This window comes from Schistosoma haematobium, chromosome ZW (assembly GCF_000699445.3).
Source record: "Schistosoma haematobium chromosome ZW, whole genome shotgun sequence".
Classification (NCBI taxonomy): Eukaryota; Metazoa; Platyhelminthes; class Trematoda; order Strigeidida; family Schistosomatidae; genus Schistosoma; species Schistosoma haematobium.
The window spans coordinates 33,428,821-33,497,478 of record NC_067195.1 but is presented as its reverse complement, the minus strand read 5'-3'; the positions used below and the strand labels follow the sequence as shown (position 1 = coordinate 33,497,478).

At 34.6% G+C, this 68,658-nt stretch overlaps 2 protein-coding genes across 5 annotated transcripts; one reads left to right on the top strand and one right to left on the bottom strand.

Moving 5' to 3' along the window:
* Positions 1 to 10,720: 10,720 nt before the first annotated feature.
* MS3_00003344 (uncharacterized protein) lies at positions 10,721 to 26,915 on the top strand (the record flags this gene model as incomplete). Of its 3 annotated transcripts, XM_051211109.1 has the most annotated exons (11): positions 10,721 to 10,916; positions 10,947 to 10,989; positions 11,024 to 11,159; positions 11,195 to 11,295; positions 11,328 to 11,384; positions 11,420 to 11,477; positions 12,952 to 13,260; positions 14,283 to 15,379; positions 15,936 to 16,039; positions 17,538 to 17,631; positions 26,047 to 26,915. In XM_051211109.1, 8 exons carry the CDS (start codon positions 10,721 to 10,723, stop codon positions 14,868 to 14,870), a joined length of 1,488 nt encoding a protein of 495 aa, XP_051071143.1. In that variant the 3' UTR covers positions 14,871 to 15,379; positions 15,936 to 16,039; positions 17,538 to 17,631; positions 26,047 to 26,915. The 3 variants fall into 3 exon arrangements, with proteins under 3 accessions (XP_051071143.1, XP_051071144.1, XP_051071145.1); XM_051211110.1 differs by lacking the exon at positions 26,047 to 26,915 and having other exon boundaries at positions 10,721 to 11,159; positions 14,283 to 14,866; positions 17,538 to 20,359; XM_051211111.1 differs by lacking the exon at positions 26,047 to 26,915 and having other exon boundaries at positions 10,721 to 11,159; positions 11,328 to 11,477; positions 14,283 to 14,866; positions 17,538 to 17,862.
* Positions 26,916 to 44,454: 17,539 nt separating this feature from the next.
* MS3_00003343 (uncharacterized protein) lies at positions 44,455 to 59,218 on the bottom strand (the record flags this gene model as incomplete). Of its 2 annotated transcripts, XM_051211108.1 has the most annotated exons (6): positions 44,455 to 44,797; positions 51,960 to 52,091; positions 53,607 to 53,763; positions 54,767 to 55,185; positions 56,431 to 56,595; positions 57,856 to 59,218. In XM_051211108.1, 6 exons carry the CDS (start codon positions 59,102 to 59,104, stop codon positions 44,514 to 44,516), a joined length of 2,406 nt encoding a protein of 801 aa, XP_051071142.1. The 2 variants fall into 2 exon arrangements, with proteins under 2 accessions (XP_051071142.1, XP_012796782.1); XM_012941328.1 differs by lacking the exons at positions 44,455 to 44,797; positions 51,960 to 52,091; positions 53,607 to 53,763; positions 56,431 to 56,595 and having other exon boundaries at positions 54,629 to 55,185; positions 57,856 to 59,098.
* Positions 59,219 to 68,658: the final 9,440 nt, after the last annotated feature.

Sequence of the window (68,658 nt, the reverse complement as noted above, 5' to 3'; positions counted from 1 at the left end):
TATAGCTTCTAATTCAAATGCCCTATGACAAGCAAGCAATGCCCCTACCCGCACTAATGGAACACTAGTAACTCAAATGCACCCCGTATGGTACCTTACACTGGTTTACGCACTCACTTAGCTCTTTAGTGAGAATATTAATACGGTCCTGCTGAAAATCCCATGAACCCCCCTACCTCCATCAAAACAAATAAGTCTGTATTTGCAGCATATAGCAATCTCATTATTCAAAAGTAAGATATAACAGTTAGAATTGGAGTAAAATGGCAGTATACAGCAGATGCACGCGGTACATGTTGTCATCGATCAACTGAAATAGAGAATACGGATATTAGCTTAACAGGCTTATTTAGAAAGACTAGTGTCTAATTTGAACTTACTGCGTGAGAAAGTTATACTGGAACTACGAATGTTGTAGAAATAGAGTTTCTCAGGGCGTACGAAGCACTTAGACTGTAAGACAGTTGTCCAAAAATAATTCGAATATGAAGGTGAAAATTTGCAGGTACTTTTCATCGTAAGGGTGAACATATTAGGTACCAGTTGACATCATACCGTAAGAAAACACAAATTTGCGAGTAGTGAAATATGATCTATAAAAAAGTGAGCTTAATAACGGTTAATTACCTTTTTACTCCCTGACCATGACCCTTCGGCTTCATTTTATGGCCAAAACAGCAAACATACACTACACAGTGATAGCAGGTTTCCGGCTTTTCAATGTTAAGCTTGCTTTAACGCACGACGTAATGAGTAAAACCCCTCTATTACTGCTATATGGCACATTTTTTGTAACAAACCCCCTGCAATAGATTGGTAGCATCTGTGACTTCATCTATAGTTGTCGGAAGTCTGGGTCCTTTCGAAATCAGTACCGATATACCCTACTGCTGGGCACTCTGTATAAGTTTGACTCGTTGGTGGGATAGTGTTGTCCATAATACTGAAGAAAATTAAAAAACGCAGATTGTTTCCTTTCATTTTGCCGATAACATCATAAAGGACAGTTAGGAACGAACATGCGAACAGTTAGAGTCACAGGCGGCAGCAACAATTATTTTAGCTAAATAAAAACGAACTTCGACTTCGGATATCTAGAAAACAAGGTGAAACATAACCGATTGTCGCTTAAAAACGTAAGGTCTTACGTTAGTACTAGCCAGCTAAGCTGAATAAATACAGTGACTTCGTTAGCAGCAGATAAAACCCAGAAAACAAAGCAAAATCAGGAAAAACTTTGCTCCAACGTTCAGAGTATTACACTAACTTCTAGATTTTAGCACACTGAAACATCAAATTCTGTAGCTACACAAAAGAAATAGCGGAAAAAACACATAACGAAGAAAGCCGGCCGACATTTTATAACACAAGACTAGCCAGATTGCCCGAAGAAATACATTGACTTGAGTAGAAGCAGCAAAAACCCAGGAAACATCGCTGATTCGAAATAAACTTCACACCAACATATAGAACATTACACTAACTGCGGCATTTTAGCACACTGAGACATTAAATTACATAGCTACACGAAAGAAATAGCTGAAAGAAGCACAGAACGAAGAAAGCCGACCGCCATTGCTTACAAAGATGGCGGATATAATAATTCCCGCCTCATTCTGATTGGTTGCTAAGCTGAAGGGCACATTTACGAAATTGAGTTGCGTTTAATTGCAGCCGCTATAGGAATGTCTGTGTGTGACGCTTCGATGTCCGGTGAGTTCAGTGGAGCTGGTCTATTCAAAAGTTCCTCAGAGTGTTCTGTTTGTCTGTCAGTGAATTTCAATGATTACTCCGCGTTCCTTGTCCTTGACTAGTCTCTCTGATTTACTATACTCCTCTATCAGAAAATAACATCAGCACCAAGTTACTGTGAGTTCCTTCCTGTTTATCCTGTATTAACTTTTTACTCTTCTGTTCACTATATTGACTAGCAATTAATATTATTTCTCCACTCGTTCCCTTATCCACAACTAATATACTTCTATACTTTTTCCGCCTGCTTAAATAAACAACTATTCTACAATATACCCTTCTTACCGCTTATACTCTGGCAAACTATACTTTATACTATAGTCAACAGAGGTACTGCATCAATGATTTACCCACAGTCCATAGCTTGTAACTGCCTGATAAGCTTGTAAAATGGTACTTATAGAAATAGTGCTTTCCAACAGGTTGTGAAACAGAGGATTGTGTGAGGTATGACGTGTAAACAAAAATAAGCCTAAATGAGCCTAACATCACAAAAGGAGGGAGGGTGGAGTTACTGACCAGCAAGCATTGATGGTGAGGGCGATGACTTCAATCCACCCGTGTTTGTGGGGACAGAACATTTTGTATGTATCAGGCTCCTCATGATTGAGAATAAGTCAATCAATCTGTGATATAGATTGTCTTCCTACGCCCACCACTCAGACTCATGTTTCCGAAATTATGCTGGATTAGCTATTCTACTAAGACAACCTATAACATGCTAACTCGGACTTTTACACTAGGATTGCGTGGCTGACATCAAATGGACAAAAAAAGAAAAGAAAGGAAAAATTAGACAATAAAAGATATAGTCACTAGTATTCTTAACACTTCACCCTCTATATACACACCCTTCTAATAAACCGCTTCCCTTGTACCAACTTTGACTTCCCTTCCTTCATGTGAGCTTACTCCAACTTGTTAAACATCACAACTCATTGTTCTTTATTAGTACATTCTCTAATATGGAGCCTCTGACTTCACTTCACTCTAACAAGACATAATATGAATTTATTCTAATTTATTATACCTCTGTCCGTTCTACTACACAATGTTAAGCAACCTTTTGTGTTCATATCCAAGTGCCTTGTTGCTCTTCTGTTTCTCTTTTTTTCTTCTTCAGAATCTTGCTCTGAGAGCACAGCTATGGAACTTCTGACGTTTGGAGCAAACTTGACGTACGCGTCCTCTCAAGATCATAATTTACAGCAAGCGCTCTACGATTTCACTTCATAACAACTATAAACTTAATAAGTTGGGAAACATTTTGTGAACCAACAAATGTTGTAATTTATAGATCATGCCTGTAAAAACGGTGTGTACCTGCAAATGCAGAAATATATTATTATTATTATTATCAGTTTCTCCGTCTTATCATAGAGTTGTCTGATATTTCCTTCTATGGGAGCTTTTTCCATTGTCGCTGCTGGCTCTTCCGCGTATTTCCGTTTGTCAGTTCTGGTGCTTGTCTTCACTTGCTTGTTTGTTTCTGTGTGTTCTGTTTGTATATTGACTTTCCCTGTCCTCGTTCGGCTGTTGTTAATTGTTGTCTTTTTATTCTCCCTTTCTTAAATCTTGTGATAGGTTTCGATAGAAATCTATTCCGTATGACGATGCTTCATGTGACTCGGCACCCAGCGGCACGTTGAGGCTAGTGTATTTTAACCTGTTCCCAGTTGTCCCCCATCGTGGTTTCTTCTTCTTTGAGTAGATCCTGTAAGGCTTGAAACCCGTTTCTGAGAGCTATTTTGAATTCGTCGAGTTAGTCAGCATCTTGGGAGAATGGTACATTGAGCCTTTTGAATGCTGTCTCTCCAGTTATTCAGTTTTTCCTTAGCTTCAGTTTCATCTCGTCAGCTCCTTCCATGGTTTCCACGTTTTCCATTGTCCTCTTGAATTTTTAGTGGTACAGATATGATCGATCTGGTTTTCTGTACTGTGGTGTAGTCCAGTGAGCTCCATGTAGCTTTATGTACGTATTTTTGTGGGAATATTGTGCTAGCTGTTACCATTTTGTTGAATGCATGTAAATCTACAAATCTCTCACCATTCTCATTCCTTTCTCTATTTCAGTCCATGTCGTCCCATTACATCTCCATATCTGATGTTTTCCATTCCAGCTTTGGAGATAATTATCCAGTAAGGATGATCAAGTACTTTCTTGAGCACTCTACGGTAACAGATTGCAAACTCCAGTAAAACTAGTCTTTATCGTTGTCACTGCTTTCATTGGTGTATACACAATACTAGGTAACAATGACTGTGATTCCATCGTTCTTTGTTTCAAGGGATACTTTCGTGACCCTGGGTCCATGAGATTCCCTTCCTACAAAACCTTTACGTGTTTCTTTGAACAACATCAATGCAACTACTTGTGTGCACGAACCATTTTCTTCTTCGCGACCAGAGTACAGCTGCATCTCTCCTGAATATATCCTTTTCTTTCCAGATTAGGTCTTGTGGGTTTAACTTAATACGAGAACCGTCAAGATGAATCTGCTCATTTCTGCTGCTGTTTGACTGGTCTTCCCGGTGTCCCACTTTGTCCGTACACTACATGTACCTATATTAATTGTTGCTCTGGTCGCTAGAAGGTGTGTCGACCTCGTGACTTCCGTAGGATTTCGGCTTTCATCATGAAGTATCATAACTCTTCCTTCAACTCACAGGACAGAGTTTAAGTGGTTTAATTTGTTTGTTCTGGTCAGCATTTGTTTATAAAGGTTGTTTTTTACGGAGAGGATTGCTAACCTAATGCCAAACTCTCCTGCTTTACCTGGAGTTGGGACCGGCAGTAACTCTAGATGAGCTACAGGTAGAGTTGTCATCAGCATGTTCATATATGAAATTCAGACTTTTGAATACATCATCCATGAATCTCTGAAAAATATATGCAGCATTCTTGAAGCCGAAACGTATGTGCGAAAATTCGTAGAGGCTGGAAAATGTAATGATGACGATTTTAGGAATGCCATCAGCAGCCATGGAAATTCGGTTATGGGCTTTAACGAAGTGGATTTCCGAGATCGTTAAAGGCATCCGTCAGATCGTGAATGCGTGGCAAGAAATATCGGTCAGAAATGGTGTTCTCAATCACTTGCCGATGGTCACCAGTTGGACGCAAATCATTGCTGTCCCTTTTAAAGATCATGTGCAAAGGCGATGTCCATGTGCTGTTTGATGGCCCAATGATTCCCAAGTCCATCATGTAGTCAAATTCATTTTTAGCTGATCTCAGCGTTTTGGAAGGTAGTCGGCGGGCTTTCGGGAATACACTTAGTTCTACAGTCGTGACGTGATGTGTAAAATTAATGGTTATACACAACGATTCCGGTCGCCTTTGGTAAAGCTTGGGGTACTTATCGAGTGTTTTTGATTGTGACTGTGGAAGATCTACAACCAGAAAAATAAGTTACACAGATAGTTAATTTACTATTGTTGTCTGCTAACCTCCGTTTGCGCTTGTTGATGAGTAGACTGTGGTGTTAAAGCAGGTCTATGCCAATGGTTGGTATAGAAATATCTGCAACAACGGAGACCCAGTGAATGAGTCCGCGTGAACTTACATCGTAATAAACATATCTCTGACCGCGTGTGGCAACAGGTTTTCTATCTGCCGCCTGTAAGTCGAAGATCGGTTTGTGAAGATGGTCGTTAGAATTGAAGGAAGGACGTTTCTGTTCCAGTGTCGAAGAAGTAGCGAACGTTCATTATCACATAGGTGATGTTCAACAGACGGCTATGTTCTCTGGCCGCGGTTGATGTTGACGCATTCCAGCGAGGAAGTTTCGAAAAAGTTTTCTTGTCGCACAGTTTTAAAACTGGGAAGATTCATGGTTCCCTGGAATTTCTAAATGACTTACCATGGATGTAGTGATACCGGCACCACCCAGGGTTATCTGCCTCTTGTGGTCCTGAGGGAGGTCTTTTACGTGGAGTTTGAGAGCGTCTACGAATATGATGAATATGAACATATTGAGTGACAGTATAATAGGGATCTGCAATGTCGTTTTTTGTCGTTTGGGGCTTTTCTTTGACAGAATAAAGCTAGTGGCTGGGTGTTCCAGTGATCACAAGAATTCGGTAAGTAGATGCAACTGGTTCGTCTTCAGCGTTGTTCTGACATGAGACAAGTAATACTCGCACCTGTTTTAGAGGCTTGAACAAGAAAAGTTATCAAAAGGGGCCCAGTATCGAATGTCGAATACTTACAGAACTATTTAGATTCAGATTCAGATTTGTGTAGTAAGGACAGAAGGCCTACAGCCTGTGTTATTCCTTTTCTAGTATGCTTCTGTGAGTGTCCAGGCTTCTCTTGAAAGAGTCAATTGAAGGTGCGGATACCACTGCTTCAGGCAGCAGGTTCCAAGTATTGATGACTCGGTGTATGCCACGGGCATTTTGTTCGTTCTTGGCTTTTCTACTCGCCTGCTATGTCCTCTGAGGTGTCCCGATCTAGTGGGAAGGAAGAGAGAGAATAAGTTAGGTCCGAAATCATTTCTTAGTATTCTGTACATCAATATTAGATCTCCCCTTAGTCTGCGATAGGACAGAGTAAAGAGGTTCAGTTTTTCAAGCCGCTCTTTATATGATAAACCCCGGAGTTCCGGAATTGCACGCGTAGCTGCCCTCTGTACCTTTTCTAGTATGTCTGAGTCACCTTTTAAACAGGGGCTTGCAGCCTGAACACAGTTCTCTAACTTAGTTCTCACTAAGGATGTGTATAATGTGGTGAACATGGTAGTATCAAGCTTAGTGAATGTCCTTTTTAAAGCCCAGAGGGTTCGAAACCCCTTAACTGCGACCTCCCGGCAATGGGCCGTCGTCTTAAGATCATTGCTCACTGTCACCCCTAGGTCCTTATGAGACCGGACTACGGGTAATGACACATCCCCTATGTTGTACGTATTGACCTTTGAATCCCCCAAGTGCATGTAGACACACTTTTCCGAGTTGATAGGCATTAGCCACTCTTTGGACCAGTTTATCATATTATTTAAGTCCGCCTGAAGAGTAAATGCGTCTTTGTCTCCAGTTATAACTCGCCAAATTTTTACATCGTCAGCGTATAATAACATTGGAGACTGTACTATACTTGTAAGATCATTAACGTACATTATAAAAAGTAAAGGACCTAGGACGGAACCTTGGGGTACTCCACTAAGTACTGGTCTCCAGATGGAGCACCTGGAATTTATTCTTACTTTTTGCCTACGACCTACTAGGAAATCCTTAATCCATTTTAAAAGAGGTCCGGCAATACCAAGGTTTGCCAACTTCAATAGCAGTCTATTAGTTGGCACCTTGTCAAAAGCCTTACTGAAGTCTATGTAGACAACATCCACTGAGTTTCCATTGTCTAGCGCATTAATCCAGAGCTCCCTAGCTATAAGGAGGTTCGTTGTACAGGATAGACCCTTTCTAAAACCATGTTGTGCCATGTTCAGCAAGTTATTGGTTTCCATAAATGCTGTTATGGTCCGTTTGATTATCCTTTCCAGTATTTTAATTACAACACTGGTGAGGCTTACGGGTCTGTAATTTGATGGAACTTGTCGTAGACCAGTTTTATGTATGGGAGTGACGATTGCGTCCTTCCAGTTCATAGGTAACACACCTTGGTCAAGTGACTTTTTGAATATCACAGTCAGTGGGGCTGCGATATATTCGGCAATATGTCTCAAGATTTTAGGGTGTAGTTTATCTGGTCCTGTTGACTTCTCCATGTTTAGGGTGCTAAGAGCCTTAAGCACATCGTTTTGGTCGAAGTCCACGGTGAGCAGCTGGTTTGTTGACTCTGTAATTGGGTCTGGTTCTTTTTCTAGAGGAGGTTCCTGAGTGAAAACTGCCCCGAAGTAGTCAGCCATAACCTCAGCTTTTTCCTGATCTTCCTCTATCATTTCAGATTCATTTCCTACTTTAATTAGGTTAGGAATCCAATGATGCATCCTTGTTCTGTGGTTTATGTACGAGAATATTCTCTTGGGCTGCTCGAGTGCAGATTGTGCCAGCTGCATTTCATATTTTCTTTGAGCTTCCCGAATGTTTGTTATACACTCGTTTCTTATCGATCTGTAGCGTTCCATCGTACCTGCTGTCCCAAGGCGAATGGCAACATCCCAGCATTTCTTCTTTTGTCTTAGTAAGCGTCGAATATCCCGCCCTATCCAGGGATGTTCGTGCTTCTTTTTCTTTGGGACAGTCCAGGGTATGTATGGTTGAGTTACCCGATTGTATAATTGTCTGAATAGAGTCTATGCCTCTTGTACTGATGCCTTTGAGTCAATTTCCCAGTTCTCAGCCGATGCTGCGGAGTTAATTGCCTGCATATCTGCCTTCCATATGTTAGGACGGGCCGGCGCAATTGTTTGAGAAGCAATTTCAGCCATGAATTTGAATAAGATGACTGCATGGTCACTTCTCCCAAGTGGTGGGAGAAAAGCCGTTTGACCAACGTCATCACCGTGTGTGAAGACTAAATCTAAAAGAGAGGAAGAGTTTCTTAAGTCGTATCTTGTGGGATCTCTAATGTGTTGGAATAATGCTAGTTCAATCGAGGTTTCTAACAGTTTGGAGTCGAACGACGATATAGATGACTCTACTTCTAAGTTAACCCAGTTTATATATGGTGCATTAAAGTCGCCTACTACAAGGCTTTTACCGTTGTTACACCAGGACTTAAGTTTACCGAGGAGAAAATCATCTGCTACACATTCTGGACTGCGATAAACTACAACTACTTCAATATCTTGCCTTCGGCATTTCAACTTACATCTCACCAGTTCACATGTCCCTGAAACATGTGCTACTGTCTCAGCTAATTTTATGGTTAGGGTACTTTTTGTGTACAGAATAACCCCGCCTCCCCTTCGGTTTAATCTATCAGCCCTACTGGTTATGAAACCAGTCAATTGGATTTCACTATCTAATACTTCTGATGTTAACCAGGTTTTCGAGACAGCAATAGCGTCCGGTTTTTCTTTATCCACCATTGACTTGAGGTTCTCCACTTTATTTAGTAGGCTGCGAGCATTTGTGCAGCATACCTTTAAGTCTGTGGAGAGCTTTCCCTTGCCACCCAGAGTGACTTGAAGATCGTTTTGGTCGGAACATTTACAACTTGAAAACCCTTAGGAATGAGGTTACGTTCCCCGTTTCGGCGACGCTCATTTATTTCCGTTTCTGCAGCTTGTCTCTTAATGCGATCAGCTAGGCTGAGGTCCTCACGGACATATATTCCGGATCCAATCAGTTTACGTGAATTACTTAGAACCAGGTTCCTTTCTTCCGCCGTGTTGAATGTAACCTTTAGGAGGCGGTTTTTATGAGGACTTTCGGAATCCACCTTTTTTCCTATTCTATAAAGCTTACAAATACTAACTCCTGAAACTGTATCTGGGAGTAGTTTACTTAATGATGTCTTAATATGATTGAGATCATGTTCAAATCTTGCCTTTGGTTCAGTGTCTGAAGATTCTCTTATCTTATGAAAAATGACTGATCTCTCAGAGAGATCTGTCTTTTCACGCGGTGAGGATTTTTCTTCTGATAAAGTCCCTTCCAATGTCTTGCTGACCAGCTGCGTTTTGCCTACAGTCTTTTTCTTCTTATTTTTTTCTTCTTACCGAAGTCCATTTGTCACCACTCAGAACAGCCACACCTGGACTATGTGGAACGGTGACAGTTTTATCCGGATCTTCTATTTCGACTAGAGGTGTATGACTGCCGATGTTAGTATCAAGCGACACTTCATTTCTCGTTAATGTCAACGGAGATTTCACGCTCCCGTCAACCGCAGTCAGGTGTTTAATGGGTCCAGTAGCAGCACTTACTACACTGACACATTCTTCATCGTCAGTGCTCCTGTTATCAGTGCTTCCATCATCGTTTTTCTTGCAGGCCAAAGCCAATAGGCCCATAGCTTCCTGTATTAGTACCTTTTTATCCGTACAGCAGAACACACAAAGCCAATGCGAGTTAGGCTTCGAGCATCTTTTGTAAGCCGTCGGACTTAGTCGTGTACACATTTTGTGATACCACTTTTTACGGTCGTCACACTGCATTCCCTCCTCAACGGAGAACAAACAATTTGGTTGCCCACATTTGTGAGTCTTACCAACCATTGTAATTCGATTTAAAAGGTCTAAAAACAAAAAATGATAACAATGTGAACACAAGTGTTAGTCAAGGACTAAAAACAGGTACCCAGGACAAAATGTAGCAAAAAATTTCAAACTTTGACCAAAGAACTCTTAGTTAAAGTAGACCAAGAATGCTTTTTAGTGCAATAAGTACCAAAATCAAGTATAATCACAAGTACAAAAATCACTGCCCTTTTTGAAATTAGCGCGGGATGTTACTTTGGGGATTTACTTACTGCTATAGAATGAAGAGTGTTATTGCCAATCAATTCATACTCAAATATACAAATTTGAAAATTAGCACTCTTCACACTTGTTATAATCCTGAACTATCGTTCGAATTTCTCCTATTAGTAAAGTGACTAACTGTAATTTGTAGTCACCCCCTACACCACGATGTATCTTATTATCCTCGTTCAATGGATGTTTTTCTATTTCCTTGCATGTATGTGTCTAATAATCTACCCAGTCACATTTTTGATGTCATTCAATTTTTTCGTTTATTGTTTTGGCCTTTATCTTCTATCTGGTTCCATTTATCCGAATTCCTAAGTTCTTCATATTACAACCAATCAGTGTAATTCCCTCTAATATGATAGCTGATAGTTATAAAAACCTTACTGTCATCGAACAAACACGTCAATTATACCCAGGAAACATTAATATCTAAATAACTATACAGTTAAGTTGGATTGGTGCTGCCGAGTTACTGTACTACCCACATTGAACTAAACAAATGAATTAGAGCTGTACATTACAGTCAAGAAGCGAGGAAGTAGAAATGGACTGGTTTACACCAGTTTGTAACAAAGGTATCAGATATTAGAATGTGCGGGTCTTGTGTATTGGATATGGCAAACGTTTCAAGTACTGCGTTACCCATACGGATGTACTCCGAGCGTCTAAAATATTTAGAACATAAATTAGTACAAGACGGGTCTGTGTCAATTTCCTTTTTGAATGGGGAACCAGTAGAAAGTTTTCAGGAATCTGTGGATGTAAAGCCAGGTGTTCCTGATAATGGTAGGTGTTTTTCGACTAAAATAGTTGTAGACTTAAGTCCAGCCTTGGCTGGAATAGGTATTGGGGTTGCCAGGTTACTTTAAGCGAGTTTACTTAACATCTTTTAGCATGTTCTTAGAGGTCTTATTATCACATCCATTCATTGTAATGAGAAATCAGTGTCAAGTTGTGGAATCCAGTCTATGTCTACATTTAACCCCTTTCACCCTCATACCTGTTGTTCGGAAGTGTATACAATCTCAAGTAAACTTTTGATATAATAATCTGCAATAAATCAGGGTCTATCATTTCTTTGGAAGGGGTTGGGTAGTGTGTTTATCATTCGTGGTTTAAACCTTATGACTGAGAATCTCGTTTGTGAACTTACACCATTACCCAAGTAAGCAATTAATTTGTGTATAATATTTTCAGGGAGGTCTCCAAATTAAGTTCGTCCAGACGCCTCCTAGGTCATCTTCTTCTCAAAGTGTAAGTTGCTGCTGTTATTATTTATTCTACTCCAGTTGTTCATGGGTTGTTCTCACCCCATTTTTCGCAGCAAGCATTGTTGAACTTATCCAGGTGAGTTAGTGTGCTGTATTTTCATGCTTTCATTTGTTTTCGTTGTTTGTTTGTCTACTAAGGGATGAACTTGACCAAGCAGTTTTACGAAGATCAACGTTGTTTGATTACCCTAGGAAATTGACCATGGACAATCAGCTACTAGTTTTAACTTCTTCAGTCAGTCGGCTACAAAGTAGGACCAGGCACATATATGCATCGGTCCAGGTTGCCATACCACATTAGCACAGCAAGATGAACACCGGATTCATAGGAGTGGTTAAGTCAGTGGTGGTGGTCAGAAGTCAGATGCCATAACAGTTAGAACACCTCTCGACGTAGACTTGATATCGTCACATATAGATACGTTTCGTTCAACTTTCGTGGGTTATAATTTAAAGGATTCTACTTCCAACAATTCAGTTGTAGGTTGAAGTCTCACTATATTTGCTTCAGTTTTAGTAAGTTAGGCGGACTCTAAACACGCGCAATCGACTCTCCTTAGTATTTTACTGTAAATTAGACGATGTAATTCAGTCCCGAAATAACGTTTTTTATTTAGAGATAGAAATACACCGAAACCATCCTTGGTTTGTTACTTAAGGTATGTAGATGACTTTTTGTTCACTCAGAGTTCCCACCAAATAGAACATTGTCGTTTGCCTACTCCAATTTTGCTAGTGAACTTTCTAGTAGTAGGTCGACCCTTTAGGCCAATGAAGTTTTCCAAAGTATAACTGAAGAATTACATAAAAAAGAATTGACTAGTTCAGATAAATACTTCCTGATATACTCGATTGTAAACATTTACGTTTTGCAAGTGCTTACTGTTTAAAAAAGGATATGACATTTGAACAACTTAAACTAACTGATAGTTCCGTGAATTCAAATTACTTGTTGTATTCACGGCTTGTGATAGATTGTTCAAAAAACCTTCGTAGTATTGAATATTTGTTTCTTCACCTCCGGTTTAAAAAGTGGACAATTTCTTCCGTAAATATGTATTTTCCCGATTATATCATACCCAGTTTAAGTTAACTGAATTATCATTTGTATGTCGATATTACGTTAACTATATAGGACTAATGAGTTCGTCTCTCCACATCACAATTATCAATTTTCAAACTTGTTCTCTGTTCCATCTACCAACCTTTGGGCATTTCTTTTATATGTGGTTCATAGCTTAGTAAATGAAAATCAACATGTTTATTGAGTTTAATTATTTACTTATTTGCTATCGCTAATCGATTGTTTACACACTGCTTTGGTCTGGTCATTAATTAGAACCTACTGAACTATACCTTAGTTCTAGAACTACTTTATCACAACACATTGAACCAGTTCAAGTTGCATGAAATATTTTCGAACGAAGTAATTTCGCTACTATATGTATAGTTTTGTTTATTTTGAAAACGGAAATTAGTATTATAATTACACATATTAATTTGACTAAAGCCATTTTCTTTTTCGTGTTTTAATCTACAAATGTTTTTAGTCTGATAAAGCTTCTGAACCAACCACCCTTCTTTCTTGTGTACTCGATGGTTTTTATCGCTTATTTCACATGCCGTCATCCCCAAGATTAGGCTCACCAGGTTCAATGTTTCGCAGTGGTCATATTATCAAAAGCATCCCGATTGCGTCGTCACGTTTGCTGCCTGTTTGGCGTCTCTTTCCTCCTGTTGCTTTACTAAATGTCGGTCATTATGTTGTTCGATCGTTTGCAAACACTGTAGCTTTATATTATTGGAGTGGTAATGAGGATCGTCTTGAACGAGATGCGGAAATAAACTTCAATTATAAGGTATATCAAACAGTTCTGTTTAAGCTGAACTAAATTATGCGTTATCTGTTTCTTAAATGATCTCTGATAGTCGCACAAACAACAAAAGTATGATCCTGTTTATCAGTTATCAGAATGGTTGTTTTAAAGTAGCTGTTTTGTTGGTTGATTTACCTTTTGTTAGCTTAGCTCTGCAATGTGTTGATATGAGTAGTGTATCCCCATATTTTCATGTCTAGTGAACTGACATTCGAAATTGGGAGTTCAAGTCATATGTATATAATTATGGTCATAATTTATTAACAAAGTGAATCGCAATTAAAAAGTGAAGTGAAATTTTACTGGCAAAAAGATGTTAAAAGAAAAACTAAAAAGAATAGGAGCTTATTTCCCCATATATTGGTATATTAGGTTTCTTTATTCACAAAAGTTTTTAAACAAGCCGCTTAATCAAGTCCACTTGTATTTCCACTTTTTGAGTTTTCATGGCATGGAATTTTTGTCACAAAATAGTGACAACTATCGATTGTAAATATGTCGTGTAATGACACTAGCTAAATGAAGATGTGCCACTGGAGTTTATATCAAAATCTTTCCGGATCGTAGAATAGCTGCGCAAGAATGTCACCTTCACATACTGAACGTTATTTATATGTAGTCACGATAATTAGTGTTAAACGGTCGGCCATTATTGATAACACCAACATATGATACGAATTCACTAGTGCCATTAACGATTTTGATATGCTGGGGATATACATTAGACAAAAAACTCTCATATTAAATGTCTGGGATGATATGGTATTGGTTTCGTGGAGTTAAAGATCATAAAGAATCTTAAGAAGGTTTTTGTGTATAGGTCTCTCATGCTCCGAGTTTCCGTGTTACAACATTACAAGAACGAATTTCCCAACATTTTTGTACCACTAAAAAACTGACGATGTGTACAATGGATTTGGGGATTTCAGCATACATATTACCATGTTTTTTCCGAGAGTATCTCGTATTTTATTAATAGAAACTTATTTCTTATCAAATTTCAGACTGAAGGTTTTAATCGGAATAAGTGTTCTCCTGGATTTCCTACACCAAACATACATACATCTATTAGTGAGTGTCATACAACGGATATGGATACTTTAACTTACCAACGTCAGGACACCGCTTTGCAGGCTATTTATGATCGTTATTATGCCGACTTGTTCGCTGGGATGACAGCTAATTTTGTCGCAGATGTTGTACTTTATCCAGTAGAAACCCTAGTACTACGGTTATGTGTTCAAGGCACTCGTACGCTGGTTGATAATATGGATACGGGTGATGTAGTTGTTCCCATTGTTTCTTCATATGATGGATTTTTTGATGCACTTCGCTCTAGCTTGGGCTCGTCTGTTGGAATTCTGGGTCTTTATAAAGGTTTTGGTGCTCTTATAGCTCAATATACCCTACAGGCACTGTTTATTTTTGGGGTCCGTTGTTTGTATGAACATCTTCTTTGTCTTTGGGCTCCTCCACCTACTGATAACAAAGTTTCCTCAAAGTCAAGTTCCAGACCAAATGTATCTACCGCGTTTGAGGGCTTGGAGTCAGTTGCTGTTGGTGACTCTCCGTCTATTGTTAATAACTGGTAACTTCATACGTGTTATTGTTGTATTAATTTTGATGAGTAAAATTCGTCATCGTTGTACAGTTTCATGCTTATACATTCAAACATCACATTTACATCCTAACTTCACCTACTGCCTATTTTTTTCATTTGTATCATTTCTTGGAGACTATCTAGGCTAGAAATAAGTTGGACGTAATTAAAAATGTAGACTTTCAATATTAGAAAATCTTTTTTATCTCTTTAACAAAAGGAAGCAGGATAAAATTTCCAATTTTCAATTTTCACTCATCATTTGTAAATTGATTTTTGAGAATTATCTGATTGCTCATTTTTAGATTTTCACATATTAAACTGTATTCATGTGAAATTATTGTATATTTTCTGTTTCTGTTGTTGGTTTAAGCCATTTAGAAAATGAAGAATTTAATTTTTCTCGTTGCTCTTTTAAATTACTGGGTCACATATGGCTACGTTAGAATACGATAAAATGATCCAATAGGTTTATTAGTTCTGAGTAGTGTCGAAAATTTGGTACATCAATCAATATTAAGTTTGACTGGAAAAAGAATTTATATTCAATTACTTCGTTATTAAGAAATTCGTCATTTTACTCGCTTTTGATGTATTTGATGGTGTTGTAGACTACTCTTTAATCATTGTTATAATATGTTTTGAATATGCTCTCAATTTCCCTAATTATGTACACTCAACTAAACATTTCTGTTAGACGGGAATAAATGTGAAAGACTTCTTCCTTTCTATTTCACTAGTTGTATGAACTCCCAATCACTCATTCGGTAGATTGTCTGAGTTATTACAATCGACTATGCAGCTTCTGACTCTTGATCTGAACCATATGTGAAATATAGCCTTTTTGTCTTAGTTCATCCTTGTATATGGAATACACGTTTGGTAATCTCAGACAACACTACGGAATTTCGACCAAAATGTTTGTATTTCGTGTTACGTAATAATGTGTTGAAAGTTGAGCATAATATGAATGAAACACTATGTGCCGATTTGCCGTGTTCACTTGTGACATTCTCGTTCATTTTAATATATTTCACATTTCTTTTCTCTTTCTAAGCTATTGCAAAATATAGCTGCTGGAAACAATGAACCATTGTATGGTATTCTACGTTACTGTCTGCCTATTTGGTGCATTATGACAATCTTTGTGCTCGAATAAGTGTAAGTGTAATTTCTACATATTTCATCCCTAGATGATTATCATCATAAGTACCCATACGAATTGGGATGACAAAACAGATATTTGTAACTATGAATCTACTGCTTCTAAATAGTCACACACTACTTTTGATATCCTCTCATTTGATTCAACTTGTAGCATTATATAGGTGCAAGAAGAATATCTGAACCAATTTAAAGTGTTTGTGGATGTTTACGTTTCAGGTATAACATGTAAATATTTTGGAGAAACATCTAGGTATTTAATTAGGTAATCCTAGATTAGCTTTCAAGCAAATAGACTAACACTAATTGTTTTCAGGAAAATTGCTTTAGATTAATTTCTCATAGAGTTGTCCCTGTTAAATGAACGTTTGAAATTGAATTACATTTCTTATATTTCACACTACAAAAAGTTACTAGATGGTACGGTCGAGGGTGGGGAGAGTCAGGTCTCCCTCTCGAAATGCTCTCACATGGCCACGCGTATACAGTCAGTGCCAGGGAAGTCCTACTCACTGCCTTCTTGCAGCGGGGGTGTTGTTTACTAGAAGACGAGACTGGGTCAATGGATATGGAGCATCCACTTAGGGAACTTGGGAAACCCTGATTCCAAACCAGTGGTGCACATGGACTCCAGGATCCTAAGGGAACAAGTGGCGTGTGAACCACTCATCGGTCATCGTCTATCATGGGACGACTGCATCTCCTAACGTTGCTCCACTGCCTTGTGGATCAGACCTTTAGGTCGAAGGCTCCGAGTGTGGCCCCCTAAAGAAACCACCTGCTTCGGTCTGGGCAGCCGAACAGTACCACGGCCCACGCACAAATTAAGTGACTTGTGTAGTGCATATGTATTTTGGCATGAAACAGCTTATATCAGTGAAAATAACTTACAGGTACTTTAATTATATATATATATATATATATATATATATATATATATATATATATATATATATATATATATGGTCTATTTGTAAATGAGAAAGAGCACTAAGTAGTTTTTGCGTAAATTGCAAAATAACCGGAGCGATAGGCCTAACTAAGAATTTTAGTGAGTGTTTTAACAAGGCTTAAATTCTTTTGTATATTGTAACTCACAATTAAATTTTTACTAGAATTTGATTTCTGGAAATTCACAACTAAACCTTCCAACCAGTCAGTCATACTCAGCATAGAACCTGGTACATATGTGCGTCAGTTCAATTAGCCACGCCACATCGACGCAGCGAGATGCCGTAGTAACATAGGTTCTAGAAAAATTAGCCATAGGCATTAAGACTCGAGGAAAAAAATATTTAACCTCAACAGAGTGGTCTAATGTCTTCAGTTACCTCTCACTACAAAATACAATAATTTCTTCCGAAATCATCCTAACCATTTAGTACAGTATAATTGATCGGTTCCATACCATTTTTCAGTCAATTTTGTTTCACTTTTAGTATATGATTTCCTATCAATAATGACATAATTTTGATTCTCTTATCATTTAATGCAGAAAACAACTATAATATTTATGTGAATGTGATTGACAAATTTATTCAAGTACAACCAGAATGTGTTTTTGAAGGTTTTCAAAGTTAAGACATCTGGTAAGTGACGGCTGTTTCAGAGGACAATCTTCATTACGCATAATAAGCATCATCTTATTTACTCTTGGTGTTATTCGGATAATATTATGCTTTGTCTTGGCATTAGTAATTGAATCCAGGTTACTGATAGCTGCAGACCTAGTATTTTTGAAGAGTAATACTTACCAGCAACAGATAATATTTTTTGAGAATAATTATAGATTCATGATTTTTTAAGTCTTAAGTTTTGAATTCTTAACTCCCTCTCTCTCCAATTTCTCATGCTGCTGCAGTAAATCGTACTTTTCGTATCAGTAGTTTGATATTGTGTAGTGGGTTATTGGATTTTCCGTCGTTCAAGGTTAATTATTAAGTATATTTACAAATACTTTTGTAATGATATCGAACTTATTAGATATGGTAAAATTTCTTTTGAAACAACCTGTCTTCTTCCTTAAGTTCGTATCCGTTCAGCTGGCGTATCGATGTGTGACCTACTCATTCAGTCATAAACTATGGGATCATGTGTCTTTTCTCACTATTCGATCGCCCTTAGACCCCAATTTCGTTCCCATCTTTAAACTAACTTATCAATATCACAAGCTGAACGAGGTGAATTTTCCATTCTTTATAAAAAGAGTAGCTGTTTTTAAAAAAATAATGTGATCATTGGGAGTTCACTGACTTGAATGAATTGACAAGATATAATTTAAATGAAAGTTATTGATTTTAGCGTAGTGTACCCATCAGTAATCATTATGATTCCCCATTAATTACTGGCGTATTGTTCTAGACTTTATAGGCACTCTCAGTGCACTTGTTAAATCTTAAGTCTTCTCAAATAACAATCTCACTTATTCAACTACCCTCATTCACCGAATTCATTCCGTATAAATTTAGAAGTTTACTGACGATAAACATTTACAACTTGGTCATAATGTGCTGATAAATCTATAGACGCTTTTATTCTAATGATTACGACATCGAAATGTCAATAACAAAAGTGAGAAGCTTATCCCCTGATATCAGTCAATAAACTTAGGAAAGTATGAATTCTGAAGAATAATTATGACGCAATGTAATATCCAATAAAACCAAAAGTCAATAATCGTTAAGTACGTTTTTTTCATCGCTTTTATCTCCGCTTTGTTTTTGATCACTTAGGGTGCGTTGTTTTAGGAAACCCACTTCTTACTTTATCTGTCAGGATGACCAGTTTATGCATAAAAATAACATACTCATTGAGTAAAAAATCGCCTGTCACTTGTTCTTCCTAGTTATGGGTTACTAATCATTCTAGGATGACGAAATTTGTCTCAACTAAGAAAATGTTCATTGTTTTTTTTCTGTAACACATCACTGCAGTATTATCTGTAGTTGTTTTGGCTCACATCGAGCCATAGAATAAATACATCAAACAAAGAAAACGAATAGTTTGTCAGTGATATGTGCTTATTGTTATATTTTATGGTCTGTTAATTATATCGAGATACGATTGTCAACTAGAGAACAGTGACTTATCGACCGAACCAATAACGCCTAGAGTTCTTATTGATCCTTTTTCTGCCTAGCATTGCCTGTTGAGTCCAGAACGCAAATATCAACCTCCCTTATATGAATCATATACTTGGTTTACGTTCAAATAAACCATACCGCATCATACCATGAAATAGCAAGTAATAATTATACTTTTCGATAATGCAATGAGAAGACGAATTTTATCAGAATTATGTGATATATCTGCGCAATACATTTCGAACAATCTGATCACACATAATTATTAAGACATTTTTATATGAAAATCAAAAGGTCAACTAGACAGGTTAAAGGTGAGCTGCAACAAAGAAAAAAAAATTATACAAAATCAGACCAAAAGTTGGCTGTGATTGAGAGAGACTAACCAGTAAATTTGAGAATAATAAATCGCATAATGGTAGTCAATTGGTCAAATAGAAGCTTATAATAAGAGGAATAGAAATATATACAGTTTAGTTTCTTAACAGTTATACAGTAAGAATATATGTATAAAATTGGTCCATAAATAATTATTAGCGGTTACTATTCATTTATTCTCGTTCAGTTATAGCACTTATTAAACACGGAGACACATTAACCTTGTAAGCCGCTTCACTGACAATCTGTATTTGATAGCGAATGCTTTAGTTCTGTCAACTACGTAGGGAGTACTAGATTTTTAATGTATTCTGTTCATCATTTACTTAATCACAATAAATAATGTTCGGGAAGACTACGGTTTGGATTCAGGGTCGTTCTAATTGGCGCTCTTCATAATAACACTTATGCTTAGACCATAGCATCGAAGTGATCTAACTTGGAAGCCTATCATTTAAATGGATTGAAAGTATATGATGAGTCGTAGTAATGATGTCTAACGTGGATGCAGTGTTTATGCTCTCAATTTTTGTTAATAATTCAGCAGTGACATCACTTTTAAAAGGAAGATTGTGATAAATCTTTTCTTAAGCCGTCTATTGAAGGTACTTTCGTTGTAGCAGTGTTCAAAAATGTTTTTAACTCCTGTCTCTTGCTCTTTAAAAGTACTTTCTGGGTAAGTGGTTTTCGATCATAATGCCAAATAACAATTGATAGAGTTTGCTAGTCCTTAATCTAGTATCCTCATCTGTTCGTAAACAAACTTTTCAGATATTTTCATACTATTTATTTATTGTTAGTAGCTTGTACATTCATAGGAATAAAATATTAATTTTATCTGGTTGAATAAAGTACTCGACGATGAACCCAACTGAAACGTAATTTATAAATAGCACTGTGTTTACTGAACACAGTTACGTCAGGCGATTGTAGATTGATTTAAATATTATTACAATAGGTTGATATTTTGCGATTTATTTTGTGTAGATAAATTTATCAACGAAGCTGAGGTTTTAAGCCACACATCTAAGAGTGGTAAGTGTTATCACAGTATATGGAGGCGAATTCGGCCTTGGAATAGAGTCATTTCGCAGTCGGACCATACTTTTACTGCCCCCTTTCTTAATCGTACTCGTTGTACAAATATTAGAGTTATGTGTAAATACCCATTACAGTTATCGTTGTGAACGACTACTAAACCATACAAGATTGTTAGCCGTTATCGATTGCTTTATATTCAATATTTGGTTCAAGAAAATAGCGTAGGTTTGAAAGCAAAGTCAATTTAAAAATATCTGTCTTTATCACCTCATATCTTCACAAATAGTATGTGCTCATAAATAACCAAGAAAATTTATATTATTTCACTCTATAAATAGTATTTATCGTCGATCAAGGTGTTGAAGCATCCTTAAAGGTGCGTAAAGAAATTTAATTTAGTCAATAGAATAGTTTATTCTGAGGTTTTGTTGAGAACCTGAATGTTTTATAAGCGATACCGATGAGCGTCAACACGAGTCCAAACTAAATGTGTCCTGCTAACCTTTAGGGATATAAATTAATTTACCAATATAATTACGTGAAGAAAACTTTTACGATCAAAAAGATGGGTGTTGTGTCATTTAAAAAAAACTATCAGCAATGATCGAAATTCTTATCAAATATGAGTCCGTAATTCAGTAGGGGAGTGCTGCTCAATTTGAACTTAATGTGGTCCAGGAAATTACGTAATGGTCCAGCGACTAATGAAACATTTTGGCGTGAACATAGTCTATGGATGAATGACAATTGTCCAGTTAATCAATAAAAAGAACAGAATAATCAAATGTTATTTTGATATCTAATTAGCGATTGTAAAAATACAAGGTGTGAAAAGCAGTGGCTTATTAAGGACAGAAAATAGATATGAAGGTTATGACCATAATAGGATGAGAAGCTAGAAATTTAGTTTTTATACACAAAGATTATGCTTTGATCAGTGATCGGGTGGAGACTGATGTACGTAAGTTTCTAATTATCAACAGCTTTAAATAACTTCTGTTGACTCTGGATGATTTTGAAAGTGGGTACTGCTGAAGCACTGTAACCGTAATCTACGAGATGTTGAAGGATTGGACTATTGACTGACTTGTGTAGTACTTTTAACAGATGGGGTAATGTTTGATCATGTGTTTACAATTAGCTCTCCGGGATACCAAGTAAACTGATAAATTTACACTAATGTAGCAGGAAGTTGAAGATTGTCTTTCACGCACTTCTAATCAAAGGCTGCCTAGAGAAGACAATGCGAAGTTCAGCGAAGTAGAATGTTCTCAGAGTCTCTTTTCCGGATTCTTTGGTGAATTATCTTTAAATTCGATGTTGATGAAGATGAGCTTGCATCGTGCTATAGACACAGGCTTTACTGTTTCTTCGGATTTCTATCAATGATCCTAAGTGGACAACCGTTGTTGATAAATATTTTCTGTAGTTTATCAGTTTTAATATCAATTGTATCATAAGTACAAATTTGTCTTGCTCTCATTATGAGCATGAATCCAGTTTCTCTTTCGACTCAATTTGACCGGAATTCGAAATCTTATGTCTTTGCCATCCTAGATTGGCTTCTTATAATATTCAGTCCTTTTTTATATTAATCAAGTGGATAATTATCTTCCATCTTTTTGGAAAGACTCCAGGTCACCTAGTTTGTGAATAAGTGTTGGTTCTTCCTTGTAATGATGATAGCGAGTATAACTGAGGAATTTCGGTAAAATAGCTCAGAATCGTTAGCAATTGCACAGACGCATTGACTTATTGTTTTCTGTTGGAAATCGAGCCCCGAAATCTCGTTATGTTATTTTTACATTCTTAATCTTTTCTAATACTGCTGGTAATGTTACTAGTCCCACTGCTGTGGGATTTGTAATAATTTTATCTCTATGGGCTAATATGCTATGGGAACCTAAACCAATACATATCTATCAGGTTCTACTCTGCATATGACTGACTGAACTGTGAGTATAATGTCTCTGATACGTAATTCTTCATAACCTTTTTAATTTTTGGTCAGCTTTTACTCTTCGTGAATTTTTCTCAAAGTCACGTTGGTCTCATATATACATTCTAAAACTGATGACGTTGCTTTCTTCTGATCTTATTGTCCTTATGTTTTCATAACCAGTTGGCTGTGTTGTTCGTTTTTTATGTGATTGGTTTCCCTTTAACTTGCTGATTGATAACTTAGTCTATCTTTTTATTGCGAATGGACCCAAATATCATGTTTCTAGAAACTCAGGAATTTTTTGAGATTTCCGTGCAGAAATTTTGACATTTTCTCAATCGATTATAGTTGTTTCGGTTCATTGACACAAGTAATAATTTATTGTCTTTTCGCTCTTAGCCTCTATTCGTTCATACAGAGGTGAGGAGAGCGCCTACTCTGTTCAGTGTAGTGCTTATTTCAATTGATATGATTTATCGCAATCAAACTATCCAGAACACAGAACGTAACATCAAAAGTTAATAATTTTTGCAAAGCATTCTTTTAATAATGAAATGTCAAACGGGACACATTTTTACGGTTAATGAATCAAGACAGTTCATGTAACCATTTCTAAGACTAGTTTTTTTGGCTTGTATCCAATCTAAGAGATGGTAATAAAGGGTAGGAATTTGTCGTATTTTGTTAAATTTAATATTTGTTATTTCGGAGTCCCTGTTAGAATTTTTTATTCGACTCAAAGTATGTAAGCTAATAAATACATTGTAACGTGCCAAGAGTAAATTTGTATATGCGTGTTTCAATTTATTTTACAAGCTTACATAAAAACGTCTACTGTGTTACTGTCCCACTGTTTCTTCCACCAAACTCTAGTAAGTTAAGGGGAATGGAAAATAAGTATTTGAATTTTATGTTTTGTTTTGAACACGGTAAAAATACTGTTAGATATAAACGATGTGAAACTTTTCCTCTATTCAAGTGGTGCAGATCTTTATCTGAGTGCTGATATCTTCAGTTAAAACACATTCCACATAACTCCTTTGTAATGTTTTAATTTAAAAATATAGCGAACGAGTAGACTTAATATGTCATAACTCCGTGACTATGCTCACTTCAATTAGTTGAATTTTAGGAACATGAGGACCAATAAAATTATCTAGCTACTCAAATTTGTGTAGATCTATAGGTATTCGAACTTCCTATATAATGATTCAAAGGCAAGTATACCAGCTACTAGACTGTATTATAAGCTAATCGAGAATTAAAAGCTACGAATATTTATTTCTGATTCAGCTGTTGACTATTTGTTGCAAATTAATCATTCTGATTCCATAAAATACCGAAAATATGCATCATAATGCAGTGTCCTCCCCTAGGACAAACCAACCAGGGTTTAGTATTGAATTTAACAGCTAGGAAGATATAAACATTAAAGTCTTACATGAAGTTCGAAAACGTGCTTTGTGAAATTTTATTAGAATACAATGTTTGTTATCTGATCTACAGTGGAGGAGACAATATTATTTTGCTTCCATTACTTATTTTTACCTAAAGTATGTATGTATATATAATATTCATGTACTTTAAATACGTTGATATAGAGATGTCGATTGGTATTGGAAATAACAAAGAATTTAGATTTATAAAAGCAAATAGGATCGAATAAACAAAAATGTTATTGTTTACCTTTATAAAATTGAAAATAATACCAAAGCTAGATGTGAATGGGTCTTCATGAATCAGAAAAAGTCATAGACTTATTCCTAAAAACAAAAGTGTTGATCATGTTTCAAATACCAGGTAAAATTTTGGTTTGGTTATTGAACCGAAAAGTAGGTAGAAAGTGTTAACTAAATTCATAATAATCTTCCTGAGGTTAAATAGAACCAGTAGAAGAATTATTGACTACCATGTTTTTCATAATAAAACTCTCAGTATTCCAGAAAGTGAATCATGATGAGATGAAATTCAACCTGTTAGGTTTATGAGATTATTTACCACACTAGTATTAATTACTCAATTTTATCTAGTCCAAGTAATGTATATTTAAAATTCTGTGACAAACGTGTAGCAATCGTTTCACTGGTCATTTACTATAGGTACAGTTTGCATAGGATCTGTAATTGTAACGGGTCTGTCAAGAGATTCATCCACTTTGTTAAGTGACATAGCTTCGCACTAATCTTCTTATAATAATTGGGAAACACGTGTATTTAGTAATTTATTATTAAACTTAACAATACAGATTATAAATGAATTTTCAAACTACTTCGGCTAGTAAAATATTTGTTAAACTGACATCGTAGATTGGGATGGATTCATTACGGTTTTTTATGGTTCGGCTTTTCCACATATTTAATACAAATTGATTGAAGTTGAGAATCTGTCTCATTGGAAGCTAACCTAGTAGTCCAATTGTTAGGCGACCACCATGGATGGGTCGCGCGTGGGCACTGCCGAAAAACGCGAATATTAAAGGGATATAGTCATCCAACCCACTATAGTTTTCAACAGTACCTGAAACGAGGCTAATCTGGGACAAATTCCTACATAAGTATTAACTTGTATGGAGTATCCATCTTGTAAAAATGTCTATAAAAACAACTTCGACCTATTTAGGATCGTAATAATAAATATAGAGTATGATGCAATTAATTACATAGAATATCCGTTAACCGCTATTAGTTTAGTAAACGAAATTGTAAAACGAAGCACTAGGAGTGGAATGTTCACAGTAATAATAATAATTCTTCATGTACAAATAAAACCTTCGGTGATCAAGTTGTAGAGGTCAGAAATTCAATAAAATTATTATCGCAACTGGATAGAACGAGGAATGTGTTATCAAGAAAGACATCTACGCATTTATTTAACATTTTCTGTCAACAGAAGATTTATGAAATCACATTTGGGATCTGACGTCACATGGTCTGGTGTACTTCTCAAGAAATTATATCCAGATAGTCAGTTATATAAATTACACGGAATTAGTCTACGCCGTCTGTGGAGTTTACTGTATTATTATGTGGCATCGAGTCGCGGTTGACTATGATCACCACTACAAGAAGAATACGTGCCAGTTAACCGATAAGATCCTCCGTAGGCCAAATATCAGAAGGCAGTTGATGGTTGTAGTCGAGATGTATTTGTTGGCGATCTCGTAGTATCTAAAGAATACCGAGATCGTGCCAGGCTACAAGTGTGGTTACTGAGCGTGACTGAATTCGTGCAGGATCACAATCAACGGAAGAATGTATGTATTTTGGTACAGTTAAACAAGTGAATACGATAAAACAATCCCTGGTACAATTGGTTATAATAATAGTTGTTTCCATTACACCAATCGCGTTCTCTTGATAAAAGTAGGTCACTACAAGTACGTTATAAAATATTAAACATAGAAGAGAAATCAGGTATACGGACCATAAGATCAAACTCACGGATACATAAAATTTTTCTCTTTACTCCCTTTCTACGTTTTCAGTCAATTATTTACTCGTGTTCGCAGTTTATTAATCATCCATTCGTTCCTGTATTGTTCTGCTATATTTGATTTTTAGTGAAACCAAAGGGTGGCTTTTCAATTTTTATTTCGAGTTACTATTTCAAATATTCAGTTCAATTAATAATCCAAGGATTCTAATTGATTATCAAAATGAAAAAACAAGGAAGTTGTCAAGGTTTTGAAAATAACCCTGTACTATTTATCGATAAAATTATTTACTGTGTATTTATATGGTTAAAAAAAATTTTCATTACTTTTTTAATAACATAAAAATGTTAAACCATTGAAGATCCTGACTAGTAAAACCAGTCTTTTTAATAGTTTCGTTGAGAGAGCATTGAAGCTACTGCAAATAATATTAATTGGGCTGACGGATTATAAAAAAACGTTAATGATATTTTATGGCTCTAAAACCTGCGCCAATTACATAAAATAAATTCTGTTATAACTTTGAGAATAATATAATTGCTTAGTATACATATATATGCTGAGTATGATCGGATACTTACTGTGAACTACTAAGTTTAGTTTGATAATTCCTGTGAACTACATCTACTTATTAAATCTACCTAACGATGTTCATGCTCATTTAGACTTCTAATTACTGGGTATTGTTGAGCAGTCCTCAGTAGTGCTCAGGGTTAATCATCAAGTGTAATTATTAATCTCAAAATAACATTTTGAGCCTAAGCTTGCAGTATTAACCGTTCTATTGACTTTTTCTTTTTCACCAGTCTATTTACAAAGTGGTGGTAGTAGACGAAAAAGAGATAACGGACACAAAAACGTGTGTTCGGTTTTAATATACGAAAGTATTCTTATGAAATTTATTTTAAGGTAAACTATCTTAGATCAAATAAAGCCAAAATTATTTTTGTGTAGATGGATTATTTAAGAGATATGCAGTACAATTGTGAAAGGCTCAATTGATTGGAGAGCAAGTAATTGACAAAAATGTTTTCCTCTCACTGCCTATGATACTTAATCATGTTTGTTTTTTAGTTAATATTTTGTATATAAGTATGTCATTTTATTGGGAAAAATAATTTTCTCCTGGCTATTGGTCTTGTCTATAGTCTCAAGTCGTTCGTGGCTTACGTCCATAATTTGGCCTTTTGAGCAGTAATCACTTGGCTACATCGTACCGTTGCACTTGGTTTATCGACCAATACGTTTTTCCATTTTAACAGTCGAATATTCGTTCATCACGTAAAATTGTAATTCATAACAATATTTCACAACGAAAATATTTGGCATCATTTTTTGTGGGTCAATTCAATATAATCATATTGAATCTAACCAATTATCTCTGTAGCATGGAAAATAAATATCCAAAATGTTGCGTTACAATTTCAAATTACATGTGATAGAGTTTCAGCATATTTCGTATAAACATTTCAGCTTTTTCAGTAAACCAATCATTTAAATTATTAAAAATGACAGTATAATAATAAGGTAATCGATGTGAGTACAAATGAAAATTATGAACTTTAATGAACAGATTAAAATATAACTAAAATTATGTTATAACAACAAGTGAATTTACATTAAGATGGAGTTAATGAGAATTGTCCGAGTACAAGAGAGGATGCAAGTTGACGTATATTCAGTGTCTGGATATAGATCCCTAGACTCTGTGTTCATTATCAATGGAAAAATATTGAACTTCAGATGCAAACCAGATTAAGTAATCATGGTCTTGGATTGCCAGATGAAGCAAATATTCAGTTTGGTGTAAATTAGTTTTTAGCTTTAAGTAGCCATTAGTTAAATATACCAATTAATCTAAAACTCAAGGGATGATGCTCGGAATCTTAGAAAACAATTTTCTACACGAAAAATAAACTGATGAGTTTCACCATCGTTGTTTGAGAGTCTCTTGACGAAGAAGAAATCTACAGGTGGTAATATCGCTTTGATTTAAAGTAGAGTTGCCTCAGAACTAATAATGTATAATTTGTGTTAAAGTAGGTTTAAACAGTCAGGTAGTTGAGTGACTTATACACTTTTTGTTGATTAACTAATTCACTTTTAGATTTCTCCCTGTGTATATTTGTCTTAATTTTAACAGTAGACTCCGGGTATATTTCATACTACAGCTCTTATTTTATTTTAATATTTTTCTCATTTTCAGTTATTTGTGAGAATAATGTTTTTATGAACAGATATGTCTGTCGTCTGTATCGATTTAGAACTTACCTGTTTTTTTGTATGCTTTTAAAGAGTTCCAAAATAAATGGTTCACTATACATGTCATAATAATTACAACATAACTATATATTGTTTGGCGACATTAAGCATCTGGTTGATTTAATATACTTTAGTATTGCATGTCTAATGAAAAGTGCTTGTGCCGTTAAACTCATAGACCTTTAATATTTCATATAGATATAGTGTGTTTATTGCGAACTTTTATTTGAAAATGACAACTTTGCGTACACTGAATTTTTCGCTTCATTTTCTTTTCAAAAAAATGGGGATGTTAGTTGAAGGTTAAAAATAATACTAAGAGTAATGAATTTAATACAAACTAACGAATTTTTTTTTCTCTCTCTCTATCTCTCTGATAAAAAGATTGTTAGGATCAATTTTGCTGTTAACCTGTTTTATGAATCTATGGAATTAGTTTTGATAGAAAAAAAAGAGACTTACCAGCAGTCGTTTTCAGCCAAGTTAATATGCTTAATCACACAGTAGTCATTAAAATCAAGTAAATTAGTACTCAGAGTCTGTGACCATTATACTGGTCTTATGAAATTCAATTATAAATTTTAGAAATAAATTAACCATGTTCATCCTTTCATGGATTTGCAGCTTAGGTGATTTGATGTGTTGGATAAGAACTCATGTTTCATTAATGGTCCGCTTCATAGATATGTGATTTCTTATTAACTCACAGTTGGAACGCATAAGTTGGGTTGTTAACTGAAGGAATAGAATCACTGATGATATCGAAAAACTGTCATACTAAATTATAGGTCAAGTAAGTAGGAATCAACTACTGTTCAATAATTTTGTTGTTCAAGTACTTGTTTTATTTTCTTTACGGTTCTTACATCTGGTTTTGATATGCTATGCTAAATGGCAAAAAGTTATTAAAATCTGAATATAAATACAGAATATATTTCTCATCTGGACATATTCTGGATGTTGCTTTACAGAATATCGGCAAAAAGTAATCATAGAACTAATGTCTTTCTAATTTTATAATGACGCTTTATTGACTATTTCGTTTTTAATTTTGTGTTTAAAATGACTTTCATACTGTGAATGAACAGAATATAACACGTTCACCAAAATTATTCCATAAATAATCCTATTAATAAAAGTTTCACATTCTGCCCTAATACAAATGATATTGAGTTATGTAAATCTCCTGTATAAAAAAGAATTTCTTTTGAATATTAGTTTTTTCTCGTTTTTATCGTTTGTTTTTTATTAGCCAAAGTATTAATATCAAGCTGTATACGCAGGTTCATTCATTTTGAATTATCTCTATATAATTCTAACTTACTTTACAATTCGTAGTTATGAAAAAACCCAACTTTGTACACACCGAAAGTGTGCAAGTAAAAATTAGAACAACATCATATTTCACACTGAAAAGCATCACAATTGTCTGAAAATGAATTCCAGAAAGAGTATCGTCAGTTTTAATGAGACAATTAACCAAGTTATAGATTAGAATAATACAACATAATATAAAATTATTCTGCTTTTTTTCGTTTTGGCGAAATCTCAAATGGATCTACTAATATTGTTACCGTTAATGAAAATAAATTCGGAATTATTTTCTTTGATTTGTTTACAATTGTATGCATTGTGATTTTATAACATAATTAGCATAAAAATAGGGAACCTTTAATTTACATTGAATTTATTATATTAGTGACATCAATTGAGTTTAAGCTTAATGACAATAATTTAGTTAAATTCATGTGAAATAGCGCCTATATTTTCATAATTTAATTATTTTTGTTCTTATATAAAGTTTTGAAAGTTTTCACTAATTCTTACAGTCACTAACTAGTTTTCAGATATATAATTAAGTCGACTGTTCATTAATAGTTAGTTACAGCTATTGCATGTATGTAGTAGAAATATGTTTTTAAAGTATTAAACTAAAGTATAAACTTGTAACACCTAATAGAGATACTTTGAATGAAGAAAATCACTACGTTTACGTAAAGAAATTCAGTTAATATAAACAATTTTATCTCATATATAAGCACACTCTATATCAATAAGACAATTAAATCTAATAATACATTGGGGGAAAAACTATCTATAGTTATAATAACTTATCTCGAATTCGGTTAGAAAACTTATTTCTATGTACCTGAAATGATATAAATGATGCTGACTTCCTGGAGAAAGCATTAATCACAAACAATTATAAATGAAAAACAAAATCATTGTGTTTATCTTTACTAATTTGTTTATTGTTCTGCTACCTCAGAGGAGATCTATGTATATAAAAGGAATATTAATTTTTTTCTGTGAGTCAATGGAACTTAGCTTGAAAATACCTAAGAGAAATTATATGTAACGCCCTCTGACTATTCTACACATTAATCACCCAATTTTGAAGATACATTTTCATGCACATTTTCATTCCAGGAATAATGTGCTCTTTAGTCTGCCTCTTTTCTTTTTTCCTTGAGGGTTCAAAGTTAGGGCTTACTTTGTGATGCAGTTTAATAGTTTTCGCAAAGTGTGTTTTATTCCTTCTCAGTATTTTTTCTAGGCGAGACTATAATTTATTGACGAACCAATGAGATTTACGATGACAGGTTTTAGATTTCGGCGCAAATTTTATTCACCCATTTGGCTAAATAGAGTCTTGGCATTATAGCTAATGTCAGCTTGTGATGAAAACCTTGAATCTAATTCCTAACCCTAACCATCAACTGTAAATAATAATCCTTATTCTTCGAACTGCTTTATAACCCTCATTTAGCCCAAGTAAGTAGGTAGACACTCCCAAGCTCATTTAAATGTTACTCAAAGGTCGTCCATAAATTATAGTCTCACCCTTTTTCTAATTTCATTTTTATTCTCTACCAGATTAGGTTTTAAATGATGGTCTCTAACCAATACATTTGGAATACTTTCAGTAAGAAATTGTTTGTGAATACCTGTTCTTTTAGGGTGACGATAGTATTAGTTCTCCAAGTTTCATCTCATTACTATAAAACTATTATAACGTTTGCGTTGAAAATTCTGATTATGGTGTTGGGTGACATTTTGAGTTCCAGATGGTGTTCAATTGTAGGAATGTTGTCCTTGCTTTGCCACTTTGTACCTTCTTATTCACGTCCAACCCTCTATGTTTTTCGATAATGTTACCCAGGTGGTAAGTATCTAAAGGCTCATATCTCTTCCAGAGTTCCGCCATCAAGTATGAACTGGTGAGTGTCCGCTGTTCTATTTCAGGGGCTTGGTTCCTCCCTTGTGAATGTTGAGTCCTTTGTTGTGCGGGATTCTGTTACACTGAATCTCTTTGTTTGCATTTTTTATTGTGTCTATGACAGTTTTGTTATATCTTGTGGCCACAAGATATAATAAACAGCGCTTAATAATCTACAAAGTACAAGTCATCCAGCTGAGTCCTAGGTTTCCACTGTGTATTGTGCTTTCCCTGAGCAACCACTAGTCAACAATGGTTACACAATATCGCGAATTTGTTCATCTACAATGATGTGCATTTATTAAATTATTTGTGTGTAAGGAATTAATCCACTAGAAAAATATGCTTGAATGTTATGATAACTTACTAAAACTGGTAGAAAATCTAAACTAACTGTTCTTTCCTTGTCTATATTTATAAAGGGAGAGTAATGTTGGCCTAACGAACATAACGCTACTGTATTCAGTTTTACGCTATATTGCTTAGAACTCTGACTGTTAAGTAATAAACTCTAAGGAGCTTGCTATATGAATTTGTCCATTTTCACATTAGATTTTTATAAGAATGTTTCCTTTATGTTCTTTGAGGAAACTATATAAAATTGGACATAATTGATTGTAGGGTAGGTAAATACTACATAGTGAACTGAACTATTTTAGCCGTCGTAAAGCGTTTGTTGTCCAGTGAACTCAGTATGATATGTATTTAATTTGGCTACATGATTTATCTAAGATTGTATTTTATTGTGAGGCCAAATAGTTTTTGGATCCTAACTACGCAACACTTTATGGCATATGTTGTTTTGGTAAAAAAAGGAGTGTAATCAGTGTTTATACACAGAAATTGTACTTTACTCATGACTAGAATTAATTATAGCTTATTAACCAATTCTTAGTTACTTAAAATGAAAACTTCACTATAATTGACACAGGTAACATATTTTACCCAAACTATTTCGATTCACAAGAGTATTTCTCTTGTAAAATCTTTAAACGCTGTAAAACAATGTTTACCTACGGATATAAAATTTGCTTTGGGATAAATAAATATCATTATTATTGTTTGCCCTATTCGTCTTCTTATTCAATATTATTATTATTCTTTTATAAAATTGTGAGCTAATTAATTCTTTTATATTTGAATGAAAGTATTATCTGTTAAACTGGAACAAAATACCCCTGTAATCTTCATTTCTTAAAAACCAAAACAGAAAGTGTAGTTTCTGTTTATACTTTAGTGGTAATTCGTTGGTTACCTAAACTGTTGAATCTTGCGTTCATTTAACATTAAGTATGTTCGATATGTTTAATCATTAGCGAATACGCATTTACGTAAGCGATAGATGATTAAGTTGATTAAATGTATCAGTCAGTTGTATGGTTTTAAGATAATCTACAATAATGTAAGAACTCATGGTCCATTGCTTTTTCTTATTAGCGAAACTAATTAATTTGTTGGTGTCATTACCAAGGTTTGACTTGACAATTTCACATAAAATGAGCATTGGGTAGATTGTTAGTAATAAAAATAATATACTCGTAATATCCTAATGAGTAGAAAAAGTAAGTCTTTAAATTTCCTGACGTTTCATTACTCAGTGTAAGCCACTTCTTCAGAGAATGCATATATTAGTTTTGTAATTTTATTCTGCTTTTGTATTTAACTTCGTAATTATCAAACTCCATACCTAATAAAATATTTATTTCACTTTGGAAGAGTTAAAAGCTATGAAGAAAGGAATTATTGCTTCACTAAACAGTCTGTATACTTTATATTTCAATCATAACTACTCCTCTTTTCTACATATCTACTTTTCCTTGGGGGAAAGTATGTTATGTCTTATAATTCTAATATTTAGATAGAAAGTTAACTCAGGCATTCACTGTTTTTGCAACAATGATCTAACCGAAATTACTTACTTCTTCTCGTTACATCTCATAGAGGAGCATAGGCCTCTCACCAACATTCTCCATACAACTCTGTACTCGACAATCCTTTTCAGTTCTTTCCAGTTTCTATTCATACTTTTCATGTGTCCTCCCGATTCCAGACGCAGAGTTTTCTTCAGCCTTCCACTTTTCAGTTTCCCTTCACGGTCTCAAGTTAGTACTTGCCTTGTGATGCAGTTCGGTGATTTCCGTAATACATATCCTATCCACGTCAAACGTCTTTTCTTGATTTCTTCTCTCTCACAGTAGAATGTTGCTGATGGGATCCAATCAACAAATATTCAGTGTCTTGAGTAGATAATTGTTTACAAGTACATGTGCGTTTCTGATGATGGTTGTGGTAGTTCTCGAAGTTTCAGTTCCGTACAGTGGAACCGTCTTGACGTTCGTATTGAAGATTCTGACTTTGATATTGGATGACAGACAGTTGTTCTGAGTTCCATATATTCCTTAACTGTAGAAGAATAGATGTGACTCTTGATTTGCCAATCCTCACCTTCACATCTGCATCGAATCACGCTTGTTCATCGATGATACTGTCCAGGTACTTTATGTGAAAATTTCTACCTCTTCCAGACTTTCTTCCTGAGGTGTGATTGGATTGGTGTTCTCCGTGTTGTATTTGAGGATCTTTCTTTTTCCCTTGTGTATCTTGAGGTTTATTCTAACTGAAATGTTTCGGACTAAAACGCCACATATCAAAATTCCGAATTAACTGTCACCACCAACTGTCGACCGGAAATCACAAAGAAAGTATAATTTGACAAACGGTTAGATTCAAATCTATATGTTTGTAAATGTGCATCAGAATAGAATATTTCTGTTACATATTTTAGTTATGATTGAGATCGATTTGTAGTTATGGCAAATTAATTCTATTTAAAAAATTCATTAGTTGAGTTCATTTCTTGTTTCTTATTTTCTTTAATACTTTTTTTCAATTCATTACATATTCTTAAATGAACGATTCTATCATACATTCTATCAAAAGATGTAATAGTTGATTGTTTGATTGATAGTCGCTGTTTAAACAATACCGATAGACCAAACAAAATTATTCTCAAGTGGATATTAACAGGCATATGTGTTTCATTACCTAGAGGTATTCATTGTAGTTTTATCGACACTTGATTGCGCAGTAGTGAGCATTTTCATTGCAATCAGAATAGCTTAGTTCTTATATATATATATTGCAAGTATACTTATGTATCTTGAAATCATGGTTATTGGAACGGGTGTATTTTGTCTTGTTTGCTAGTTCGCATCATTAACTTTGGTACAATTTTCCTGATTTTCACTTCATGTTTGCTCGATAACTGTAGAAGATAAATCATGACCTTTGAACATAAATCGAAATGACAGTCATAAACTACCTGATGGTTAGAGATTAAGCCTGGTTATTTACCTAAATATGTTGTATCTGGATATCTGGTAATCAGGTTGAAACTTGCTCAAACTTTTAAATAAGCGAACATGAAATTGTATAAATAAGTTCAAGATGTTGTTTATCTACATTCGAAGCATGGTAACCTAATTCTAATTTGATTGAGTAATTTTGTGGATATGAACCCATAATTATATACTCAATAGTAAACGGTTTCCAGATTATTTTTCGAAGCTGTAGCAACTGGTGGAGCTCTACCATATCTGAAGTAAAGAAATCGTCACCAACAGTTTTGGATAATCACCACTCTATATCACTTTAAGCTCATTAAAGTTGGAGATGTGGACTGATAGCTTTCAACTGCGGTTTATGTGCTAAGTGCCCTCTGATAAATTTTGGGATATATGCCCAAAACGAGTATAGGTGGTTTCTTATGAGGAGTCTTATACTAGAGCAAAATAGTTTTTGACTGATCTTTGATTTTAGTAGTGCATCAACTGGCATAAATTCATAACGAAGATCATTTACAAATATTTATTTCTTGTAACGTATTATTATTTTTTCCTCAATAAGTTATCTCAAAGTTTTTTAACCCGAAGGATAACTAGGTAACTTATGAAGGTTTAACAATAATATGCTTTAAATTTGAGTTATAGGTTGAGTGGAAGGATTTGTGGATATTTATTACTGTAGTTCAACTGGATGGATAATCGCAAATGCAGGAAGGGGAATCTTGAAAGATGTCTCGAGTTAATAACATTCAACGTTTTTTACTCCGAAATCTTGTATGAACACATAATAACATGTTCCGTTAATTGAGACTGACAGAGGTTTGTTTAACTTTGCCAGTCACTGGGAATAAGTACACCTAAGTAACACTACTGAAGTGTTAGGCATTTTAATTTAGTCTGTTGATTTTGAAAATTTACTGAAATTTTTCGCATCTAATATAGAATTTCTAATATCTTATGTATGATTTTACTAGAAATTAATGGATTATTACTAAAGCTCTTAGGTATTGTTTTGTTTCGCCTTTTTCATTGTTTATCCTGTTTCCATAACATTAGATCAATAATATTATGCTAATACATTGGGAATATTAATTGTACAACTAGCGCTTGTTTTAAATGGTGTGCAATATCAGTTATCCTATAGTATTACCACCATTTTGTTTTCATAAACTTTGTTTTCAAGCGATTTTATCATTCTTAGTTTCCAATGCTAAATATCTAATCGATCTCAGTTTATTTATATTACTCTGAAAAACTAGGTGTTCTGCAGCAGTCTAGTGACAGTACTTTTGTACTTATAATCAATTTCCCTACAAAATTTCAATAATATATAAACATGAAATAAATTACCTACAAGGATAAAATGAATTTATTTTTTCTATAGATTACTATTATCTATACCCACTTGATTCATTCGATGTGAAAACACATCTCAAATATGAAATTCAGATAAATGGATCTTTGTTAGTAATTGTCAGATCGTATCAAGGTAATAGGAAGTGGGAACCAGGTGTCATAGAACGTCGAATCGGAAATGTGCTGTACCTAGTCCGGAAAGATGTCGGAAAATGCATAAGACATATAAATCAAATGCAAAGAGATGATAGTACAGTGATCACAGAAAACTGGCTTCCATTTCAATTGCTCGTAGATTCATCTCAGAAGAACCATCATGAGCGCAAATATCGAAAAGACAAACGACGCAGAGAGAAAGCTGTACAACCCTCGAGAGTAATGGACCGCAAGAGGAATGCGACACCCAAGCTTCAGGTGGATCCAAGAAAAAATCTTACACAACGGACTTTAAAGAGGGGAGGTGTGACGACGGACCACCGGTGAACTCGAGGAAGCTGTAAGAGGCTCAGAAGGAGCCGAAGACATCCCATCCCCGTCGCCACTGATACGTCGTGTAGGTTGAACGCTATATACGGATCCTAAGCTATTCCCGTAACCCGCAGACTAGAACTATACAGCGACTTGAACTCCAGAAAGAAGACACAAGTATGAGAGAATACACTTTATCCCAAGGTTCATTCTAGTACAGAAAATCAAGGGTATTTAGAGATGTTGGCGTCTGTTAAATTAACATCATATTTCAGCCAATCCGTTAACGTCATTTTATGCTACCGACCAATGGTAGCACGCCACGCTGGAACTCTCGAACGTTCCATCATACTCTGATTGGCTAGGCCCTTCGGCTCCTTTTTGGGCCTCTGGAGGCTCCGTTGAAGTTCTCCGGAAGCCGACCCAACAGTAATCATAAAAACAAGCAAACTGAATCATAAAGTATACTTTAACCCTCAACATATTCCAGTTCATTTCTGTTCTGATTCTTTTGAAAAAATGTGTTACTATAGATGGTTGGACAATGATTTCATCTGAATGGTCTCGGATCTAATCTCTTTAAGTTTTAAAGTTAGATTTAGCGTTAAAAATAAATCTACTGTCCTAATAAAGTCTCATGAAAGCTATCTCAAATGTTCTATATTTAAGTCAAAATTTTTCTTTTGATCTCTTCTAATATTTGTGTCTTTTATACATTGTCGGAGAAAATGTTATGTCTAACTCATTAAATCGGATGGTTACGTTCTTTATTTGCATCTCCCAATATTTACTTTTACCACTTATCTACTAATTTATGTTACCGATTTTCTCCTATTGTTCTCTGTCATTCTGTTCTTGACTTTTTAATGAATGTCTGCGCTGTTTTGTGTAGGACATTGCTGGCTTATTGAGGAATCCGTTAAACAACTGGCAGTAGTGATTCTGTCAAATAAAAAAAGTCAGATGGGTTTTTGTGGAGATTGTAGTAATTTCAATGGTTAAGATCATGAGTCAGTTGAAGCTAGACCACCATGGGAAACCTGGAAGCACTGGACGGCCGTTTCGTCCTATTGTGGGACTCTTCAGCAGTGCGCATCCACGACCTCGCCCCCCGCAAGATTCGAACCCAGGACCTACTGGTTTTGCGCCCGAGCACTTAACCACTAGACCACTGAGCAGGAATCCAATGGTGTTAATGTCTAACTTCAACTAATCCACGAAATTGGGCGACACATTCACCATTGTCTTCAGTGAGTTACTATCTCACAACAAATCTTCTGACATTACTCAATTAGTTTACATTGGTATTTTTATCTACATAAAAAAATACAAAAGATCCTCAATATCTTATCCATCAGATATATTGTGGGATGAAATACCTACCTTCTAGTCACCATTATGTAAACATATCTGTCTATAGATATCACTGTCAAGGTTGGACTTCATAGTTTCAGATGAATGGAGGATTGGGTAGAAAGTTAATACTAAATATATTTTTTAGTTATATCCCAATGAATAGAAAAGATGTATTTCTGACGTTTCGCGACTTAATGTAAGCCATTTCTTCAGAGTATATAAATCACCAAAATAAATTAATACACGTTTAAATAGTACATCAAGTTACGAAACGTCAGAAGTAAAATTTTTTTCGGATTAGGATACTATAAAAATATATTTATTATGAAGAAGCTGTCTAATTCTTGCTGCTTTTCAATGGTTGTCTAGTTAAGATCAGTTCGAAATTTAAATTGTGATTAGGCGAATTGGTTTTCAAAGTGAAATGATGAATGTTACTATCGTTAAAGAGAAAAAAAGTGAAAATGACTCTTGTCTTAATTTCTTTCCCTGAAATACCTGAAGGTCAATACCTGTTTACCGATATATAAGCGAAGAAAAGATTCGATCTTCAGTCATTTGTTCCTTTAAACTAAAAAAAATGATGAAAACCTTAAATGAACTTATCGTGGATGAAAAAAAACGTTTGTGAAAGGACAAACTTCAGTTTGTTTCAACTCTAAGGATCGACTGACGACAAAACACAGTGCGCCTAATATTGGTTCACATATTCAAAAGATTTTTTTTTCAGTATTAGGCACTAGGCGATATGAAATTAATTAACACTCAGTATTCAGTCTTCTTTGATGGATATTACAAAACTGTGAATTCCCTGTCTCACAACCCCATAAATGAACATTGATACTTGAAAACAAACATTTATTGTTCTAAATTTTTTTCCTTTCCAATTAATTAAATAGTCCGACCAGCAATCCCAAATCCCGAAATTTCCAAGTTTCGTATTATGATGTCTAAGCATTCGGTAAGAATAAGAGAATATCATACAGTCAGTCATCTATCAAATCAAAAATTTTCAGTTTATTTAAAAGTTGATTTTTGCAAATGTTCGTACTACAAACTTTAAGATTTCCAAACATTCTTCAGGGTTCAGGGATCTTTATTTAACTATTCTCTGACTGTATTACATAGAAATCGCTATTAGATTAGATACATTTTCAATAAACTTTTAGAAGTCGTCAATCATTCTTGACCACATGAATATATTATTGCTTGTGCGCAGAAATAATGATGAACTGATGTCTTGACTTTGATTTTTCAGTCATTTCAGTTAATGGTTTAAGCACCACGAAGAAAAAAGCAAACATAAAGCATTATAAATGTCACTTAGTTTTCTAATTCAGCGGAAATGGCGTTCATATTGCTAATTGTTCAAGAGAATATCGACCTAGTGCAATTTATAGTGTTGGTATTCACTAATAAAATGAATACTAGAGAATAGATATAAGTATTTTGTAACTTATTCGTACAATAATTACAACTAAAATTACCAGAACAACTCCAACTAATTGAAGTTTGTCGTGGATATAATGTTGAATAAAATGTTCACTGATATTTCAAAGATGACTTCATGGATAATAAAATATGATTAACGATTAAATTTTAGCAATAAATTTGTTTATACATTAAAACGGTACACTATCTTATGTTAAGCTCTGATAAATGATTATAAATATATAAACAAAATATTCACAATTCACTGGACTTCTTTTCACCTCGAAAATTATTAAACATGTTCGTTTACCTAAATTAGGTTCGATTTTTGTTGAATTGGCAAATGAACAAAATATGTTGTCACCCAAAATAGAGATTCATTTATCTAGTCTTAAAATATGACCACCTGTTTAAAAGACTAAACAATTGGATTACTATCCATTTTCATTTAATCAGTTTTGAGTAATGATATAACATCCATGACTGCAGGCTTTCTTTAATATCAGTTATAATTTGTCTAATTCACCTAATTTATTTTCATCTAATTCATCAAGCGATAGTTGTATTAGTCTTCAGAATTGTAATTTTAACATTCTTAATAATCTCGCAAAATTTTCTCACATTCTGTGATAATGCTAATCAGTTTGAAGTGTTTTTTCTTAAAATTTATCCTAAATTCTTTAATCTCCTTTTTAAAGCAAGTTATAGATTAATGTTTTTAAAGAAATTAAAATTAAATGCAGTCTTTGCACAGAATAATCCCCATCCCTGGTTTTAATATTGATTATCAGCTTTGGAATCACTGATGACATTACTAACTTTTATGAGTTCCCAGAGCAATATAATGTAAATATTCAGGTTACTCATAATGCATTTTCATGTGAATTCGGTTGAACGCTAAAACCTAACCCAGCTATTATGTTGAATATATGTTATATATATATATCACGCTTATTACAAGCATATTAATCATTGGGTTGATGTATGTTTAGCTTCCTTATCGTGTATAGTCGCCTACTTGTATCAAAACCATATGTGACCTCAAACATTATAAACTGTTTTCATACATTTTTCACAAATATTTAGCTGGTTTAAACGGGTTTACAGCATGATAATTATGCACTGCTCAATTTTATACTTTCATAATTTGTAAATCACTCAGTGTGATTTTTTGAAGTGGAATTATTTCTCTTACGGGCTGCTGAGTTTTAAACGGTTACATTGGAGTAACATAATATATTGGTATCTAGAAAACGTAACATTCAAGTTAACGATCACCAAATTCATGAAGGTTTTGGGATATCATCATGTTAACTAATTGTCAGTTTTAATCCCTACCGGTAATTAAATGTTTAAACATTAGTCCTAAGCCTGTGTATGGGTTGTCGAAATCGAGATGTTTACCTGTACACCAGTGAGATAAGGATCAGTGTTTCAGTACACGCTACTAAAAAATAATATGTATCATAACCTGATTTTTCTGGGGTTGATTATTTCAAAAATATGACTTACTTCATGTTATGTATTAGTGAGTTTATTTGCTTGGATTTGAAGGAAACTCACATTTATTATTTAGTGAATATTAATTGATAAGTGGTGTAAGCAGTACGAGATATCTTAATAGGATCAAATTAAACTCACTACAGTTTTGGTGATAAAAAAATTAAAACCATGTTCTATGAGAAGTTTGATACTTTCAAAATCGTAAACAGCATATAATCGCAACATCTTACAAACATTTAATTACCCAATCGAATGTACAGTTTTTATTTAGTAAGGTTACTTTATTGTTTTGCCTATGTACTATGTGTGTATATAAATTAAATAATGTTCAATCGCATTTTGAGTGACATTTCATAAGCTACAGTTTTTGCTTGACAGTATTTCATTTTTGGATCTATATGATTTTATAGAAATTCTGAAACAACAAAATCCCTTGATTGGATTACGATACTACAGCTATCACCAGTTACCTCAAAATTTCAGGAAAAAATCAATGAATATCAAACAGCATGTAACCTAATTCCAGGGATTACCGGCAATTAAATTCGACGAGTGGATATCAGTTAAGAGTACATTATAATGTTAGGTCGGTAACATTAATGGTCATATTCCAAATTCTTTTATGATTATTATGAAATTAAAATGTTAACGATTATTACCAAGTGATCAATTAAAGTAAAGCTCGAAATTCCATCACACTCTCATGATATGATAACCAACAAGAATTGATCATAGAATGTCTCCATGATGTGGCTATTCTTCTCCATTCATACTTTCAGTTTCGGCATGTCAAAAGAATAAAGTACTGCTCAACTGAAAAACCCGTTCAAAAACCAGCTCTTACAGCAATACAAAGTAGTAACTTAAATTTAGAATACCTAGAAACAACATCGTGGGCATGTTGAAGTACTATAAGTGAACCTACAATTTAAAGATGACTTGGAGACTAACGTTCTATTGAAGGAAATTTTAAACTCATTTCGCAGAACATTTTCTACATTAAAGCTGAGAATTTTGTTCAACGGATATTCATTTTAATGGAAACCATAGGATATTCCTTTTCATATGCACATGTCAATTCATCTGTTTAGTTTAATTTAATGGATGATAGTCTTTCGATGTGAATTATGTGAGACAGTGTTAAATAGTATTTTACTAAAGAAGAGATGATGAAAGATCTATGAGAAGTGTTCTGATTGAACTCCTTAACGTTTTACGATACTGATCCATTAAGAATCCTCTGTACAAAGTTTCCCCATACATTTGTTGTCGATTAATCGAGTAAATGACATTGGACTCAACCTTTCTTGTAGAATTTGAACCCTTCAAAGCAATTATTGAAAGGCCAAATAGGTACGATAGTCATCTAAACAAAACAATATCATCCATCAGAATATTAGTAGAAAAGAATTCCTAAAACCGTTTGGTAGTGTCCACATAGAAGTCACTTGTAGTTGTAAGAAACTCCGTTAGATGCCTTACAAACAGTACTAGTAAAATATGATCAGGCAACTTTGTTCATTTAGATATATGTTGATTTAAGTGGGGTGCATACAAGCCTTTTTAAAGATGTAAGTCTGGCTACTTAAAAACTTACCAAAAATCTCAAACAACTTTTACTTGATGGATTTTTGTTATGTTCTACTGTCAACCATTAGATGTACAGAAAGTCCCTCATAGAATGCATTTGATAACGTTATTAAAATACAATGTGGACAATATGAAACCTATAGCCATACAAGCGGAGCAATAATTTCTTTTTGTAGTTTTACAATAAACAAACAAGATACAACTGTTTGCTGACATATAAGATATTATTAGAAATGTGAAAATCTTGCCGTTATTTGTTTAAAAGGTTGACAATTTTGTGTTCAAGTGTGATGTTTTGCTAAGTGATAACTGTTTTGTACACTAATGCTCGCCTTATTTTGATCCCAATAAAATAACTTCACGTGTGTTTATAATCTAATTTCTTAATCGAGTGTCGTTTTATTTTTACGTTCTGGACATATCTAGGAATTTTTAGTGAGTAAATGAGATTAAATACTACTATTCATCATAAATGTTACTTGTCAAAAAGCATGTGAATTCAACTATGTGAGAAGACTGTTCATTTTATGTTATAAAGTACGTTGTGTTACACTTGATTTGTTTGGCTTTAAAGAGAACTCAAATACTGTTTACTGAAACAACCAGATTAATCCAAAATCTCAATTGATCCTGATAAAGTTTTTTCATAATTTACTGAAATCGTTATACATTAGTTTCATCTTCAGGTGACTGACTTGCTAAAATCGAAGACTGAAGTTAAAATGGAAATAACTTGGAAAATAAATTTTTCACCTCGCTAAACAAACTTGGACACGTATTACAGATATGCTTTTTATCATTGTGCTAATAATGATATCAATGTTACGACAGTCAGTTTGAATAACCTAAAGATCGTATATCAGAGAAGAAAAGCAGGATCGGAAATATTGTTCGTTTGTATGATACAGACTTGATGGATTGCGAGAAAAGGTAATCACAGAGAGATGGATGGGTAAAATATTAAACTATAATCATCAACACAATCATACGTAATGACTCTCAACGGTGCTTTGATTTTTTCAGGTAAATTATTGAACTCTGAGAGGTTTTGTGTTTTAATTTTTGCTGTTAAGAAATGAGCCAGAAAATGTGCTATAGTAATTCTCACTCAATCATGATGATTTATTACCCATGTCACTCATAAATATCAGAAACTGAACTGTAAAGGGACTATAAATACTAAGTAAGATTTTCAATCTTATACTCTCTTGTTCACATTTACATTTCTCTATGCAATTATAAGGTCCTTTAACCTATTTACCTCGAATTTTTCATACCTTAAACAGCTTATATCTGCTTAATTTCAAAATTTACGATGAAGGCAAAATTAATTACCCAACACTGTAAAGACATGTTAGTTTTGACACATTTAGTGAAAGTAGGAACAAAACACTAATTATCCTAAAAGTTTTATTCCAAAATCAGAGTTCTTGATAGTATATATCGTCGTTAAGATATAGTAAATTACGGATTTCAATCATAAGTTCAAATTTAGTGAAATTAATCCAAGCGGTGTGGTATTATTCAGTGTGAAGAATTATATACTACTGTTGACCATTCGATTAAACTCAAAATGTATCATACAATCTTAAAATCAAACACACAGACATTAAGTAAAACCCTGGTTCATTATTTTTCTGTTACTAGATAAATTACCAAACTTTTGAAGGCACAAATTGATAAATTAGCATCCACCTACATTGAATATCCTATTTTGTTTCTCTTATGTTTGTATTTTAATGTGTTGTGGCGGAGCCAAAAATAAATATTTATATCTAAGACATATCTGTATTTTAAACCAACAACTTAAAGTATGAATCTGATCTACTCATTGTTAGTGCTTTATAGTGATTAAAATTTAGGATTTACTAAACTTAAGGTTTAGTACCAAGAGTATTGGTCATGATACGAAATAGCGACGCCTTAAGACCTTTATATTGAAAGGAATGAAGCAATTACAAAAATTGGTGATTCGGTTTCTTTTCAGGCTTATAAAATAAGTACAAAACATGTGTAAGATATATTTGAGCATTTAAACAGGACGTTTTGAAATGCGGTCTGTTTTTATTTTGTACTGATATCCTTCTTGATTTCTTTCTCTAATAATTCCTCGATAAAAGAATATAGTGAATTAAATGATGGCCTTTTATCTGGTGAAATATTCCAACATTCAAGCAATTTGTTGTAAATATTAATAGGACACATAAAAGTTTCCACACTTTTTCGTTTGGGAACCTCATACTCATCATCTACAGGTAGAAGAGTTTCTGTGAAGGATATTTTCAATATGGGACGAGGTAATCTGTAACCTGAACACACGCGTACTTTGACTTCATTGACAGTGAATTCTGAAATTGTGGTGAAAATGGAATAAAGATTAAATACTATGAAATACTGAATAACCATATGAACCAATAAGGAATAAAATAAATAACTGTTAATAGCTAAGAGTAAAATTCTTTGTGTAAATCCTAGCAATTGTGTGATGCTTTTTATTTTAGTGTTTAAATAAAAACGATCGCCTACAGATTTTAGGGGGATATAAAAGCCATACTGCTATCCAGTTATTCACTCTTGAGAGTCAATAAACTTTCTATTTTAATAGTCTTTTAAGTAAGGTTTTGTGCTAAATCATCTCACCAAGTTTATAAGACAATGTTACCAAGGTTTTGATTCACACCATCCTTATCATTAATGTGGTAAGTTTTCTTGAGAATAATTACCGAAATTCCTCTGTATTTATGGCCAAATTCTTTTCTCAAACAGTTCCACATGACAAGATTTATTCACCAACCAAGTTCAGACAATCGGTTCTCTTTTAAACCATAAGCACTATTATAATTTAGTGAGCTTATAGTTCAGACTATATGCAGCACCTAATTACATGTCGCATAATTCTATTCAGGCCTTCTAAAGAGGACAATTTTCAGTTATTGAATCATTTTGTAAAGACACTAGTGCCTATGATATTAGGAATAGTGTGTGTGTGTGTGCCAATAAAATCTGTGTTATTTATGCGGTGGTCTTGATTACTAATGTAAACAGGTGCAAGAATGATAATGAATCACTTGCTTATTACTAGCTTTTTCTTTGTGTAAATTAGTTAATAACGTTATAGGATTTTAGAATGTGAATTACATTTGTGCAAATGTATAAATCATCAGATAAGAAAGGTTTTCGTATTAGTTATCGGCAAAACTTGGTTAACCTTTTAATACATAAAACGACGACAAACCATCACGATACCAAAAATCACATTGATTTTCATCGTATTTGCACGTAAAGTTGCTTTCCTCTGTCCCTAGTGAATGAATAACCACATCATTTAAGAAATAAATATGCATGACAGTTAGTCTAATTAAGTGATCAGCAAAGTGTACTGGGTTATACGAAATTTTTTTCTGTTAGCTTTATCCTTAGTTTATGGTTTATGCAACAATAGGTCATTTAATGGAGACGTAAATTCCAAATTATCAGCAACTTACTCAAACGAAAGCGGTAGTTGGCACAAAGAAAATATGCTGCAACACATATGAAAGTAGTGGGTTTTCCTCCTTAGATTTTATAAAGTTCAAATAAAACCAAAGTAAATACTAAGAAATGAGTGAATTCTACAGAAATCGTTACAATTTAATCAGTAAGTTTAATTTATCAGTAGTAGCCCGGAGTCGGACAAGGCTGCTCACTCTCACCCTTTTTCTTTTTTCTAGTGGTTGACAGAATTATGAAAACCTCGACATCTGAGGGAAATCACGGAATACAATGGACTACTTGGATGCAACTAGACGATTTTGACTTCGCAGATGACCTAACCTTTCTATCCCATGCACACACACACTCACACACCAACAAATGCAGCTAAAGACAACCAGTGTAGCAGAAGCCTCTTCATCAGTAGGTTTCAACATACACAAGGGAAAAAGAAAGATCCTCAAATACAACACGGAGAACACCAATCCAATCACACCTCAGGAAGAAAGTCTGGAAGAGGTAGAAATTTTCACATAAAGTACCTGGACAGCATCATCGATGAACAAGCGTGATTCGATGTAGATGTGAAGGTGAGGATTGGCAAATCAAGAGTCACATCTATTCTTCTACAGTTAAGGAATATATGGAACTCAGAACAACTGTCTGTCATCCAATATCAAAGTCAGAATCTTCAATACGAACGTCAAGACGGTTCCACTGTACGGAACTGAAACTTCGAGAACTACCACAACCATCATCAGAAACGCACATGTACTTGTAAACAATTATCTACTCAAGACACTGAATATTTGTTGATTGGATCCCATCAGCAACATTCTACTGTGAGAGAGAAGAAATCAAGAAAAGACGTTTGACGTGGATAGGATATGTATTACGGAAATCACCGAACTGCATCACAAGGCAAGTACTAACTTGAGACCGTGAAGGGAAACTGAAAAGTGGAAGGCTGAAGAAAACTCTGCGTCTGGAATCGGGAGGACACATGAAAAGTATGAATAGAAACTGGAAAGAACTGAAAAGGATTGTCGAGTACAGAGTTGTATGTAGAATGCTGATGAGAAATCTATCCCTCTCCACGAGGGGTAACAGGCGTAATTAGGTAAGTAAGCAGTAGCTCTCCAATTATATTGGGCCGGTTTATGCTTAATAGGCTATAGGGATTCATCAAATATTCCGGGACTAGGAGGAAAAAATCATAATTATTTTGTAAAATTACCCCAGTGTTTATGGTGGATATTGGATAGAAATTTCAGTAATGAAATATTTAAATGAAGGTAAGTAATTTATCATAAGGATACTCAGCGATCAGTAGTAAAATTACTTTCAATACAAGCTTGGAGACGATGTTCGTCAGTGGATAAATCAAGTAATTTTGATTAGTCTAAAGAAGTATATTGACTGTTTCACTCATTTAGTTAAAATCACTGTTCATATCTTGTTGCTAGTATTTAGCGGAACTCCGCCTGTAGCTCTTCTAGAGTTACTGCCGGTCCCAAGCCCGGGTAAAGGAGGAGGGTTGGGCATGGGGTTAGCGTCCCCATCCCGTAGAAAACTAACTCGCTAAAAAAACGCTTACCAGAAAAAATAATTCAAACCATTTTAACTCTGCCCTGAGAGTTAGAAGGTCTTCATTTAGAAGAATTATGACGCTTCATGGTGAAAGCCGAATTCCTTCGGAAGCCACGAGGCCGATGCCCCTTCTAACAACCAGAGCAAAAATTTTTATAGGTACATGGAACGTTAGAACAATGTGGGAAACCGGGAAGACCAGCCAAATAGCAACGGAAATGAGGAGATACAACTTGGCAGTACTGGGAATCAGCGAAACCCACTGGACCCAAGCTGGACAGAAAAGGCTAGCTACGGGAGAGATGCTGCTATACTCCTGTCACGAAGAGGAAAATGCTCCACACACACAGGGAGTTGCTCTTATGCTGTCCAAAGTAGCACGAAATGCACTTGTAGGATGGGAATCCCACGGATCCAGAATCATCAAAGCATCATTCAAAACAAAGAAGGAGGGGATCTTAATGAATATTATCCAATGTTATGCACCCACCAATGATAGCAACGACGACATTAAAGATCAATTCTACGAGCGGCTGCAGTCAATCATAGAGAAATGCTCAAGAAAGGACCTCACCATTCTGATGGGAGATCTAAATGCCAAGGTCGGAATAGACAACACTGGATATGAAGATATTATGGGACGACATGGACTGGGAGAGAGGAACGAAAATGGAGAAAGATTTGCAAATTTGTGTGCATTCAACAAATTAGTCATAGGAGGCACAATATTTCCACACAAACGTATACACAAGGCTACATGGATCTCACCGGACCACACTACAGAGAACCAGATAGACCATATTTGCATAAAAAAAAATTCCGAAGGACAATGGAAGATGTGAGAACCAGGAGAGGAGCTGACGTAGCTTCAGATCACCACCTAGTTGTAGCCAATTTAAAACTGAAGCTAAAAAAGAACTGGACAAGTGGACAAACAGCAATACAAAGGTTCAATACAGCCTTCCTTCGAGATACTGACAAACTCAATGAATTCAAGATAGCTCTCAACAACAGATTCCAAGCCTTTCAAGATCTACTGAAGGAAGAAGAAACTACCATGGAGGACAACTGGAAAGGCATCAAAGAAACATTGACTTCAACGTGTCAAGAGGTTCTGGGCCTAAAGAAACACCATCATAAGGAATGGATCTCTATAGAAACACTGGACAAGATCAAAGAAAGGAAGAACAAGAAGACAGCAATTAACAACAGCCGAACACGAGCAGAGAAAGTCCAAGCACAAGTTGAATACATAGAAGCAAACAAGCAAGTGAAGAGGAGCATTAGAGCCGACAGGAAGAAATACGTGGAAGAATTAGCAACGACGGCAGAAAAAGCTGCTAGAGAAGGAAATATGAAACAGCTCTACGATACAACGAAGAAACTATCAGGGAAATACAGTAAACCAGAGAGGCCGGTCAAAGACAAAGAAGGCAAGCCAATCGCTGAAATTCAACAACAGCGAAACAGATGGGTAGAATACTTCGAGGAACTCCTGAATAGGCCGGCTCCAATGAATCCACCGAACATCGAAGCAGCACACACAGATCTTCCTATAGATGTCAACCCACCAACGAAGGAAGAAATTAGAATGGCCGTCAGACAAATCAAGAACGGGAAAGCAGCAGGACCCGACAACATACCAGCTGAAGCACTGAAATCAGACGTCGAAGTAACCACAAGCATGCTTTACCCTCTATTCAAAAAGATTTGGGAGGAGGAACAAGTGCCAATGGACTGGAAAGAAGGACACCTCATCAAGATTCCAAAGAAAGGAGATCTGAGCAAATGTGAAAACTACAGAGGCATTACACTACTGTCAATACCAGGGAAAGTCTTCAACAGAGTGTTGCTGAACCGGATGAAGGATGCAGTAGATGCCCAACTTCGAGATCAACAAGCTGGATTCCGAAAGGATCGGTCGTGCACAGACCAAATTGCAACACTACGGATCATCGTCGAACAATCAGTTGAGTGGAACTCGTCACTATACATCAACTTCATTGATTATGAAAAGGCATTCGACAGTGTAGATAGGAGGACATTATGGAAACTTCTTCGACACTACGGAGTTCCTGAGAAGATTGTCAATATTATCCGGAACTCATACGACGGACTACAGTGCAAAGTAGTGCATGGAGGACAGCTGACAGATGCATTCCAAGTAAGGACCGGAATCAGACAAGGCTGTTTACTCTCTCCATTCCTCTTTCTTCTGGTGGTCGACTGGATTATGAAGACCTCGACATCTGAAGGAAAACACGGAATACAATGGACAGCTCAGAACCAATTAGACGATCTGGACTTCGCAGATGACCTAGCCCTCCTATCACGTACACGTGAACAGATTCAGATAAAGACAGCCAATGTAGCAGGAGTCTCTGCATCAGTAGGCCTCAGCATACACAAAGGGAAAACTAAGGTCCTCAAATTCAAAGCGGAGAACAGCAATCCAATCACCCTTGATGGCGAAACTCTGGAAGATGTAGAATCCTTCACATATCTGGGAAGCATCATCGATGAACAAAAAGGCTCAGATGCAGACGTAAAGGCGAGGATTGGCAAAGCAAGGATCGCATTCCTACAATTGAAGAACATATGGAACTCAAAACAACTTTCAACCAATATCAAAGTGAGAATCTTCAATACGAACGTCAAGGCAATTCTACTGTATGGAGCTGAAACTTGGAGAACTACAACAACCACAATCAAGAAAGTACAAGTATTTATAAATAGCTGTCTACGCAAGATACTCAACATCCATTGGCCGGATACCATCAGCAATAGCCTTCTGTGGGAGAGAACAAACCAACTTCCAGCTGAAGAGGAAATTAGGAAAAGACGATGGAAATGGATAGGACATACATTACGCAAATCGTCAAACTGCATCACGAGGCAAGCTCTAACTTGGAATCCTGAAGGGAAGCGGAAAAGAGGAAGGCCAAAGAACACATTACGTCGGACAATAGAAGCAGATATGAAAAGGATGAATTACAACTGGAAGGAGCTGGAAAGGATTGCCCAGGACAGGGTTGGATGGAGAATGCTGGTGAGCGACCTATGCTCCTTCACGAGGAGTAACAGGTGTAAGATAGATAGAAGATAGTATTTAGCGGCACTTGAATTCCACATGTGATATATGAGTGAACATTATAACTATGCTACTTCTAGTATCATTTCAACCATAACTCTTAACACTATTAAGATTTACAGAAAGTCGGAATACTGAGGTTTAAAAATAGACGTTATATCTTAGTTTGTACTCTAGAATCTTAACACCTGTTTACAAACCTGGACAATAAAAGATTAGTGCATCATACTACTGTTCAGATTATTTATTCAGCTAAGATATATTCAACTGATCCATTGTTTATTTCAAACAAAAATACGATTTATTTCTGCCAAAGTAATTAACAAGTTCTTATGGTTTATTTTTTAATAATTGAACTAAATATATTGTAAATTTTTCTATATGAAATATTAACTAAAATTACTTGTTATCTTGATAACCACTTATGAATAACCTCCGTCATTGAATGTTACCGAGAAAGCTATATAGGTACTTTAAGTTTTCATTTGTTTAAGAAAAGGTTTAGTGTCATTTGGTTAATATACAACAAAATGATGTACCACATGCAATGTACATCTTATTACCTTTACTTAAGGTTCTAAAGCGAATAAATCTTTACCATTCCTAAAGCAAACGTCCTGGATAAACTGAGCATCTGCTTATGATTGTCATATTGTAAAGTAGGATTTACCTACAATACACCGAATGTAGATGTTCACCACGAACACAACTGATTAAGAAAAAAAATAGCAGATATGTTTTTTGAATATAATATTTAATAAGCCGATTAGTGTTATTACTATCAAAGATTTTTAGCAGTGTATAGTTTATTGAATGATGATATAATGAAGATGAATGGTGAGTCTCATTTGACTGAAAACTCGTCTAAATACCAAGTATGTCATCACACTTAAATTGTTTGTCTTACTTTGACGTAAATTGCAGTAAACATTGTCAGGTTTGCCAGATTGTACATATAATGTGTTGAATTTGGGATTACTGTATCGAAATCGATCACTGAATCCCATGAAACTAATGAGTTGGAAATTTTGGTTGTATATGGCCTAATTTATTAACTTAACCCTTCGCAGTCTAATGTGTTTCCTTTATCGCCCAATTTCCTAGTTAACTTGGGAATTCAGAGATGGCATTCAATATTGTGTTCGAAACTTCTGTAGTTTGGGTTTTTACGCAATCTTAAGGATCCCATTTACACATAAACCGTTTCATATATTATTATAACTAATCAAATTCTGTGCAGAGTGGCAAAGCTAGTATTTTGAGTGTGAATATAGTTTACGCCATATTATTGTTAGAAATACAAAGGACTTTTGTTTTAGGTTACATAAGAGTAAGAAAGCTAATAAACGCTAACCGACCTTTGTAGGGTAATTCACAGAAGGTTAATATTTCATGAACCAGTATCCCAAATGACCACACATCTGATTTTGTTGAATAAGCTTGCTTTAAAATCCCTTCTGGGGCCGTCCATCGTACGGGATATTTGGTTTCTTATGGTTTGTGATTTTTGTTGTGCATTTCGGTAAGGATGACAGACAAATAGAAAGTCATTTCATTATTAAAACAATAGTTACTGAAAAAAACTTAATGGTTGAATTACAAAGTAATTACTTAACAACATTAATATTGGAAGCAGAGATAGGTGTCAGCTAGCAGTGGAATCCAAGACTTGAGTTTCATTTTTTTCGGGATTTTTCAACTGGATGTACCTGTATTCCAGAGTTGGATTCGACTGCTAGCCACCATCTCTGTTTATAATTCTTGTGGCTTAATACCAAGATTAAGGCAATAGGTACAGGATGCACATATCGCGGATGAGACTGATCAGTTGCAATGCTAAAAGTCAATAAAGAAGTTCGAAAAACTAATGTTGTTTCAAGTAAACAAAGAATCAAAACATCAGCCAGTCTGAAAAAAAATACTTTGTTGTAGTCTACTAAAATAATGGTTTTAATATGGATCAATTTCTGTCAGACGTACGTATTCATGCTTTTTTTCTAAGTATGTTATAGTCTGAAGCTCAAGCAAGCTTAATGATTGGTGATTCTAGTGGATTATTTTTCCAGCTGTTCAGACTGCTGGTGTAATCACCCATATATACCTTTCGAGAGGAGTTTTGATTTTAAAGGTTTTTAAATAAGATTTAAGGGCGGAAAGTCAAAAACGGGTAGATTTTAGTTTTTGTAATGCTTCCCTACCAGATGATCTTCAGTCATATTTTAGGAGAGAATCGTTCAATGACAAATATATCAAGAAAGTTTTAAACTACTTAAGTGAGAGCATTTGAAAAGTGATAGAAAAATCTATCTAAGAGCTGCACATGATAAAATAAGCAATAGAACTTAGTTTCATGTCTCATCTCGAAAAAATTTATGACTGGGAGGAGATACACACATTAAAACAAAAAAGCTATCTTTCTTCCTTTGATATGATAACAAACTGGACAAGTGCCAAGTCGAATTTAAATATTGCCTTCTGATGGCTTTTTTGGGAAAGAATCTATTGTACTAGTCTGGTGGCAAAATTTTATTTCAAGTAATAAATTGTTAGAGTAAGGTGGTCGAAGTCTATTAGTTTATGGATGAATATACATGGTATCACTCAGGAATACTGTTAAAACTGTGTATTCTAAATCATTTTAGAATGATTATTCATAAGCAGTAAAAACACACGTTTGATCTGCAGTTTAGTAATTTATTACTCTATCACTGAAAAAAATACCATATATGTTTGAGCTTTTTCTTGATAAGATCGGAATCACTAATGCTTACCATAACTGATATTCATGACATTATATTTGATTAATTTATTTAAACTTCGTTTAGTTGTTTAGTTTGAATTAACACAAGTATTGACATGAGGGTCATAGTTTTAACATCAAAGGTATCATGTGATACGCATGATCAAACACAATTTTTAAAACACTTATTTGGAATATAGACTGCGTTCAAAATACTATCACATATAAACAATTAAGTGAAATCAGGTGTTATAGTCTAACTTACCCAGCGTTCCAATGTATTCGTCTGAATCACCAAGCAAATGAGCCAAACCGAAATCTGCCACCTTAAGTCTATTTTTACTGTCAACTAAAATGTTACTGGCTCTTAGATCCCGATGAACATAATGCTGTTCCTCCAAATGCGCCATTCCTCCGACAACCTTGTATTAAAAAAACAGAGGTGTTCAAAACCTACTTATTGTACTTTGTATATGAGACTATAGAGAATGTTGAATCGGTAGGTTTACATCATAGCTGTTCAGTGCCTCTTGGTTCTCATTGGTTGTCTGACTAAAATAAGTCCGTGATACTAAACCTAATTATGGTAATTTAAATGTATTAGCAAAGATAGTCACTTGCAAATAAGATAAGCGTTCACAAAAATCTCTGTAGACCTAAATTAACTTTTATTTCAATAAAATCTTTGAAGATAATGCCAGTTTGCCAGTTCACGTTACATGAAACAAATCATACCTACTAGTTAACAATTTTTTGGCATTTTAGTATAAACAGCTTGGCAGCATTTCTAAGTGTCTTGTGGTTTTACTCAAACCAAACTTTCAGACGTAAATCTATGTCGTGAACATGACGTTGTCAGTTTTAGACGTAATTTGTTTTCATAGAAATATGATTGTAAAATGGTGAAACGGAAGTCAACGGGATTATTTGAAATATCAGTACCACACTTCAGAGATGGGCAGCGTTAGTCGTTCATGAATATTACATATGCATATAATAAGAAATGTATAGAACATTAACTGATAAATTATTACTTATCTTTGTTTAGATTTCGATACCTCCATTTTATAAATCTTTGTTCATAAGAGTAGATTTTCATTCAGTTTGTGGCTGAGCTATTTCAGATAATATCTATATCAACCAACAGTATTATAGTGATTTAAGGTGACTAAAAGGTTAAAGAAACAGAAACATGGCTAGCGAAACATTCACTACATAAAAATTTTGCTAATTTTAAATTGAATTCGCTCTCATAATTTTTATTCTTGGATCATTAACTTCAACTGATTATTTTGGAATAGAAGTAACTTCACATATTACTCTACGGAGCGTCTTTAAGAGATTGTATGATATATTGCCTAGTAGAGTGTTTTTTGCTGGTGAAAAGAATTGAGACTGAACATTTATTCCACTTAGAAAACTCACATCTTTCATCATTTCAAGTAGATTCTTCATTCTGATTTCTACAGGATTAAGCTTCTGCATATACTGTTTCAAAGATCCATTTTCCATTAGTTCACTTATAATGTAAGTTGGTTCATTAGTAGGAAGTGTGCATACAGCCAAAATTCTGACTACATTCGGATGATTCAATCGGTGCATAAGTTCAGCTTCATTCAGAAATCTTGCATGATTCATGTTACCATTCCCAAGTAATTTTTTTATCGCTACGGGCATTTGATTATTCCACGTTCCATACCATACTTCACCAAAGCTTCCTTGTCCAAGTTTTTTAATGAATCCAAAGTTATTTCGATTTACTTCTAGCAAAGATAATTTTGTTGGTGGCTCGTAATTTTTCGGATATGGTGTAGTTAAGCAGCAGGCGATTCCATCGGCATTTACTTTATAAGACAAAACGTTGGTTATTACAGCCAAGAAGTAATTAGGATAGCTGATATATAATTGTGACGAGTAGAAACAAAAAATTTACTTACGTTAAACACACGATAACTTCAACAATTTTCCATGATGAATAATAAATGTGAATAATTCTACATTTTCTATAGAACTTGGAGTAGAATCCATTATATTTATAAGTTATTACATTTGAACAAACTAAACCGATAAATTGGAAACTATTTACATAGCGGTCTACAAACAAAACATTATTTCTAATAGAGGTTACAGTTGACAAGAAAGAGTGGATGGGATGTAACAAGTTGAACATCATCCCCATTTCCTTTTTCTTAACGAACCGAATCAGACGATATTTTATAATGCGTTTTATCGTTACTTCTGTATTTTGAGACCAACGACCGTAATTTCATTAAGATATATATGAAGTGATCTGAATACATTGATTAAACATAGTGATTTGCTAATAGTTAATAACAGTAGATCCTTTTTTCGGATGTGTATATTTAAAAACAGAGAATAATATCGTGTAGGTTTGCTCATTTTTCAAGGCACAATAACAAACAATAAACACTATGAAATGCATGACTGGAATTTGATAGCGAACTGGAATTAATTCACAAAAGCGATTTTACTATCACAGAAGGAATTCCATATTTTTTTAAAACAAAAAACTAGCAGTTTTCGTTAAGTATAGTGAAAACGTTATTTGATGATAAGCAAAATATTATGAATTATTGAACATGAATTTACATGGGTTGTGAACCACATTTTGTTAATCCTAAAGATATTTTCAGTTGAAATAGACTTCGATGGATTATAGCTGTTTATGTCATTGGAGAAATTCGACATAGATTATGTTTTCGATCGTCGTTTCTGGAAATTTGTAGCATACTGACACGGCTGTATTCTAGAACCCCTTTATTCACCTAAAAGCTTGATGCTATCTATTTGAAAGTTGATATTTTATTGAACAAATTGTTTTATTTACACCTCACTTTCATAAAAAAATATTTCCTGAACCTGAAGTTCATCTAAGTAGCTGATGGAGTGCAAATGTAGCAAAAGAAGCAACTTAAAGTTTTCATTTTATTTGGGTTCTTATAACAATGTTAATGAACTTTATTAGAAAATTTAATTGTCTAACCTTTATTTCCGATTGTTACATAATTAACTATGACTACTTTATTTCCGATGTTTTGTGAATAGGAACATAATTGTCCGTGATTTACCTGTATAGTGTGCCACCAGTTGATCAATAGTCGGAAATGAAATGCGGCGGAATATATGATATTTTTCTTCTTTCAATCTAAATCTTATTCGGTAATGCTTCACTGACCAAATCAGTGTCGATTGGTCCAAATACCGTACTGATAGAGCGAATGTCTCATCTGAATCTAAAAGTCATATAGAAAACGCCAATAAATTTCATTTGGTTTAACTGCAGATGCCAGTTTGGAGTCATTCATAAACGTACTAACTATAACATCGAAAGTAAAACAACGTTTACCAGTGGGAAGTATCAGTTATCGATATCTAGTCAGTTATTGTTGGAAAAATTTCCAGTTTTTGATTTATTTTATCTTTCCAATTCAAGTCGTGACAAATATTAGTTAAATTTAACTTTGGAACTAACAAGATGCAGATTCATGAAACTCTTCTGTTTGTATTTCTATTTAAATAGAATAAAGTACATTCGATATTTCGTATGTTCGATATTTCGTCTGAACTAGCATTTACGTGGTTTAAGGTTGTATCAGAAAAACTAAGATCCTTTACACGTTACTTAATATTGTAAGAACTAATATATACATAAGCAAGTGGAGAAAATAACCCCTTTTACAATCTGTTGAAATACTACTAGTACAGAATTATCTAAATTAATAATAGGATTATGCAAAGCAGCATGCAGTGTATTATGTGTAAGTGAACTAATTAACTGTGTTTGCTACAGAGATGCTAATTATTTCAATACTAGTTTTTCCAGTTAACTGTATTTAATTGTTATAAAAATTGTGGTGGTTTGTCTGTACAACTTTAAATCAGAAACCAGGACTTACCATTATTTCCAAGACTTTAATTAATAAAATATAAGATACTAACAAATAAATCCGTTTTAATTATAACGACAAATGCAGTTAAGGAAACGTGTTTACACTTGCTATCATAAATAAAATTAAATGCCCATGTTACATTCTAGAGTACCGAATGATTAAGTGTACAATTAGTGAACCTAAATGAATAGCTCTGGGGAACGGTACATACGATTCGCTGTTACATATAATTACTTTTCGCAATCATCTTAATTACATGCTGCTAAAAGCATTTCAGCTAATGCCCCCAACTGGATTTTACGTCTTCACCCCTAAAATATACATCAAGATGGCTGAGTAACAGATCAGTTGTCCTAATGCCCTGATTTGATGAAAATCGTCTTGAAGTCTTCAATCTTCAAGGTCGTCATCATGAACAGATGGCTTAGCTGATACTTTGGTATATAAATAATCTGTTACCTATAATATACGTATATCGTCAGGTAGTTATGCTACATTTACTTAGATTGATATGTATTTGAAAATCATAAATATTTATCGACGTTAATTAATTATGAAAACTGAAAGAATATTTGCGTTGCCGACTCAATAAAAATTAATTACCTGAAGATGGACGTATAATATATGTTCCCGACGGGTTACCCATTAGAAGCAGTAATCTTTCTGCTTCATTTCTGTCAATATCAAACCAGGAAATGTGGGTGGTTAAAGAATCACCAATAATTTGCAAATATTCTCCTGGCACCAATCCTTTCCGTGAACAGTGGTTAGACATATGCTTTAGCTCAATTCTTTCAACTAGCCAGAAATCTTCATCCTTTGTTAATGAGCTTGATCTACCTTCAATTATATTACGTGGAGCCGACACGCGATTAAGTATCAGTAACCTTTCTCCTTCTGAAACATTTAATTCATGAGGGTATTTTTGAGAGTAAGTCATTTTGGCTACGGCTACAAGTGGTTGGACTCGCCTTTGTTCGCCCGAAAGCTTTCGATAATTTGAAATGCTATATGTTGAATCGCCGCTCAAGTTCTGTTTATTTTTGTCGTATAACCATTCTTCATAAAAGGGTAGTACAGGTTCCACTTGATTTTTGTTCAGAGAACATTTAGACATAATGGAAGGGCTAGAATTTATTTCAGTAATTTGTGCACTTTCAGTAATTTTCTCTTTTCTTGGATAAACCAAGTTTATTAGTGGGATTGTCTTTCCATAAACGTTTTCACTGGTTATACTTTTTAATTCCAATCCAGGTGATGATTTTTTTGAGTCGTTCTTTTTGACGTCACAATATAGGTATAAACTTTTTAAATGACTGTCTATTGAACAGCTTTCCATCCCACTGTCCTCGTTTGTAATACCTCTTGTTTTATCAGAATTTCGTTTTACTTCCACATTTGTAATATTTTCGGCAGTATAAGGTAATAGTTTTTGAGTTTCGCTTGGGGTATCTAGTTCTCTGCTCATGGATGGAGTCGTAAATAGTTCCAACACTGGTCGCGCAAGCTGCGAATTCCACTTCATGTCCTGTTTAACTAAAACTGAAGATACGTTTATTTTACCAGTGTTTTGTGAAAATAGCCCGTTACTTCCAAGTGAATCAGGGTGAAAATCACCATTACTTGAGTTATTGTGGTGTGTCTGGCGTGAGAATATTCGTGTGAGTAGGGGAAGTTTTATATCAGAATCCATTTCGTTTAGACCGAAATCATTTGGACTACTTCCATAATCCATTGTCTCACATGTGTTGCATTGCAAAATTCCAGAACTATCTCTTAGTTTATCCGATTGGGGTGCGTGAACCATGTCGTTCAGATCGATACCAGATGGAATACAGTTACCCATTTCCATAAATACACATCACTTGATCAAGGGACTTCTAGTTGGTATGTATTGAATAATATTTTAGTAAGTAGCATCAAAATTTCTTATCTATTCATGATCAAGCTCAACAGATAAGTAATTGTTGTGTTATGCAATAAAAGTTTAAATATTTGGCCTTGTATCTATATCAACCAACCAGGAAGATTGAATTTTACGCCTGATTTTTGTGATACATAAAACACATCAACAAAATGCATGTCAGTATTTTTATCACCACAGTTGAGTCTATTGGTATAATATGAATATATGCCTTAATTGAGTGATATTTTATTACAATCAAATCAATAACCATGAATTAAAAAAAAATTGTAGCTAGATAGTGTACACTTGAGGATTATATCAACAAGCTTCTAATAAATATTTGTGATATTACGAAGCTATGAAGATTAAATTCAATTGATATTGCTTACTTGAATCTTCCCATTGATGTTTTGGACTGAATTTGATCAGTCTCTTATTGGTATATATGCGTATTGCCTCGATATTGCCTTAATTCACAAGTATTATAAGCAAAGATGGATAGTGGCTAGCAGTGGAAATCAAGACGTGCATTTCGTCTTATTCGGGACTCGTCAGCTGGATGTACCTGCATCTCAAAGTTTGTGTTCACTCTTGGACTCGAACCCAGTACTGTTCGCTTCAAATGCCATAGCGTTATCTACTTAGCTACTGATTGCTTTTAGCCACTTGCTTTTGCAATGGGGTGAAGTTCAAATTCACTTGGTATTATTTACTTGAATGTTTAGGACTGCAATTGATCAGTGAACATCAACTCTAAGATGCAGGTACATCCGGCTGATGAGTTCCAAACGGGATGAAACGCGCTTTTTCCTGGATTCCACTGCTAACCACTATCCATCTTTGCTTATGAATCTACAAAGAGTTATAAATAGCCCCTTGTATTATATGTCCCAAATAGTTTATGGAAACGTCAACGAAAACAATATATTTCCGACAAAATATTTTGAATATCCATGTAAGAGTTAGACCACAGTAGTATTTGGCTTTGTTTGAACAACATTTTTAACATAAAGTGTCATCTGACAAACTGCGGCGAGACTATAATTTATGGACGAACTAGTCAGATTTACGATAGCAGGTCCTGGACTTCAGCGCGAAATTCATCCACTCATTTGGCTAAATACCGATTCGGCATTATAAATTATGTCAATTTGTTATGAAAACATTAAACCTAATTTCCAACTCCAACGTTCAACTGTAAATCCTAATTCCTTGCACCAATTTATAACCATCATTTAACAATACTAAGTAGGTGGATATTTTTAAGGTCATTTTAGCGTTGCTCAAATGTCGTCCATAAATTATAGTCTCTTCCAGATATCGTGTCTGCTCATTTATAGGGTAAATCAGCTGTCATTGACTGGAGGCAGTAAATCTTATGTTATCGGTTAATTTTCATGTAATTACTTTAAAATAATCTACTTAGTGAGCGAATACGCATTTATGAGTAGTGTATAAATGACTTTCTATGTCATTCAGTAAATCTGGGGCATGTACACTAGGCGTTTTGAGCTATTATGTTAAGAGATAATAATCGATAACTTTAAAAACCCGTTAAGCTCATAACATATAAGCATAACTTGGAACAGGTGTTTAATTTGACAATGATAATGCGCGGGAATCAGACAAGACTGACGGGAAACATCTTAATCAAGCACTTACAAAGATTAATATACCATTGTTATTTTGGAAAGAAATGGCACATTCATATGATTTCCTTCAAATAAGAAGGAAATTCATGAAGTATATTTATATTTGTGTGAGATTAATGTCTTCGTTAGACGTTATCACAATGTTTTTTAAAGTTCTGTGCCACAGAGTGATATTTAAAACCAGTGACATACAATAAAAAGTTTTCCGGTAGTAAATATTAAATTCAATCATAATAAGGCTAAACAGTGCTCGAATCAAGCCAATTGACGATAAATAATCCTTACGTATTACATTTATCAGGTAGATACATCAAAGTATGGGTTATTGTGTGTATTATCATTCAAAGCACCATCTGGAAACATGTGATGAGCATTCCTTTTATTTATTAAGTATAAATTCAAACACTAATGTTGGGTAAACAAAACATTTCAAATGAGGATTCAGTGTGGATCTCTACATTTCTATAAGCTGTGTTTGGTCATATCCTAACAGGACAACATGAACATAATATCCATCACTAACGCTTTTGATTTTCTTTAAGCTTAAACAAGTTATTCTATTTTTAGAAATGCAAAATCCCAAACAGAATCCTTTAGCTTATAGTTGCTATCACTTGAGATTTGGATGCTAGTTGGAGGTAGTCAACAGGAAACCCTGGACCCGGGTTTCGTGCTACTTGGCACCAGTTCCCTCAAGATTACAGGTACACCTTGCTGACGAGTGCCAAGTAGCACGAAACCCGGGTCCAGGGTTTCCTGTTGACTACCTCCAACTACCATCTAAATCTCAATACATAGTACCCGCAGTGTCGAGTCACCTAGACTGGTGGCCACATTGCAACATGATTGATAGCATTCGATCTGCACTAATAAGAACTAGACAAGCATGACATTGATCACCACCCAGTGATCAATCAATTGTGAGTTGCTATCACTGTTAAACAGTCACAAAGTCAGTCCGACTTGTTCTATACAATAGAAATTCAAAGAAATGGATTGAGTTTTGAAATTGACACCATACCTACAGCAATAATGCGATAAGCGTATATAGTATGGTTAGTTTCCCTTTAGGTCCCTTGGTTCACAAATAAGCTTTGAGCATATTTGTAGGTAACAGGTTTCCATAGTTGAAATAACGTGTCCATCTAATCTGGACCACCACTAAAAACTTCGAAGCACAATGTCTTGAAATTATTTATAGTATATTTGAATCACTAGTTTACTCTGCTCTGTGTTGACGCCAACACATCTCTTATACTCTCAGTTTATATTAGTGTCTAGATCTGAGTTCGTCCTTTTATAGCTTTATCTATGAAAATGTTTATGGAATATGAATAAATTTTCTAAGGGTTTGAAATTGAAATTTATAATAGTGGCATGATCGAAGAAGCAACTACATTGAAAAGCTATGAAACCGATTCTGAATGCGTTATAATCCATAATTCAATGTAATAAGCCATCTCTTGCTTATTTACTCGTTGACCTGTGCTAAATGAGTTTGTTGGGAGTGAGTTTGACTATTTAACAAGGTAAAAATACAGAAAACTTTGAGGGAACTGCCAAGTGCTAAAGCAGTAAATAATTTTGAATCTTGTTATTGATAATCTGAGATAAGTGATATAGGTATACAACATTATAAGTGGACCACCAAATATTGATCTGAAAGTATTCAGCGCTCATCAGTTTATGTTTTTAGTTATAAAGCAACGTATTTAAGGTATCATTACCAAGGTTTGACTTGATAATTTCAAATAACTTGAGCATTGCTATTAATAAAAAAGTAATATATTTGTAATATCGGAATGAGTAGAAACATTAGACTATCTGACGTTTCGTGACTCACTGTAAGCCACTTCTTCAGAGAATAAATAACTTTAGATAAATATGAAGAGAGGGTTTTTTTGCTAAACAAAGTATTCATACAATGGAATTTCAAGTATGTCGAACTGATGGAATAAGTCTTTACTGAAAATTCCTCAGTTATATCATTATTGTATGAAATGAATTCATTAAACTAACAATTTCAAAAGCTAAACCCTGGTTTTTGTTCCCTAAAATTACTTATCTTTTTCCTCAAATGAAAACTGAAACTCTGTTGTTTGTTATAACGATGTTGAAGGTCAATTAAAAACAAAAACAAGACGTCATCATCAAACAGTAACTAAAAGCGAACAAAATGATTAGCTAGTCTTATTCATGAAATATTAAGCTATAAAATAGACATAAAAAGTGAAAAATATCTGATGTTTAATACTGATAAATATTCTTGAAAGTAAAAGTATAAGTGCTAATCCGAAACAATAGGGTTTGAAGATGTTATCCAGGGAGTATAATCCAATGAAGTAAATTTGGAAAGAGTAAAACAGGGGCATAAAGAATTCAGATTAGAATTTGGGGAAACATAAAGAGTGGATGCACCTGCGCCGTCGCAAACGATTTTGAGCTATATCATTCAAGGTCTCTGATCATCGTTTGCTATCGTCTCACGGATTCCAACCAGGTCGTCTACACCTACCAACATGGCTCAGTCGGCTCGTCAGTGACTTCATGGATTTATGCCATATTGTGGTCTGGCCGCCCCTAACCTTCCTCCAACCTACTCTTACATCATAAAATACCTCACGTCGGGGCAGTTGGTGGTTGGGCATACGTAACACGTGACCCAGCCATCTCAACTGATGAAGTTTCACTAATTTATCAATTGATTTGCCATCCTTATCTGTTACCCATGTCTTAACAATTACATTTCTTACTCAGTGGTCTCAGAATATACGAGCAGTGCTTCGAAGACACCTATGATCGAATACTAGTAACCTGCGAATATCCTCTACTTTTACCAGCCATGTTCCACTGCCATAAAGTAGGACGGAACGAACTGCTGCACAGTTAACCCGTCCTTTGGTTGACAGACGGATATCTCGCCTACTCCATAAATGACGCAAGTTGGCGAAAGCTAGTCGAGCCTTCTGTATCCGTGCTGAGATTTCGTCACACACCAGACCACAAGGGCTGAAAAGATTCCCAAGATAAGTGAAGCGGTCGACACACTCAACTACTTCACTCCCTATCACTAGTTTAGGTGCCGATGCAACCCAATCCTGAAGCAACACTTTGCAATTCGAGAGGGAGAATCGCATGCCGAACATGCTTGCATTGTTGCTTAGAGTGGTCAGAAGACTCTGCATTTTGTCAGCGTCTTCATCAAATAGAACTATGTCATCGGCATATTCTAAGTCGACAAGTGAATCTCCTGGTAGAGGTTCAACTGGACCTGTTGACTATTATTGTACCATTTACTATTCCTAAGTTATTCCTAACTTATTAGTTCCAATCTTTCACAATCACAGCCACACTTTGGCTTGATCTTTTATGATTGTTATTTTCTATTTTATGGAGTGATGTGGTCTGATTTACTGGCATATAATCTGCGTGTGTTTGAAATACATGATTCATACAGTGGAAGCTATGATTGATGTTCTGGACTGAACCGGCTGGGTTAGGCGAGAGGTTACCCTCTCAGAGAGCCGATAAGAACTCAGAGTTGACTCTAGGCTGTTCGTACTAGTTTATGCACCATTGCTGTGGCACAGTGCCAAGGACATATAATTCGGCGCTTTAATTGGCGATCTTATCATGTGATAATTAACAGGACATAAGAACATGACAAGTTTCTCTTTGAGTCTGCAGAACAATCTACAATTTACTCGCTCCTTGGTTTAAATTACGTTAGTTTAATCTTCTCAATCTTCACTTTTTCGTAGCTTCCCCATGAGAATATAAAATAAATTTACTTCCCCTATATTGCAACTTAACATTTATAAACTTTTCAGCAAAATGAATCCACTTTTACATATAGATTACATTAAATATCGAATAGAAGCTGTATGATTATCAAGGTCTACATGTATATAACTAATATCCTATATAATTGCACACACATGTAGAATTTAGTCTCTAAAGTCTCATAAACGTAGTAATTTCCCAGTGTAAAGTACCCGCCTTATATGTCGCTTCCTCGTAAGGAAGTGTTGTGGTTTTATTAGAGCAACAATGAAGTGTATCTGTTAGACGAATACATACATATACACGTAAATATGGGTTGTGGAGATTGTTGAATTTCAATAAAACCACGGACTCGTCTAAGTTATACCACCATTGGGAATCTGGAAGCACTATAATAGGACTTCTCAGTAGTGCATATGCAAGACCTCACAACTAGGAGGTCGAACCCAAAACCTTCTGTCTCTCATGCAAACGCTTAACTTATAGATCACTGACTTGTCCAATGTTTTCAAGTTTTCAGTAGTGGCCTTACTTAGATCAGTTCCTGATTTTAGTGAAAACATTATATTGAATTTGGCACTAACGTCAACAGAGTGTTTTTTCCCGTTCTTAGTAATCTCTCACATCCACACGCATATATACAAAGTAGAAATGAATATTAGTTTTGTAAATAATTCACTGAAAACTGGTATTTATTTACTTGGAAAATTTACGTTCAAATGGGTTTTATGTCATTTATACTTTTTTGTTTGTTTTATTTCCTGGCCCATATGTGAATCATATTATACACATATGTAGAAAATGAGATCAGTTACTTCGAAGATGATTAATGTCCAGACAAGCAGCGCATGTCAAGTGAAAAAGTAGATTTTGTTTTTCCAGGAAATAATAATTTTCGGAAAACTAATTTGATTCAATAAATGTAATTATGATACAGAAGCTTATTAATTGATCAAGAAAGTTATTTGACTATGAAGCGGCATACGAATAAACGCATATGAATAGATTTTAGTAGCTAAAATACGGTCATTCATTACATTGTTAAAGCAAATGTTACACAACAGAATTTAATTTTGTTATTTAGTTAGCAGGATTTCAATTATCTAAGTACACTTATACTATTTTATTCAGAATGCTTCACTGATTTGATCGATTTCAAACAGTAGTGATATTGGGACTATTTCAGTTGCCATATTGACCGTTGCGAAGGTAAAAATGGTTATAGCAGATAAAAATATAGAAATCAAAACAATAGACCGCCTATTTCGTCAGTAAAGAAATCAAAAATCAAAATCTCAGTAACCGTAATTCATGGTGCTCATAACGATGACTTTAATTTTTTTGTTTTCGTACAAAGTGACAAGAAATAAGACGTTAACCCGTCAATATTTTTCAGACTGGCACTGTTGTTTTGTCCAATGTCTTGTCAGATAATTTAACTAAATTTTCAAAGGACAGAATACATACACATCATACTGACTGAAGTATATTTCCTCAAAACGACAGTTACATTTAGTATTTCTACCTTCATATTTGAAAACATAGCCAATTGTTTGTTCTAGGTTTAATATCATAATCATTTTGATTAATCTCACGCACTAACGTTCATATTTGGTTTTTCCACTTAGAAACTAACATGATCTTAAAGTAATGGATTATGGAACTGGATAAATTGAGTAAAATAAATTCATTTGTTGAAAAAATTGCATATTCAAATAAATCAATTAAAAAGAAAAGGTGCTGTGCAAATAGCTAAAACGGTTTTATGGTTAGTGATAAGGTAGATATATTTGTATATGAAAAGCGTTAGATCATTAAGACTATTTTAACATGGACGAAACTTTAGACTGCCATGGAACCCAAAAGTAATGATGATGTTTGAAATCAAAGGGAAAACATATCTCAAGGAATTAGTAAGTGCTTTACTGAGCAGTCAATGGACGTAAGTAATAAGCGGATAGTGAAATAAAAATTCATGATACACAATCAATAGGCTTGGACGTACACGAGGGAAAAAGAAAGATCCTCAAATACAACACGGAGAACACCAATCCAATCACACCTCAGGAAGAAAGTCTGGAAGAGGTAGAAATTTTCACATAAAGTACCTGGACAGCATCATCGATGAACAAGCGTGATTCGATGCAGATGTGAAGGTGAGGATTGGCAAATCAAGAGTCACATCTATTCTTCTACAGTTAAGGAATATATGGAACTCAGAACAACTGTCTGTCATCCAATATCAAAGTCAGAATCTTCAATACGAACGTCAAGACGGTTCCACTGTACGGAACTGAAACTTCGAGAACTACCACAACCATCATCAAAAACGAACAACTATTTGTAAACAATTATCTACTCGAGACACTGAATATTTGTTGATTGGATCCCATCAGCAACATTCTACTGTGAGAGAGAAGAAATCAAGAAAAGACGTTTGACGTGGATAGGATATGTATTACGGAAATCACCGAACTGCATCACAAGGCAAGTACTAACTTGAGACCGTGAAGGGAAACTGAAAAGTGGAAGGCTGAAGAAAACTCTGCGTCTGGAATCGGGAGGACACATGAAAAGTATGAATAGAAACTGGAAAGAACTGAAAAGGATTGTCGAGTACAGAATTGTATGTAGAATGCTGATGAGAAATCTATGCCTCTCCACGAGGGGGTAGCAGGCGTAGGTATGTATGTAAGTACGTAAGTAATCACTAAACCCTGTTCGTAACCAGTAAAACATGTTATGACTAATTCCAGAACATCAGCACAATCGAGTAATGTAGACTTATTTCGTAATAGGGAATCTCAAAGTTACAACAGGAAAAAGATTAAGAAGATGTTTTCCACCATGAGTTTGCAATAAATTTCAGTTCAGCATTCACTTTTGTTTTAGGTTTAAATGAATTAACTGTTATAAAGATAACATACTGATGACTCAATGCTGCAAGAATTAAAACTAAAGATAGAGATGCAATTTTAGATTATTTCCATCTAGCTAACTGTGTTAAAGCTTTTATTGTTACAGGAATGCTTAGACGAACGCTTACCTTTCGGAATTAAAAATATTCACAACGACGTGCTTAAGTATCATATTTTGACCACTCATTAAAATATTTGTTTTACAAAATCCTCAACTGCTTCAGAGTAGTTCCTCAGAGGTTTCAGCTGGTGTTGTTCATTTGTTTCGAATTACAAGACATTTAATTATTTAGGAATAGAGATAAATAAATGAGACATCTGTAAGTTGTGGATCTAACTAATTATATATTACATGGTTTGTTGGCCTGAATTAGGTATTTTCTAATTATACTTACAATTCGTCTTTAAATTTGATGGAAGTTTCCTGGTACTGCGTTTATAGATGTGTAACACAGTAAGCGTTATACTATCTCCTCTTATTAGCAAATGTAATGACCGCAATTATTTTAACTTATATTCATCATTAATTCATTTAATAATGAATTTCATAATAGTATTTTCATATATAAATATGAAAATCCATTTTAAATTAGATGTTAAAGCATGCAGCCTATTAATGATTCGTGAATTCGGGTGAAGCTCAACTATCAGGTTAGTTTGATTGTGAGCAATCTGTAAATTGAACGGGTAAATTAATTATCACTTGGTAAATGATAAAATCAAATTGATTAAAAAAATATTTGAATCAGATAAAATGTCATTTGAATATTCATGCAACGGTTGAGTGAAATAACGTTCAAAATATAGCGTCAACTGAATGGCTATAGAATACATAATGGATAAAAGATATTTAGACTTAACTGGTTTCCGTAATCATATAATACTCTTCAGACTTTCATTGTAATATTATTGTGACCATATCACCGTATGCTATTTATTTTCATTGAAATATATTGCAATCTTTCAAAAATGAAATTTTGTGTAATCCAAACTCTCAAGTTATCATACACCTTACTGCGAACCACAACTCACAAATCTATAACCGCTTACGAACTTAAATTTCAAAACACATTTTGATATTTCCTACCGAATGTATCATTCAAAAAATCTAATCCCCATTTTACTTATTTATATTTATTTAAACACA